General features: G+C 54.9%; 1 protein-coding gene across 1 annotated transcript; it reads right to left on the reverse strand.

The window, feature by feature from the left end:
* Positions 1-5,984: 5,984 nt before the first annotated feature.
* PALD1 (phosphatase domain containing paladin 1) lies at positions 5,985-40,450 on the reverse strand. The gene is made up of 19 exons (XM_040624208.1): positions 40,242-40,450; positions 37,492-37,594; positions 36,097-36,276; positions 34,547-34,711; positions 33,523-33,683; positions 33,219-33,294; positions 32,332-32,483; positions 31,882-31,981; positions 31,592-31,696; positions 29,387-29,482; positions 28,821-28,949; positions 28,222-28,338; positions 27,980-28,135; positions 27,481-27,663; positions 26,194-26,334; positions 25,922-25,993; positions 23,789-23,929; positions 9,777-9,932; positions 5,985-7,764 (listed from the first exon to the last, which is right to left on the reverse strand). Exons 1-19 carry the CDS (start codon positions 40,424-40,426, stop codon positions 7,612-7,614), a joined length of 2,571 nt encoding a protein of 856 aa, XP_040480142.1. The 5' UTR covers positions 40,427-40,450; the 3' UTR covers positions 5,985-7,611.
* Positions 40,451-70,894: the final 30,444 nt, after the last annotated feature.

Genomic DNA, 70,894 nt, shown 5'->3' on the forward strand with positions numbered 1-70,894 from the left:
AAGTAGCTGGGAGTGGGGCCCTTCAGGCCGCACCGTGTGGCAGATATGCACCCCGGCCAAAAGGGCAGCCACTGACCCACACGGGCACCCGCACGTCCCATCCTCCCCCAGAGCTGCCAGCTCAGGCTGTACCCAGTAGGCACAGATCTTACCAATAGGATAGTCTGAAATCTCAAGACAAAGATGAAGGCACAGCCAAAATTCACCAACCACGGAGGAACACCAACAACACGGAAGACGAGCACCCCAGTCCCTCAAGCACTAACGTCCAAGGAGACAGTGCTAACCAAATCAGCCCTCAGAGAAGAAGAGCTTCAAAGAGATGAGGCTTCTTCAACCCAAAACAGAATGAACTGGAAATCTTACATATGTAAAATGTGCCTGGGACGGGGGGGGCAGATCCACTACATACTTACAGAACAGCTCAAGTTAGAGACTGACGATACCAAGTGTTGGTAAAGATGTGGAAGCCCTGGAACCCTCACACCGTTTGGAAAACAGCTTGGCAATTTCTTAAAAAGTTCAACACACACCTAGCGTGTAAGTCACTCTCCTCCTAGGTATCTAGCAAGAGAAATGAAAGCATATGGCCAGGAGCGTCTGGGTGGCTCAGTCGGTTAAGTATCTGCCTTCGGCTCAGGTCGTGATCTCGGGGTCCTGGGATCCAGCCTGGAGTCAGGCTCCCTGCTCAACAGGGAGCCTGTTTCTCCACCCCCCTGCCCCTTCCCCAACTCGTGCTCTCTCCCACTCTCTCAAATAAATAAATATTTTAAAAATAAATAAATAAAACAAAATAAAATAGTTATAAGACCAGATAGACTGAGTGAAAGAATTGGTCATGTATTTATCTACCTAAGAATTAAACAGATTGTATTAAACATTTATGCCTGTTAATTTAAGAAAGACAACCCGGTAGAAAAACAAACCCATAAGAGAATAAATCCAAGGGGCCCATAAACATATGAAAAGATGTTCCATCTCAGTGGTAATCGGAAAAGTCATATTAAGATAAAAGTAAGGGGCGCCTGGGTGGAGCAGTCGTTAAGTGTCTGCCTTCGGCTCAGGGCGTGATCCCGGCGTTCCGGGATCGAGCCCCACATCAGGCTCCTCCGCTGTGAGCCTGCTTCTTCCTCTCCCACTCCCCCTGCTGTGTTCCCTCTCTCGCTGGCTGTCTCTATCTCTGTCAAATAAATAAATAAAATCTTCAAAAAAAAAAAAAAAAGTAAGACTACTTTTTTTTTCCTCATCAGATTGGCAAAAGTTAAAAAGACTGGTGACCTCAAATGTCAGGGTGGGAAGGGGGAAGTGGGTATTGTTATAAACCGTTGGTGTTTAATTCAGCCCAGAAGATGGCCTCACTTAGTTCAAAGAAAGAATGACAAGAATGACAATTATTTTGGGAGAGCGTAGATATGCAGTCCCATGGGTTTTGTGCATGGGTGACATAAGCAGGCGGTAGGAAAAGGAAAGAATCTACTAAGAGAAGGTATGAAGTCAAACTTAAAAGGCCCAGGTCTCAGTAAATCTGTCATATGACTCATAGGAAACAAGCATTTCTTGTGGGTGTCGAGGGGAACCTCTTGAAAGCACGTAGGGGTTTGAAGAGCATCGAGTCCGAGAACCACAAGACTTTGAGGGAGGGTTTTTCAAAGAAATCGTTCTGTCCCCCTCAACCCCTCCACCACCCAACCACAAAGAGCGAAGGCACTCTTCCAGAAGGATTCCAATTCTTGCAAATGTCAAAGAGGATTCTAGTAGCAAAGAGGATCCTGATATTGCTGGCTCCTACACCCACCTCCGAAATGAGCAAGGGCCTGGAATCAGACACTCTCCAGGCCTCGGTGTCCCGATCTATAAAATGGGGGGCATAATACTACCTTGTGGTATTGTCGGAGTGTTGGTTGAGATGAGGATTCTAAACAAAGCCAGATACAGAGGCTGACAAAGTACTTTCATACAGAACATAACAAAATAAACACAGGTTACTGATCTGAGAACCGCTTGGCTGCAGTGTGGACTGAGGGCATAGAAGGATGGAGAAGACAGGCTCTAAGGAAACGTGTGTCTGATGACATTTTAAAGCTAAAAATAATGCAACACACATGGGAAAGCAAGCATTACCATCTTCACAATCAAGAAGGAAAAGACAAACGTCCCAAAGAAAAAGTCAGCAAAGGACGCACAGACAATTCCTAAAAGAGAAAATACAAATGGCCAATAAACATGAAAGAAAGTTCAACCTTACTAACAATTTCAAAGAAATACAAAATTAAACAAGTAGGAGACCCTATTTTGAGCCACGAAATGGCATGAACTTCTTAAAAACGGAGCAGGCCGCGCCGGCAAGGGCGGGCAAGAGCACGCTCACGGCCTGCTCTTCGGGACGGCAGGGAGGACGCTTCTAGAGCTCGAACTGGAGGTGCGGCTCAAAACCCTTGAAAATGGGCGTGCCCTTTATTTAGAAATTAATCAGAGGTTTGCACTGCCATATGCACACTTGGGGGCGACCACTCCTTCTGTCCTCCTGTCTTCTCCATCCCTCTATCCACAGGGAACACAGAACAACGGTGCCCTGGCCACAGTCCCCAGGACCAGCGGCCCCTCCCTTGAGACGGAGGGCAGGGCAATAAAAAACAGATGAAGCTGGAGACAGGGGGTCATGTTCCCCCGAGCAGTGCCAGAGAAGGTTGACCTTCCCCAGGAAGCAGGACAAAGTCGCTGCTCAGAGAGGCCAAGACAAGAGTGAGGGGGTATCGTTCAGGTCCTCAGAGTGACGGACACCAAGATGGGATTAGATGTATGAGAGATGTATTTGGGGAACCCCCCGTGAAGGATGCAGGGGGAGGCGACAGAAGGCAGGGAGGGCCTTCAGACCATGATGCAGGTCTGATAGTTGGGAAAAGACAGAGAGAAGGAAGGGCCCCCCACGGCCATGTGTCTCCAGGAGCTCTGGGGCCGAGCACAGGGGGAAGAACCAAGGTAGGTGGCCAGCTGGGAGAGACACTGCAATGGGCAGGAACTGCCCAGCTCTGGTGGCCCCTGGAGCTTCCTGTCCCAACGCAGCTCTCTCCTGGGCCGCGCAGAGGCAGGGAAATTTTCTGGAAGCCAGGTTGTCTGCCCTAATCCAACTGCAACAAACTTAAACGCTCTCCAGTCAGCTCCCCCAGGGCTCCAGCCCTTCCCAAGGCTTCTCCCTGGCCTGCCACCCACCACCCCTCACGCCAGGATGCCCCGCACCTGCGCTGGTCGTTAGAGAAGTCAGCATGGCTTTCCTAAGAGAACAGCTGCATGAGACGCTGAGCAATGCCTTCGTCCCCTCATACTGGCTCCTCCAAGAGGGAAGGGGACTCGGATGGAGCCCTTCCTCCCAGACAGCTGGAGGCACCCCCTGGCCTCCGACTCCCCGCCATTACTTGCCTACTGGCTCAAGCTTCCCTGACTTTCAGGGAGCCTCCTCATGTCCCTGTCACTACTTTGGTGACACCCCAGCTGGACTCCTTGGCTCCAGGTTTTAGAATAACCAACTCATGAGAACAAAAACGATTCCCGCAGGAATTCCTGCCGAGTGTAAGGCACGGCCCTGGGCACCCTACATTAGCTCTGACCTTGCCCTACAGAATAAGTATTTTAACCGCCTTTACAGTTGAGGCACTGGAGACTCAGAGACACAAGGTGAGTCACCCACGATCTCCACGGCCAGGGTACGCATGCTGAAACCATGCTTGCTGCCAGAGCAGAGAGGGTGTGTGTCTCAGCTGTGGCCACACAAACGGGCAGGGAATGCCACAGCCAGGGACAGCATAGCCAGGAGAAAGCCCAACTGTCCTGGGCTGCTCTAGGGACACGGGTGCCTTCTCTAGCCAGAGGGTGAGAGTGGGGGTGGGAGCTCATACTGATATGAAGATACTGGTTGAATTTTCGTAACGAGCTGCTGATCATGCCTCGCTTATGGGAATAAAAGATAAATAGCCTTCTGCAAGGTAAAACCAAGGTACAGATCTAACCGTGCTGACTGTGCAAGGGAAGCTGGGGGTCCCCGGGATGGACGCGGCAGGGAAGATCTGTCAGGCAACATCTGGGCAGGCGCTCCAGTTTTCCAGCTCATCCTAAACTGGTTCTTGGGACGAGCAGAGAAGCCAAAGCCCCTCTGGGGGTCCTTCTTCCGCAGAATAGGGCCAATTCCTGGAGTCTGGTCAAGGCTGGGAGGGTAAGCGGGGTCAGGAAGAACTCAGACCATTTGAACCCTGGGAGTCTTATGGTGAGGTGGCCTGACTCCAGGCCCAGCATGTCCCCGGGCTCCATGCCCCCAGGGTCCATGCCCTCAGTGATTCCTTGTTCTAGAAGCTCCGTCAGAAAGGAGCAATGGAGGCTCCTCCGGGCTGAACTCTGGACCTTGTACCTGACCTCGCTGGTCCTGTCTACGGGCAGCCCGCGGCATCCCCGTTCTCGCCATACCCAGTGCGAATGACTCGTTCACTCTTCCCCGAAATACCACAGGCTCTGGAAGGTGGGGCTGTCCCTGTCACAGCCCCGTGTGTGACTACTGAATCACTGCCCACAGCCCACACACAGGCATCTCCAGCTTCCACACTCACCCCTGTATACAGAAGCCAGCTTGTGCTCATTAGCACCCACACATACACCCCGAAGGCAGCCAGGGTCCCAGCGTAGGCCCGTCTGGTCTGAGCACAGGGGCAAACTGCTGTGGCAGGACCCCCGGAGGACCCAGAAGCCTTTAGGACAGAACGCAGGGTAAGGGAGTGGGAGCCAGGCGTATCGAGGCTGCTGGCTGAAGTGCCAGGCCCTTGGGGGGGGGCAGTGGGAGGACAGGGTCGCAGCTCAACCGAGTGACCTCGTCGGGCTCCTCGACTGCAAGGAAATGCAGACCCGAGGCCCTGTCCCAAATGACACCTCCCAGCCTGGGCACCTGAGCGGGGGAGAGCCTCCGTGATGTCTAAAGTTCTGGAAGCTGTGGGTAAGTCTCCACATCGATGACCAGACCTGGATAACTGAGGGACTACTCCTGAGCAACCCAAAAGGCCTGGCAGAGACAGTCTGCAAAGTTGGCTAAAACTGACCACATGTTTCCAGCGCGCCAGGGGCCGTTTGAAGGTTTCCTGTGTCTTCCCTCATTGAACGGTCTTGAGACGCCCTGCACCAGAGGGCACGGAACTGCCAGATGGCCTCCCACAGGCTGGCCAGGCCCAGGGAGCCTGAGGGGACACCCCCGGGGACACACCATCCAGCCCCTCTTACCCCAGGCTGAGACGTGCCCTCACACACGTGTGTGCACACACACACACCACTATGCAGGTGTCTACACTGACATTCAGAAGCCACATGGGGCAGCCTTGGACTCTGCCGCGCTGGGAGATAACCCAGGAGGCCTTCCCTCCCAGGCTGGGAAGATCACCACCCCTAGCCCATGGGGCTCTGGGTTCCATTCTGAACACCCCCAGCTGACCTCGGAAATACAACCCAGAGGGTCTCATTCCCCTAACGCTGGGAGAGCGTGGGGAGGAGCCTGGGGTCTATGCCCTCTGCCTCACTCTCCTCACTACTTTGCACGCCAACCTCTCAATGCCGTTGTGTCCAAGTATTTGGGGGCCGGAAGGGGCCAAGCAAATCCCGCAGGAGTGAGAGGAGGGAGTAGAGGCTGAGGTCTGCCCTCCATCATAGCCCCTGAGATTCCATTTTGCTCCATGTTCCTGAACACAACAGTCCTTCACACTTTAGCATGAATTCACCTATTATGTGGCTTTCTTCGAGGAGGGGCTCAGCATGACAGCCCTGGGCACCCAGAGTGAGACGGCCATGCATGAAGGATGTGAGGGAAGGAGGAGAGGGATGTCTGGAAAAACCTACCTTCTCTGAGAATCGGTGCTTTCAACTCCCCTTACCCACCCACCATTACTCTGAAGGAGCCAGGACCACAGCTCACATCAGTTCTAGAACATACTACAGACGTCAGCAGGCAGACACACTTCACATTTAGCCATTTTTAATGCTCAAAAGCTCTGTACAAAAAAAAAAAATCACAAATGAGTCCTCACAACACCCCTGTGAGGTAGGTAGGCAAGTATTATTCTCCCATTTTACAAATGGGGAAACTGAGGCAGAGAGGCGCAGTGACCAGCCCATGGTCCCAGCACAGCTGAAAGTCGGGCCAACTGTGAAAGCACAGAGGATCCCTCCCAGTTCAGCCTGATCTGTGACCCCTCATGTAGACCTTGTCTGCAAAGAAATGAAAACTTTTTAACACATGCAAAAATAAAAATAAAAACAAATCCAAAAACGTAGTGAACAGACATACAGTAGTTTTGCAGAAGATTTCAGCCAAGATGGCCAAACAGTTTCCACCACTAAGTAGATGTGAGCAACTCTGGCCTCTTCTCCCATGACCAGAGACGGGTCCACTGTTTTTCTGCACAAGTACATGCATCCAGCCAGGGAGGGCTCCCAGGCCTCCACGAGCCAGGTCCAGGGGGCAGCCTCTGTACCGGCCAGCCCCAGGGCTTTGGTGGACAGGGGTCCCTACAGAAAGAGCCACACGACTCACCTCCACAGGGCCGACCACTCTCCGCAGCTTTCCCACTGTGGGGACAGAGCTGCTCCCGAGGCCTCCCCCTTGATAACCCTCGGCCCCTCTGCTCCCTCTGGAGGGAAGCTCAGGGGTCCTCAGCCAGGATGGCCTAGAACTCCCTTTAGCCCACTCGCATGCTCTGCTCTTCACTCAGGGTCGCCCAGCCGTCCTCAGGTCTCCTGCTGCAATGGATGGGGACCTGGGGCCATCCAGGCGGCCAGGGTAGGGAAGAAGTGTAGAAGGACCCGCTGCTGGGAGCCTGGGCTTCCTCAGCACTGCCCGCCCTGGCTCCCTGGGAAATGGAGCAGGCCTCTTCCATAGGGCTGCAACCACCTTCTAGAAGCTCCTTCCTCCTGAGAGGGACTCCTCCCTTCTAGCTCCTCTGGGACCTCTGCAGTCCTGCCAGCCCCAGGGGAGGGGGAGGGGGAAGGAAGGAGAGGCAGAGCCTCCGCCAGACCCAGCAGGCCATGCACTTGTACTTCTTGGGGTCTCTAGGTTGGAGATGCGGCATGAGAGGCAAAGGAACTGGGTGAAGCTGCCGTTGAGGTGACAAATCCACAAGAGCCCTGTCCTCTTCCCAGGGACCAGGGGCAGCAAAAGGGGAGAGGCCAAGCAGGGAGGGGAGTAAGAGAAAGCAAGAGAGGGAAACCAGCTCTGCACCCAGGCTGTCAGGACCGCTGTGAGGTGGGAGAGGATGGCGCGCACTGGCCGTGGCCAGTAGCTTTGCTTGGCCGCTTGGGGGCTGAGCTCCTGGGAAGCCGTCTGCAGTTTGCAAGGCACACACGGGGCCTTCCTGGAGGTCTAGAGGCACCTAGAGGTGCCTGTCGTTCATAAGTATAACTGTGCACTACTTGTCCTATAAAAAGCTCTTTTTTAAAAAGGGTCCCAACCCCGCCCCAGTCTCTCCGGGAAACTGAGGCATGGGCTCCTCGGGACCACTCCTCGTGAAGAGCACCTGGAGAACCCCCAGCCTGCATGGGGCCCCGTAGGAGGGGGTGGACAGGGGCGGGGTGTGGGGGGAGCACATCCTACAGGAAGTCCCCAGAGGCGGAGGGCTCGGGGCAGCAGCTCTGCTCCTGCCACCGGCAGCGCAGCCTGGAGAAGGGCTGGTCCCTCGTGCTCTCGAGCTCGGGGAAGCCCAGCTGGTTGAGGATCTCATAGACTCCGGCCTTCGATGCCACCTGGGGAAGACAGCGGAGCTGGGGGCAGTAGTCCCAGGGAGGGAGGGTGTCATCAGGTCACCCGCCCCCTGCCATGTCACCCCGCCCCCCTCCCCTCAGCCGGGCTCCAGCACACACAGTGGGCCTGGCGCCCAGCACTGCCCTCCACCAGCTCAGCAACCTCAGCAAGTCTGCGCTTTCACCACCACGAGCTTCAGCGTCCTTATCCCGGGGACACAGTCTCTACCTCCCAGGACGATGCCGGGGGTTCCAGAAGCACAGAAAGCACCCAGCAGATAGTAAGGAAGAGGACCGCGGCACAGGAAGCCAAGTACCCCAGGGCCCACGCAGCCCTGATGTTCCCACTGAGACTCTTGGGGTCACGGGCCCGGCAGCTCTGGGCCTTATAGCCGGACCCCCACGGAGGGCTAGAGAAGGCAGCGTGGGTGCGGGAGCCAGCGAGAGTCCTGTGGCTATGGGTTCCAGCCGTGGACCAGGCAGGCCTACCACAGGCCTCCCTCAGGTGGGCAGGCAGGGGCCTCCCTGGACATGCTCCACGCAGCCCTGTGGCCCAGGGGCCCAGGGCCTGGGAGATGCCGCCCATTCAACAACCAGCTCCCTTCTCTCCCCCTATCCTAGGAGATGGGGAGGATGCAGGCTCCGCTCAGACCAGAGGTCCCGAGGCAACCTTCACCCCCACCTTCCATGCATCCCCAGGAGGAAGGGACTGAGGGCCCCTGAGGCTGGAGCCCACACTCCTGACTGGACCAGCTCTCTCCTTCCAGGACAACCCCCAACACGCACCACCTAGGTTCAGCTCGGGAGGGGATCAAGCTCCAGCCCAGCCCCTGGTTCCCCCAATGTCCACTCTCCAAGCAGAACCCAAGTGTCCTAGGTCCACCACGACGTCCATCACACCCAGGGGTCCAAAGAGGAAGCCAAGCCTAGGCCTGCTCAAGAGGATGGCCCCAATGTGGCCTTGGGTCCCCTGACTCAACACTCATCCTCGCGAGGACCGCCCTTAAGGCTGTCTTCAGCACAAGCACCCAGCAGCCACGAGGCTCTGCAGCGGCCCCCCTGCCTCTACTCCCTGGCAGCTCTGACCCCACCTGCACACCTGCCTAAGCCCCAGTGCCCTTCCTGCACCCACTCTGGCTGGGGTCAGCAGTCCTACTCTCCAGCCCACCTGCCCCATGGGAGCTAAGTCCAGCCTCGAGTCTAGATGAGAACCGTCAGGACAGGCTGGCAAGGCCAGGAGAGGCCAGTATCCCAGTGGAGGGGTGATCATAGGCCACGTTGCCAAGGGGGGAAGGCCTCTCTCCCGACCTAGAAGTGCCAAGGCAGCAGCTCTGCTCTGCCCCTAAAACCAGCCAAGCTGGAGGAAGAACTAGAGGAACCAGGAGGCCAAGCAGAGACAAGGACAGTGGAGGTGGAGTGAGAGGGCGGCATCTTAGCCCAGACATGGTGGGCTCTGGAGCCAACCACCCAGCTCCGCTGACCGTGAACAAGTTCTCCCCGACAGGAGAGTAACAGCCATCATGTACGGCAGACCGGACCCACGGCCCAGCACACGACACCGGGTGTATCTCGTGGATCCCCACCACGACGTTCTCAGGAGCAGGGACGGCATCAAGACGATCTCCGCCATCCTGCTGAGGACAGCTAGAGGGAAGGGTCCACCTGTCCCAGGTCATGGCTGGAAGGTGGCAGGGGCCAGGCCACCACACTGTCTTGCCCCACGCGGGCACAGGGGAGGGCCGAACACGAGCATGGGCACGAAGCATCCAGGTCGGCTCAGCCCTGGGGTTGCCCAGAGCAGGGCCCAGCCTGGCACACGGCCCTGCGCTGCTCCCCGCACCCCTCCTCTCCCTTCTCATTGATTCACGCCTCCAACTTCTCCCAGCGGCCGGCCACGTGCAGACGCTGGACAGGACACCCAACACTGAACGAGACACAATCCCGTTCGTGGAAGCTTCCCGTAGAGCCACACAACAGCCCTGCCCACGGGGGAGCCGCGCGGGGCGGCCTCTCACCTGCCGCATCCAGGAGCTGAAGGGCCGCTGCCAGGATTCAGCGCTCTGCAGGTGGAGGTAGGCGTTGAAGAGCACCAGGTACACGTAGCGCTCCAGGTACTGCAGGCTCCGCAGCCGCAGCCTCGCCGCCTCCTGCGCCCGTTTGGCCGCTTTCGCCTGGAGGATGAGGGCACGGGCTGGGGGTCGGTGCGGGGTCTGTCCCCCCCACACGCACGGACACACCACACGATGGACACAGAGACACACGCACAGCACCAGGGCTGGGACAGGAGCCAGGGATTCGAGAAGGCATGGCCGCGGCTCAGGTTACAGGGGAGGCCAAGCCATCGGGGCTCTGACTGCGGACACAGCACAGCCTCCCCTCGGCCACCACGGCCGGGGCTCTGCGGCCTCCAGAGGCTCACAGGCAGGTGATAGCCCCTCTTCCTGGGAGGGGGACCCCCATCTTGGCCTCTGACCCCAACTGGTCCTTAACGGACTTCCTTGCCCATTTCTCATATGGCTCAGGATCAGGGGCAGAAGGGGGTGAATGCAGCCCTCCAGCTCCAGCCCAGGCCCCACCTTCCCCAAGGCTGGAATAGTTCCTAGAAAGGCCGCCAGGGCTGGGGCACAACACAAAACACAGCGGCTGAGGGAAGAAGGAGGTGTGCTGGCTCGGGGGGCATCGGTGTTTTTAACAAGCCATCCTGAGTGCCTTCTAGAATGGCACCGGGCAACGTGCTGGGGAGAGAAGGGATCGCACATGACTGGAGACAGGCTTCCCAGAGAGCGTGGGACGTGGCTGGGCCTGCGTGCCAGCGGGGCTCGGCGTGGAGAGAGCAAGCAGCCCGTGGGGCGGCACAGAGGCTGAGGACGGTGCCCAGCAGGTGGGGACCCAGGCTGGCAGCCAACTGTGGAAGCCCACCCCCTCCTCTAGCCCAGCCTGCCACCCTGGCACGTGCATGCCGGGGCCCCAGCCCAGACCCCTCAGAGTAGAGCCTGCAAGGCACGGGCCCACGCGTCAGGGGCCTGAGACGCTCCCCGGGGACTCTGCAGCCAGGGTGAAGTCTTTAGCTCCGGGGGGTCACTGAAGGCATAGGGGTGGAGTGACCTCCAAACAGAAGACTCACAGGGGGCTAATGCTCAGGACGAAAGGGACTTAGAGGGCGTCCTCTTGAAGCTTTCTCAGGGTGCGCATCGGTGGGCACCCCAAGGCACACAGGGTCAGCTTCCCTGCGGCACGATGCCACCGTGCCTGAGTTGTTCCTGTGACCCACCACAGACGTGCAGGCCGCCCTGGAGGGGGAGCCCAGGAGAGGGAAGGCCACACCTCACCCCACACCCTCCAGGCCTCCATCCACAGCAGCTCTCTGCTCCAGGAAGAAGACTCGCCCAGGGGCTGTGCCCTCAGGCGCCGGGAGCATCCTCGGAGGGCACAGCCGCCCCGCGGCCCGGACACCAGGAAGGGCGGCCTCCCCACAGCTGGGCCGCCGGCTCGGCACACCTCAGCCCAGTGCATCTTCTCTGCGCCACCGCGAGAAGGCCCCAGGGCGGGACCCCTGCCCCCCACGTAACATGACCCACAGACCCAAGAACCAGGAGCTGGAGTGGGGCTGTCTGCAGGGCGTGTGGTCCCCCACCTCTCACGTCTGCCTCAGGTAGTAGCCTTCCTGGGGCCGAGTGAGCGCGTAGTCGGGAGCAGCTCTGGGGCGCTGGGGGTGGGGCAGGGCTGGAAGGTGGCACTGGATGGGGCCCCGGATGGGCGAGGGGCCCACGGCCACTGTTCTGACTCCCTGCGAGACACGGCTCTGGGCCCAGTCCTGCCATTTAAACTCCCAGCTCCCATGTTCCTGGAGGTAGGATTGCTCAGGTAGGAAGGTAGGAGGAAGCCCCCGTACACCATGGACGGCCACAGCAGCCAGGGACCAGGACAGAGCCGCAGCACGGAGGACGCGCCCCACCCGCAGCAACCCGCACGGGCCGGACGGCCAGCAGGGCAGCCAGAGCGCGGGGTCAGGGGATCGAGACGGTAGGGAGTCGGGCCAGTGAGGGTGTCAGAGAGGCCGGGGTATCTGAGGTGGGGGGGGGGGAGAATGGTGCCCTGAGAAGGGGAGGAAGGGGTCAGAGCGTGAGGTGTATCCAAGGTAGACTGACGGGGAGGGGGCGCAGAGGAGGAGGCAAGGGGGGAGACCAGGGCCCAGAATAGGGTGTGGAAGGCCAGCCAGGCCCTGATCCTACAGGCCAAGGGGCCAGTGAGGGCTTCTGGCAGGAGGTGAGGGTGGAAACGGCCCCAGGGCTGCTGCAGGAGCAGGGTAGGCAGGGAGCCTCTTGTTTTAAGGATCAACCAAGCAGGTGCTCAAAAAAAAAAAAATGCAATTTTGTTTTAGAAATTAGAGGACCAAAAAAAAAAAAAAAAAGATTTCACCTGGAGACAAAGTATGGCCAATACACCACCACCCCGCTCTCCCTAAGGAGGGTCATTCCATGCTGCCCTGCACGGGGCACTCCCCACCCCATCCCTCCTGCTGCCTTCCCCATCTCCATCCCTGGAGCTGATTGGACATTTTCATAGAAAGGGGGAGAGAAAATCATCACAGTTCCACCAGACAAGAACAATTTTAAACTACTTTGAATTAGAGAGCGCTCAAGAAATACCCTGTGGGCATGAAAAGCCCTCGGCTCTGGGGCTGGTCCTCAGCCCTATCCTCTCCAAGCCCCCACTCCCATGGGGACAGGGGCCTGCTGCTCCCAGAGACACCAGAGAGGACTGCGTCTGAGCAATATTCAGGGTGGACAGGCTGAGGGATTCCTTCCGAGCCCCACTGGCAAGGTAGGGTAGAATTAGCTCTAAATTCGGACCGCAAGTTAAGGTGACACCTGACACCCTCCAGAAGGTTCCATGGGCACATTCTGTGCGATCATAGTCTGTGATTTGAGACAATGACCCATCTTTCTATCAAGGCCCCAGTTTCCTTAAAATCACCCTATGTGGGCACTGTCTGGGGAGGAGGTGAGGGCAGCCTCCTCCTGTTGATAAAAATAGTGGAGCTGTTTTTAAATGGCCTGGCAGGCCAGGCTGTCATTAGCTGAGGTGGAGCTGGACAAGGCTTCCTCATCCATTGGGACTGCGCCCTAAAATAGAAGGGGCCTAGGAACGGTGGCCAGGGTGCTGGGCATTTCGGCTCTCTGAGGCCTGCGGTCGGCCAGTGTCCACGTGGGCCCAGCACTGCCAGCGATGGCTCTCTGGAAGCTTTGCCCTTTTCTGGGCCACATGGAGGAGACCCACTGAGGCAGGGCTGATGCGCCTCCCTAGGTGTGTCTGGGGTCTCCCATCTGCACCTGCCAGGCTGAGCGTGTCACACCCAGAGCTGAGTGTTAGATCCTAAAACATCTCCGAGAGGGGCACCCATTTTGCAGATGGGGCTGGACAAGGCTGAGTAACTGCCCAATGTCAGAGTTCCCAGCTGGGACACATATTCCAAACACCAAACTCTGACTGCCTTGGGCCCTTTCGCCATCATCAAGCTCAAACACCCCCTGCCTCACCCCTGCCTCTATACCTTAACCCCCCACCTTCCTCCTGCCTGGAAAGGCCCTGCTTCACTCATCCCTCCAGCTCCTCTGCTCCCCAAGGAACGATCAGTCTGGAAAACAAGCCTGGGGGCGGGCACCAGATTATAAGGAGGTTTACATCTTCCCTGCTCCCCACCACCCTGAACGTCGATGTCACTGGGCATCCAGCAGGTACCGGCCGGAGGATGAGCACTGACTCCCCAGACCAGCTCAGCCGGTCTCATGCCTCCAATGCCATCAGGAATCTAGAGTCCAGACAGGACACTGGGGACCCCACGTGCACGCCCCCACCCCCAGGAATCCAGACTCCATGCTGAATAGAGCTCCAAGCATGCTGCCATGCTTGAGGACTCCAGGTAGGTATCAATCCAGCTTTCCAAACTCACGAAGCAGGGCCCAGGCGAACCTCCTGAACAACCTCAAAACCCGGTGGTCCACATGTGTGCCCCTCTTAGTGTCCATCCGTCCTGCTGCTCAGGCCAAAACCTGGCGTCCCTCCCTAACTTCGCCCCTTCTCAGCCCCACACCCAAGCAGTCAGGGCATCTCCAAACACTCCCAGCTGTTGCTCGCCTCTTACCCCCTCAGGCCAAGTCGCCTCACCTCAGTGACAGCGCCTGACTGGCCTCCCTGGCCCCCCTCACCGCACTCCTGCAGCCTATTCCCAGCAGAGCCCCAGAGTGAGCCTGCCAGAACCTTAAGTTGGCTCCTCTGCTCAACCCACTGTACAGACCCTCACTGGCACTCAGAGTAGAAGCTGACATCTGTGTAATCATCCCAGTAATCCCGGAGCAGGCCCCATCCCCCTGCCCCCTGCCCCTGTAACCTCTGACCTCCTCTCCTGCCCCTCAAACATACCAGCAAGCCCTCACCTCAGGGCCTCTGCACTTGCCGTATCCCTCGGTCTGGATGTCAGCATGGCTCCCCCACTCACCCCCTCAGGTCTGTATTTAAATGCCACCTGTTCATCAAGCCCCTTCCTGATCCAGACCCCATGTAAACCTGCAACCCCTGACCCCCACAGACGGATCACGACCTGACACGTGACTTTCCCTTGCATCTTGTTCCTTCTGTGTCTCCCTCCCTGGAGTAGTGGGTTCCACAAGGGCAGGAAGTTCCCTGTGCTGTTCATGAGGCATCTTCAGAACCAGCCCAGTGCCTGGCCCCCAGGAGGCGTACAAGAAACGTCTGCTGAATCAGGGACTTATGGATACTTCCACCTCCCATATTTATTAAGCCCTGCCTCATGGACTGCCTGGGGTTACCTACATCAACCCTTCTGCTTTCCAGAAGGGGAGACCGAGGTCGAAGAGGTGAACTGACCTGCCGGAGTCACATGGAGAGCTGGACGCAGCCTAGGCCGTGGGCAAACAGAGCCCAAGGAGAGAAACAAGAAGAGCCAGGGAGGCCAGGTTCAGGGCCCGAGCCAATCCAAGCCGGACAACACCCCCATTATTGGAGTCTGCCTGCTGCCCTTTCCCTGACCCACTCAACAGGAATGAGCATGGATGGCCTGGGGTCTCTGCCGTCCAGCTGGGCAGGCAGCTGACAGCCCTCAAAGATGGCTGGTCTCTAAGGGCGAGGTCCCAGAGCGCCGACCCCACCATCCTTCTCAAAGTTCAGTGCCACCCACCCCTCGTCAGACATTGGCCCCAAGCACTCAGTGCCAGCCACTTCCAGGGGCTTTCTATGAATCCATGCAAACTCCGTCCTCAGGCCTGTCCTCAGGCTTGTCCTCAAGCACAAGGAAGCTTTCTGTACCTAGTCCCCAGAAGAGAGAAAATGCCCCTTGGCCCATAGACAAGTAGCCGGTTTTCCAAAGAAAATGCCCCTTGGCCCATAGACAAGTAGCCGGTTTTCCAAAGAAAACATTTTTTTAAGACTTTATTTATTTAAGAGAGAGAGAAAGCACAAGCAGGGGGAGAAGCAGAGGAAGAAGCGGGCTCCCCACTGAGCAGAGAGCCTGACACAGGCCCGATCCCAGGACCCTGGGATCATGACCTGAGCCGACAGCAGACGCTTAACTGTCTGAGCCACTCAGGCGCCCCCAAAGAACACATTTTATTCAGTACTTTCAACGCAGGAAAGGACTAAACTTGGCACCATGGGCTTCTCTGTGTGCCATTCATTCCAGAAACATCATTTACCCCTAGGCCTGGCTCTGGGATTCGGTACCAAGACACGGTCCTCAGGAGCCCACTGCCTTGCACATAAGCTAGCAAGTTGGCCAGGTTTCCCAGCCCCCCTGCCCACCGCACCCTACACACCCCACTCCCACTTCACCTTGTACCCAGGCTGTGCTCACCGCCACCCTTCCAGGCAGGTGGAGAAGCAACCATGACCCCAGGTGACAGATGGGAAAGGAGAGGCCCAGGCAGGCCAAAGCAATTCACCCAGGGTTGTGCGGGAAGTTCCTAGCAGAGCCCTGGCTAGAACTCCGGGGTTTCCAGCTCAGACCCTGGGCATTTTTGGGAGGCTGGAGAAGAGCGCCCTCTCCTGGCAGACCAACAATGTGGACAAAAACCAAAAAGGTATAAGGAAGGGTAGCGGTTAGTTTTCCTATTTAATCAAATGATGACTTATTCAACCTTCCACCCATTCGTCTGCTCACTAGACAGATGTCTGTGGAGCCCTACTTGTGCAAGGCAAGGTCTGGGAGTCAGCGTTTCAGAGATGAGCTCTGGCCCAGTGTGGAGACATGAGCAGCAGAATCACCCCCCCCCCCCCCCCGTGACAACCACAAGCTAACAGTGTCAGCAGCGAGCACAAGGGCAGGCTCTCCTTGATGGGGCGTATACAGGCTGAGATCGAGACCCCTCTGGAACCACTGAAAGTTCCAAGCCTGATGGTGCATGCACACTTAGGACAAGCCCCGCTCACGGAGGTGCTCAGGGCACGTTTGCTGCAGGGTAAAGCAGGAAGTCCCCCTGGAGGGCGGAGACTGCTCCGGCTCAGCCACACGGTGGGAAGGAGGGGAAAGCAAGAGAGGCCGCAGCTGCTGAGAACATGTGCCCTACACATACACACACATATGCACGCACGTGCATGTGTGCAACACACACACACGCGCACACACATGCATGTGCGCAAACACATATACATGCATACAACGCACACAGGCATGCACAGGACACACACATGCACACGCATGCATGTGCACAAACCCATACACATGCATACAACACACACATGCATGCGCACGACACACACAACACACGCATGCACACACATGCACACACATGCATGTGCACAAACACATATGCATGCATACAACACACAGGCATGCACAGGACACACGCATGCACACACATGCATGCACACAACACGCATGCATGTGCACAAACCCATACACGTGCATACAACACACATGCACGCACATGCATGTGCACAACACACACATGCACACAACACATACACGCACACATGCGTGTGCAGAACACATGCACACAACAGACACATGCATGTGCACACACCTGCATGCGCACACCACACATGCATGTCACAATACACGCGTGCACACAACACACACATGCATGTACACAACACATACACTGTGCGAGCAGCCGCTCATCCACCCACCGGCTCTATCTTGGGCTGGGTATGAAAGAGCCTCGGGAAGCAGCCCTTTCCTTCCATTGTATTTTATGTGACAGCTCGCAGCATTCCAGGGCTGCTCTAATTGCACAGCCTGGGCCCTGGAGACACATTACCTACTGCAATGAGGTCTCCAGGGAACGACTGTGGCCAAGCCAGAGTCATGGAGAGATGGAGAAGGACCCCACCTGGGGCTCAGAGCCGGAGCTGTCTCACTCTGTATTTTTCTGAAGATAATACCCTTAGTCTTTGGGGGCACCGAGCTGAACCTCTGACCTTTTGGCAACTCTGCACCAACCCAGGGCAGCCCGTGCGGTAGGGCCTGGTGGCTTCCTCACCTGCCCCTTCCTTTTTCCACCACAACAAAACTGGGTCATGGCCATCGGGGAGGACAGGAACACAGGCCGAGGAGTTGGGAGATAGGTTCTGGTCCTGCCTCAAGCTGATCACCGTGTCATTAGGCCTCAGTGTCTTCCTCAGTAAAATGGCCTCGTAAAACCTACCATCCCCTCCTTACCAGCTGCTCTGAGGACCAAAGGAGACAAAAGAGTAAGGTCTTAGAAAACTCAAAAAGCACTGCTCAGAGTTAGAGATTTATAGACGAAATCTCAATTCGAGACCAAATGACATTTTATTTCTCTCTGTGTGGCTACTTTTATCTCAGTTTTTCTTCAAACTCTTTCTGAAGGGACAGACGGGTAGACACACAAGACTTTTAAACACAGAACACTAAGAATTAACATCACCAGCCAAGGCTAAGGAAAAGGGCCCTGGCATTAATGATTCTAGCAGGACTTCCTCCAAGAGCCCTGACCTTGGTTTCTGTCACAGACATTTTTCCCTTTGCAGACCCAGCAGGAAACAACTAATTCACCAGATGGTGTCCCCACCGTGGGCTGGTGGCCATCCCGGATTCTCCTCAGCCTGGGGCCCAGCCTTCTCTTCAGCCTGGGACCCAGCCTTGTCACCTCTATCACAACCTCACAGAGTGGCTTAGTTCAGAGAGCTTTCTCTTTCCTTTTGCCTTTTGCGGTGGTTTTTAAAATGCCCTGAGCATTCTGGCCCCTCACATACGTAGGGTTGGTCAGGCCCCCGCTCAGTCTCACTGACGCTCTAGAGAGCGGAGGACACAGCGCTGGGCTGCAACCCGCAGAGGCCAGGGAGCCTGGGACAGGCCCAGGCAGAGAGGGGGGCCAAGGCAGCCGTACCGGGGAAGGCCTGTCTCTGTGGAGAATGTGCGTGCGGCTTTGGTCCCATCCCCCCTGTGCCTGTGGCCCGAGTCTGCAACGTGCTCCTGTCCTCTGGCCTTCTCAGGCTGGGAACACAAGCCACGGATCGTGGCTTCTAGTTCTGATGTTCACCCCCAGCAGCAGGGCTTGAGGTGGGAGGGAGGTGAACCTGCCTCCTCCAACCCAGGCAGCAGGGCAGCCTGGCGGAGAGGCCCGATCTGGTCTGGGACTGAGGTCTCGCTCTCCTCCTGCCATCCACCAGCGGTGGGTTCTTGGGCAAGCCCAGGGCCTCCCTTGCTCAAATGTAAACACAAATGTGATGGTACAGCCGGCCCTTCCTCAAGCACAGACACAGGGTAAGGACTGAGCCAGACCATGGATGAGAAAATGTACAGTCAGCCTCGTGGGAGCACCTCCCACGCTGTTTCTGAGTTGGGACGTGTGGGGGCTGGGTCCCCTGGCCTCCAGCACTGGCCTCTAGCAACTCCCAGCCTCCCCTCAGGAGCCCCTCCGTCTTCCTTCTCCCAGGCCACCCTGGCCACCCAGCCCCTCATCACAGACTCCAGGTTCTTCCGAGTCTGGAGGAGCCCGAGGGCTCACCAAACCCAACATCCTTCCCCTCGGCTTTAGAGAAGCACCACCCAAACCTTCTTTGCACACGAGCAAGCCAAGTGAAAAACCAAGCTCCGGCCCTGCCTTCCTGCCTCCACCACACCTCGACGGGGCGTATCTTTCTGGAATGACTGCAGTTCATTAACGGAGAGGGAAGGAGAGAGCCAGCCTCTCAGCATTTTGCAAAACCTCAGTGAAATAAAGAATCCAGGGGACAAGCGCCAGCAGCTGTCAGGTCACAAAAGAGACCACGGGGCTTTCTGTACCCCCGTGGCAGCCCACAGCATCCCCCGTGACCATGTCGGCCAAATACCAAGCCGGATAGGATCACGCCGCCGGCTCTGCCCATAGACAGGAAGCGAGGAGCTGTGACGCAGTTCACTTAAAGCCAGGCGTGCAACTAGCCAGGTCCGGATGGCAGATGCCAAGCAAGCAGCCCGGGGTGACGCTTCAGGGGTGACGCTTACGTCCAGGGTGACGCTTCAGGGGAAGAGGAGGGGGAAGCTCTAGACTCCATGGGCCACATCAGCCACATGGGATCTGTGGCTCTTCTTGGGATCCTGATCCAACCACAAAAAGGCTTTGTGAGGCTAAAATCTCCCACGGAAAATCTAAACACGGACCAGGCGCTGGGTGGTATGAAACACCTTTTCAAGGCTGGGGGCCGGGAGTGAGAATCTTTGCCTCTCAGCCCTGCTCTGACACCAACGCACGTGGGACCCCAGACAACCCGCTCTCTAGCTCACCTGTCAACAGAGGGGACGATGCTCTGTAAGTTCTTTAGCACTAAAATCTGAGGGTCTCCGTGGGGATTCTGAAGCTACAGGGACATCACAGGATACTCTGGTCCTACAGTGATCCTCAGAGCTCTCCCATTAGTTGAACACCTGTCGTGTGTCAGCCCTGTACTTCCTTCCGGTCCCTGGTGTCCTTCCCACACACAGCCCTGCCAGGAAGCAGTATTGGTCCGGCCTGGCAGGTGGGGACACAGGCAGTCAGAGAGGATGAAGACTGCTGTTGGAACCCAGGCTCCTCCAACTCCTACATTCACATTCCTTCTGCCAGTCAGCCCAGAACAATCCAGCATTCCAGAGTCTATACACATGCATGCATGGAGCAGGCCGGAGGCCCCTTCTAATCTTGAGGCAGCTGGGGGAGCTCAGGCCATCCTGACCTCAGGCAGGACACACGCTCCGGGTCTAGCCAGGCCAGGTCAAGTGCAGGGTGACCTTGGAGGAAAGACATTCTGCCTTTCTGGCTAAACGACATAGCAACCTGGTCACTAAAAGCTGTGATTCCCAAATCTGGGTCCATAATCGGTTTCACAGGTCCATAGGAACTCAGAAACATAAATCTTTTCAAGAACTCTTCTCTACTCTGAGATCATGTCTATTCTACTTTCCTGGTACTAAAATATCCTTTCTTTTATGAAATGCCAACCACGTAGACAGTAGTCAGGTTTTTAAATTTTTGCTTCTTTCTTTCCTTCCTTCCCTCCTTTCTCTCAAATGGACACATTTAGCAAGGTTCTATAATGACAACCCTAGAAAGGGCCTTCCCTTTCTTAAACTGGCTTGTGAAATCCCAGCTGCTGGGCCTGAGGTTGCTTTTAGCTCGCTCTTTGTTCTCTACCAGTAGTTTCAGGACCTCTAAGATTAGTATCCTTATAAGAAAAGATACCAGATGGCCCCTTCCCTCTCTCTCTCCCTCCCCACTATCTGTTCACATCCAGGCACCCAGGGAAGGCCACACGGGAGGACACAGTGAGAAGGCGGCCATATGCAAGCAGGACAAGAGTGCTCACAGGAAACAAACCAGTCAGAACCTTCATCTTGGACTTTCCAGCCTCCACAATATGAGAAAATAAACTCCTGTTGTTTAAGCCATGCGGTTGTGGTATTTCGCTGTGGCACCCTCAGCTGACTAATGCACATATGATGGCCTCTCCCTTCTCGAGGTTTCGGTCTCATCTGCAAAAGTGAGACAGTCACATTCTGTGAGGCCAGCAGGACCCTAATGGCAAACCGAACAAAGACATAAGAAACCAAGATCTCTTTTGAGTCCAATGCAAAAATCCTCAACAAACCAAACCTACCAACGTAAAAAGACACACACTATGACCGAATAGGATTTATCCCAGAATACAAGGTTGGTTTAACACCTAAAGTTCAATTAAAATGACATACCACGTCAATACAATAAAGGGCAAAAACCATGATAATCATCTCAACAGACATGGAAAAAACATTTAACAACATTCAACATCTCCTCCTGAAAAAAAAACAACACTCAATAAACTAAGAATGGAAGGGAACTTTCTCAAGCTGACAAAGAGTATCTACGAAAAAGCCACACTTAACATCAGATTTAATGTGAAAGGCTGAGAGCTTTCCCCCTAAGATCAGGAACGAGACAAGGATGTCTGCGCTAGCCACTTTTACTTAACATTCCACTGGAGGATCTAGCCAGGGCAATGAAACAAGAAGATTAAACAAAAGGCATCCAAATTAGAAAGAAAGAAGCAAAACTATCTCTATTTGCATACAACACGGTCTTGTAAATAGAAAATTCTAAGAAATTCACTAAAGAAAGTATTAAAACTAATGAATTAGTTTAGCAAGGTTGCAAGATAGACGATCAATATACAAATATCAACTGTATCTCTATATAGTAACAATGAACAAGCTAAAAAATGAAATTGAGAAATTAACTCCATTTATAATAGCATAAAAGCAATAAGCTACTTACAAATAAATTTAATATAAAAAGCATAGAACTCACACTCTGAAAACTATAAAATACGTTGTAAAAAAGCAAAGAAGTCCTACATAAATGGAAAGACATCTCACGTTCATGCATCAAAAGAGTAACTATCGTTAAGATGGCAATACTCCCCAAACTGATCTGCATCAAAATCTCAGTTGGCTTTTTTTTTTCTCTCAGAAATTAGCAAGCTAATCCTAAAATTCATTTGGAAATACAAGGGACTCAGAATAGCCAAAGTAAGTTCTGAAAAAGAAGTCATACTTGGAGAATTCATTTTCTAATTTCAAAACCCACTACAATACTACGGTAATTAAGATGGGTACAGTACTGGCATAGAATAGACAAACAGATCAATGGAACAGGATTTAAAAGCTCAGAAATAAGCCCTTATATTTACAGTCAATGGATTTTCTTAGAGGTGCCTAAACAGTTCAATGGGGAAAGAACTGTCTTTTCAACGCGTGTGCTGGGACAACTGGGTATCTACATGCAAGAGAACGAAGTTGGATCTCTACCTCACACCATATATAAAAATTAACTCAAGATGAATCAAAGACTAAATATAAAGAGTCACAACCATAAAATCTTAGAAGAAATCTACTTACCTCTTAGAGGTAAATTCTCATGACCTTAGATGAGGCATGACACCAAAAACAGAATGTGATGTATCCATGCAATAGAATGTTAGTCACAAAAAGGAAGGAAGTAATGATCTGTGCTGGAACACGGATGAAACCTGAAAACATCATGCTGAGTGAAAGAAGCCAGTCACAAGGACCACATAGTGTATGATTCCATTCCTATGAAATGTCCAGAATAGGCAAATCCATAGAGGCAGAAAGTAGATTCACAGTTGCCTAGGTTTGGGGGAGGGCGAAATGGGGTGATGAAAATGTTCTGTGCCTAGCTGCGGTGATAGCTACACAGCTCTGTGAATGTACCAAAAACCGTTGAATTACACACTTTAAATAACTGGGTTGTATGGCATGTGAATTCTATCTCCATAAAGTGGTTATTAAGATGACAGCAAGAGGTGAGACTCAACTGCGGCAGATCCCCCAGTGTGGCCCCCCCACCAGGAGCATCAGCATCAGCTCAGAGCTTTCCAGACCTATGGAATCAGAAACTCAGAACGGAGCCCAGCAACGGGCCCCGCAGGCGATCTTGAAACTCACCGCAAATGGGGGCTCCTGCTTAGACCAGGTGCTTCTCCACCTTGACTATGCATTGCAATCACCTAGGGAACTTTAAAAACAAAAAACCCACACGCTGGCCCCCAAGCAGACCTACTAAATGAGACTCTCTATGGATGGAAGTCAGGCATGGGAATGTTTTAAAGCTCCCGTGTGAAACTAGTGTGCTGCGGGGGTGAAAAGGACTGGATTAGAGAGTGAAGAAGCCTTCTGCTCTTCAGCCTCTCTGAGAGTTTGGCCCAGGCCTGGCTCACTAAGGCCACCTGGTGGCCATACTGGGGAACGACTCTATATCTTGCTTCTGCTCCACTCCCACCACCAGGAAACCCTGGATGGGGTTCAGGGATCCCTATCCTCCCACTGCTGAGGTCAGCAGCATCCTGGCCTCTGGAATGGAGATGGGTGAACTTGGTTACCAGAAGGTAATGTCAAGTCATCTGACTGGGCCAGGAGATCTGTGTATGATAGAGTCCCATAGACTAACGGAAAGGCACATTTTTTTCTAAATAGGCTGAAATTCTGGATTTTTACATAAAATTTGTAATTTATGGGAACCTTTTCATTTTTAGCATTTCATGAGTTATCCAAACACAATTTTTAACTGAGAAGGTCAATCTGGGGGCCAGTCCCAGCCCCCAGACAGCACAGACGTACACAGGTCCTGAGTGGGCAGTCGTGCGGCATCAGTCATTAAAAGACTGAACGGCTGCCCTGCTGCTCGCCTGCCAACCCCCTGGAGTGGCCCCATCTACCAACCTGACTCCTGCCCGGGACCCGCAGCAGTCCCCACGACCCAGAACCTGAAGAGTTAACACCTACCACCACAGGGGTCTGGGACAGGGTGTTGGTTCTGACTGGCCACACCCCTGACTGGTCCTGGGGCTGCCACAGCTGTCAAATACTCTGAATGTCAGCGGCGCATACACCTCACCAAGCACTCCCAAATCAAGCCGGGGGAGCCGGGACTGGGTGTGTTTCCATCTCATAGGTCACTTCCAGGTGAAAAAGTAACAGAACCACACCTCACTGTGCACGGGGGAGGGACACCTGAGTCGGGGCAAGGCTCACCTGGCGGTAGGTACAGATGATGATCTCCCGCAGGTGGTAGTGCATGGGCGTCATGGTCTCACTGACAATGTCCAGGGCCGCATCCACCTCCTTCTTCACACGGTGCCCGTCAGGCAGCAGCTGCACCACCTTCATCACCACCTGGGGCCGGGGGGGCAGAGAGAAAACAAAGGGGGGTTGGTGGGGCCTCCAGCCCCAGCAACAGGCTCACCCTACACAAAGGGCCACCTTGTCAAGGCCCATCTCAACAAGTGGTGCTGGAAAAATTGGATAGTCACGTGCAAATTTAACTCAAAATGGATCAAAGACCTAAACATGTGCTAAAACCATGAAACTCATAGAAGAAAACAGGAAAACATCATGATGTTGCCCGTAGCAATGACTTCTTGGACAGGACATCAGAAGCACAGGCACAAAAGAAAGGACACCATCAACGGCATAAAAAGGCAACCAGTGGAACGAAAGGGAGTATTTGCAAATCACATCTCTAATAAGGGATGGAGATCCAGAATATATTTAAAAATTCCCATCACTCAACAACAAAACAAACCAAATCAAAAATGGGCAACGACCTTGAACAGGCCTATCCTCATAGAAGACATGCAGGTAGCCAACGAGCCCAAGGCTCAGCCTCACTTGTCATCGGGGAAATGCAACTCAAAACCACAATGAGATACCACCTCACATCCACCAGGATGGCCACCACCAGAACAGAAAACAACAAGGGTTGGCAAAAACGTGGGGAAACTTAACCTCCGGTGCTTTGCTGGTGGATACGTAAAATGGCGCCACTGCCACAGACAACATGACCGTTGTTTAAAAATTAAGCAGGTTGCCAATATGATCTGGCAATTCCACTTCTGAAAGTGCAAGCAGATATCCGAACAGGTATTTATACTCCCGTGTTCATAGCAGCATGATTCATAATCACCAAAAGGTGACAGTGACCCAAGTGTCCACCAACAGATGAGCGGATAAACAAATCGTGGTCCGTACATACAACAGGGTATTACTCAGCCTGAAAAAGGAGTGAAAGCTAATAGACCCTCAATGTGGATGAATCTTGAGTACATTTTGCTAAATGAAATAGACCAGACAAAAAAGGACAAAGACTGGGTGATTCTACTTGTATGACATATAAGGAACAGTCAAATCCATAGAGATAGAAAGTAGAACAGTAGTCACCAGCAGCTGGGGAGGGAGGAATGGGGAGTTCCTGTTTTATGGGTATGGTCGGTGTACAATCAAGAGAAAGTTCTGGAGACGGATGGCAGTAATGGTTGCACGGCAAAGTGAATGTACTCAGTGCCACAGAACTGTACACTTAAACATGGTGCAAATGGTAAATTATACAATATGTACATTTTACCACAGTGAAAAAAATAAAAATCTAAGAATCAGCGAATCAGCAAGGAGAAGGAAGAGAGGAGTTTCAAGAGAGGGAACAGCATAGGCAAAGGCCAAGAAGCTGAGGGAGTTTGGCAAGTTTGAGGGAGCACGTAAAGGACAGGGTGACAGGACAGCAGGGACAGTAGGGGAGGGGAATGTGATGAGGCCAGCCGACGAGGCAGGAGCCGACCACAGCACCAACACCAGAGAGCCGCACGCCAGCTCTGAGCGCCACATTCCCCCCTCTGTAAGATAGGGACCCCACTGCCTACTTGCAAGGTGTCAGGGGTGATGACATGTGGCAGGTACACAATACAGGGGTGACTAAATCGGAAATGTGAGTGGCCGTCCACCCAGTGCCCTGGACTGAAACAGGGGTGGGGTGGGACAGGCCACGGCCCGGCAGCAAGGTCACCAGCCACAGCTGGAGCCCAGACGCCTGTGAGGCAGCTGTTCAGCGTCACCCAGACAAGATGTGGCCAGGGGCCTCCCCCAGGGCACAGAGCAGCGGCAGGGCCAAGCAGAGGGGGCTCAGTCTAGCCCCCTCTTCTCCAAGAGCCATCTGTCAGGGCCCAGAGCCAAGCTGACCATGCTTTGGCTTGCTTATCTGTGAAATGGGAGCAGGCGAGCACTGCGATGCAGACATAATTAAGAAGAGCTCTGAAGATCCCCCAGACCTACCGGCAAGACTCGCCCTCTCCCCTCACCCAGGTGTCCCCGGGGGGCCCCTTGGGGTGTACTCACCTCAAACTCACCCTTGGTGAACTTGGCATCAGGCACACTCACGAGCTCCTCCTCGCCCACCTCGGGGAAGCCCTGAGAGAGGACAGCTGCTGGGACAGGGAGCACGTCCGTCCAGGTGGCGCCCTCCCCCACGTGAGGAACCCAGGACTGGCGGGAGAGGCTCCGGGACCACGCCATGCACCATCCCTGTCCCCCACACGCTCCTGCCACAGCCAGGGTCCCAGGGGCCGAGCACCACCCTGCCCTGTCTACGCGGGACAGGCCACACATACCTGCATGTGCCAGAAGGCGAGCACGGCCACCACCATGGCGGTCGTGGTCCGGCCCTGACCACTGAGGCAGCTGAACACAAAGCCAGTGCCCGGGTCCTTGGCGAGGGCAGCCCGCAGAGCCTCGAGCAGTCGGTCAAAATCCTGGGTGGGGGGACCGGGGTCTGAGTCAGGCAGCGGGCACTCCAGGCTGAAGACTCCCGACGCGGCCCACCCCTCCAGATGGCAACCCCAAAGCAGCTTTCCTGGGACAGCCGGGCCGGGCCCTATGTCAGCCCCACAACCTGCGTGCTCACAGTTCAGCTCCCGTCAGTACCCACGGGACTGCCACCGCCCCCTGCCCCAGGCCCCGGGCCAGACGCGAGAGCGCACGCACACACGCACGCACACGCACACACGCACACGCACGCACACGCACACACACACCCTCCACCAGGCAGGACACGACGCATGTGCATGCCACTCCCACGTGCTGTGTCCTCCAGGGCTGCGCAGGGACCCCCCCCGCCCCGCTCTTGCCTGAGAGGGACCCAACCCAGGTCCCAGCCTGAGGGCAGGGGTCAGACCTCAGCCGGTCACTGCCGCATGGGTCCACCAGGGGGCGACAAACAACGGGAACCGAGAACCACGGAGGCAGGAACTACAAGCCCCCATCCCTGCCTCTTCCAGGCTGCACATCAGAGGTCCCCCCACATCCCCCCCAGAACCACACCCCGCACAGACACATCACCCAACAACTGATGTATCAACGCCCCGCACGCAATCATGCTGGGCACACGCACCACAGACCTATCCAAAGACCTTCAGACACACCAACCACATAGCCTCCTGCGAAGACTCGATCCTACAGAGAACACACGTACAACACACAAACGGCCTGGGGCACACACAAGCTCGCCACAACCCCCACACACATACCACACCACACAGTCCCCAAACACGCCTGCCCCATGCCCCTGGTACAAACAAGATGCACATACCAGACTGCATAGCAACACACCCACCACACACGTACACACTGCACAACGGCACCCACACACTGCAAACACCATGGGTACGCTCCCCCCACGCACACCTACAACACATAAGAAACACACAGGTGCGTCCACGCACTGCAGACACGACGCTCGGAAGGGAGCGAAGAACCACGTGGTCATATCTGAAGGCTCATGGAACGAGCTCCCAGTCCCTCGGGGGAGCTGCACCCACAGCCGAGGCCCAGGCCAGAGGGGGCGGCGGGAGAGGGCCTCCTCTGGCTCCCCAGAGGCCCAGCCCGCACAGCGCCCTCACCTGCTCGCAGGGGGCGCAGAAGTCGGGCAGCGGGATGCGGTGGTAAGTGAGGCCAGGGTAGGCCCCACGGTGCTGGGTGAAGACCTCCTTCGTGGTGAGGCACGTCTGGAACCTGAGGGTCGGTGGCCCCCCCGTGCCTGGGAGAGGCAGACTCAGGTGGGCCTTCAGCTGGGACTCCAGGTTCTAGAGGAGGGGGACAGAGGGCTCAGGCCACTGAGGCAGCCTCCAGGCCAGCCCCGCAAGGCCAGAGCCTGCCATGGCCAGGACCAGTCCTGGCGTTCATGTTCACCCCTGCCCCTTCCTGAGCCTCAGGAACCCAGAGCCAGGGAGATGGCCAAATAGAGATGTGACTCAGCCACTCCCTGAGTCTGCTCCTCTTGGAGCCTCGGTTTCTCCATCTTACAAGAGGAGCCTGCACGGGATCTTCCGAAGACCCTCCCAGGCCAATTTCCCAGAAGGCCCCCAAGGTAGGGGTGTGCGGAAGGCAGGAGGACCTCACCTCAAGCTGGTCGGAGGCCATGGGCGGCCCAGGCCACCGCAGACTGTGGGTGTGCCCGTCACACTCCAGCACGGCCTCCTCCCTCAGGTTGACCCATACGACCTGCCGTAGTTTCCTCTTGGCATCAGTCAGGTAGGCCAGGATACTCCCCAGGGCCTGGGGGGAGACAGGAGGGCCATCAGTGAAAGGGCTCAACCGCTGCCCCAACCCACGAGTGGACCTCGGGCCCCTGGGGTGGTCACCTTGGCGCTGGGCTGGGCTGTGCCATAGATGGGCATGCGGGGCACCCGCCGGAAGTTGGCCACGTCCATCTCTCTGACGGTGCTGAGTGCGTCTGGGGAGATGAGGTCGTCCGCCCCCTGTGGGGAGAGCAGCCAGCCTGGGACCCACAGCAGTTGACAGATTCAGAGCCTGGCCCAAGGTGGGGGAGGGGAGGGCAGGGCCCAGCCCTTTACAGTTTCCGAAGCACTTTCGCATACTTGGCACTTCGTCACCTCCCCGGCAAGGAGAAAGGCCAGAGTGCCCACTCTCCAGATGAGGACAATGAGAGCTCGGTGGCAAAGACATCAGAACCAGGCCTCCTGCCTCCTCGCCCGGAGCAGGTGAGTTTGAGAATGAGGAGAGGGAATGACAGCAGTGGCCAAAGCTGCAAACGCTTCTTGGGGCCTGAGATCAACCCCACGTCACTCCCAGGAAGAGTCACCACCCCAAAGGCCATCGCCCCTTTGTCTTCTGGGAAGGAGGGCAATGTTTAACCCAAGCCCTCAGGAATCAAGGGCCCACCAGCCCCGGGGGCAGCCCACACCCATTCCCACTTTCCCAGACAGCCAGCCACACTCACCAGAGAGCCCTTAGCGATGAGGTCCCCAGGGGCCACAGGCCCCGCTAAGCTCAGTGTCACAGGCAGGCGGTACAGCTCGGGATGGGCACAAAGCCAGCGGCTGAAACTGAGGGCAAAGGCCAGCGGGTACTGCAGCCCGAGGCAGAGAGAGACGGGAGTTCAGGGGCACGAGGCCATCCCAAACTCTCCCAGCTGGCCCTGTGGTGGGGGAGCCCCAGGAGACATCCATCATGGTCCAGGACAGGGAGAAGGGGTGAGGAGAGAAGACCAGGAGGTCCAAAGCAAGATCCTTCCAGGCCCTGATGACCCGGCTAAGGACAGGCCCTGGGGCCCAGAGGAGAGAGAGGTGGGCCCTCCCTTTGCCTGACCTGCTCTAGGACCACCAACTCTATCAGAGTCTTTCCATGACCCCACACCCACCTTCCTCTGGAACCAACACACACATCCCCACTCTCCTCCCCGGCTCCACAGGGGTCCTCGGTAACCCCATGCCAGTCAGTGTGGGGGACAGGGCAGGAGGGAGCCCGGGAGGAGGGCTCGTGGTTCCACTCAACCCCCAGCCCCACCTGCTCGTGCAGATAGTAGTTAAACAGGACCAGGTAGAAGTATCGCTCCAGGCTCTGCAGCGCCCTCTGCCGGACACCGTGCTGGCTGCAGCTTCCCTGAGAGGGGGCGTGGGTGGTAAAGACAGGGCTCCGGGGCCACCAGGTCCCCATCCCCGGAAAAGGGCAGGATTTAAGCCTCAGAAATTCCTGGAACACAATCTACCCCTCCCTTTATAACACAGTTCTGCCAGGCTGGAAATTCTTCCCAGCATCTAACACTATCCCATTGGCCGCGATTAATCTATGGCCCAGGGGAAGCTGTTGGTGACTACCCCAGAGCCCCTGCTATCAGCACAGGGACCGCCTCGCCCACCGGGGCTGTGCCCAGAGACAGGCCGGGACCCCCCCCCGCCCCCGCTTTGCAACAAGCCGTGCACATGCAGGGCCATGCATAATCGTGTTGAGGAAGCAAGAATATAAACACCCTTCTCTAAGCCAGAGGCCCTCCCTTAAGAACTGTGACCCACCCCACAAGAGAACAAAAAGACCCTCCTAACAGTGCTCCAAGGGGGCCATGATTTTTATCCTTACTTTACAGAGATTCTGAGAAATGAGCTGACTTGCTCAATCAGGCCGCTGATGGCAAGGAGAGCCGGATCCCCAAACAAATGTCCTAACCCCAGCCCAGCTGCTCAGGGGGTAAGGAGCTGTCACAGCGAATCCCAAGTTCCCTCTCTCCACCTTCGGATCTCAGGGTTCGCCTGCTGGGTGAGGGTCACCTTCTGGAGGGCAAGTGCGATTCATAGCGGCCCGAGAGAAATGTCATGCCCTTTGATTACATTGAACTCCATCTTTTGGAATCTAGGCCAGAGATCGGCTAACTTCTGTTTCTATAAAAGGCCAGGCAGAATATTCTAGGGTCTCTGCTTTACCTGCCCAACTCGGCCACTGCAGCGTGAGAGAGCCACAGACGGTGCTGAACTGAATGGGCAAGACCACGTTCCAATAAAACTTATTCACGAAAACAAGGTGGAGGTTTGGATTTGGCCCATGGGTCACAGTTGGCCAACCTCTAATCTAGACTAAGGGAAAATCCTAAATACACAACAGCTTCATTTTCATGAAGTTATGCTGATGCAAAAGAATTTACAGTGATGAGGAACTGGAAGCAACTCGACTGTCCAACCAGAGGGGCCTGGTTAGTAAACCATGACAGGTGACATCCCAGGGACACCTGCTCCGTGCCAGGCTCCCTTCTAAGGCCTTCATGGCTCTTATCTCAGCTGATCCTCACAACAACTCTGTGGGGTGGTTATTACTCGTGGCTCCATTTTACAAGTGGGGAAACTGAGGCGCAGAGCAGTGAAGCAGGTGGCCCACGTCCACACACCTGTAGGTGGCAGAGCCAGGACCGGCCCCCAGGTGGTCAGGTCAGATGGGGTCTTAACCTAGCAGGCCGACGATGGCTGAAGTCACACAGCCGGCAAGAACCACGATGACAAAAGCAGGGATGGCTCGGGGGGCTGAGGAGAAGGGCTATAAGCAGGCCGCAAACAGGCCCTCGGGCGCCCGACACAAGAACATCACAAACAAAGCATAGGGGAGGAAGCCTGCCCCAAACGCTCCCGGCAGCCGTGCTGGCACGATGGGTGACTTTCTGCCTGCTCCAATTTCTCAATTTTCTGTACTGTATGCTATTGCTTCTAAAAGATATTGTTTTAAAGTGTCAAAGAAGAAAAAGCCTCTGCAGGCCTTAGATTCCTTCCACCCACTGTGCGCAAACACCATCAAGACAAGGCCTCTCCCCAGAGCAGAGGGATGGGGCTGCTGAGAGAGCCCAGAGCCCATCACTCTTCCAGAAGCAGCGGGCTGGACCAGACCCTGGCCTACCCAACGAAACAGCAAGGGACTGATTCGCAGAGGGGGGAGCCAGGAGCAGTCTGGGAAGTCTCTGGATCCAGAGGCCCCCGGCACCCCCACCAGCAGCCCCTTCCTCCATCCTGTTTATTCTGCAGCGAGGGGACCTGGCCAGAGAAAGTAAACTTCCCCTCTTCCTTGTCCGTCCTTCCTGAGGGCCCAGCTCCTCTATCTCTCCTTCCTCTGAATGCCTCTCTTCTCTGGGAGAAGCAGCCACCAGGAACAGTCGGTCGGAAAGAAGCCAGTCAACAGGCCTAACAAAATGAGGTCGCAGGACTCGGGCAAAAGCAGACCCTGTCCAGGACTTACCTGGGCTGGGCTCTCTGGCCGGGGGCCTTCCAGCGTCCTCTGGTGTTCCAAGACGACCTCCTTCAGGTCATGCAGCTCGGCACAGGTGGTGATGGCTCTGTCCACCTGGGGCCGAGACCAGGCCCGGGAGGGCAGCAGGGAGGGAGCAGGGCCGGGGAGAGACAGCGGAGACGGAAGAGAAAGGGAAAGATGGGTTTGTCAAGAAGGGTGCAGTGCAGGAGAGCAAGAGAACCCACCAGCGGAGGAGCGCGCGCCCCTCCACTGCCCCTGCCCCCAGCCCCCTGGCTCACCTCGTCCACCATCTTCCTCCCCTGAGGCACCATGTGGAGAAAGCTCTGGATCAGCTGGAGCTGCTCCAGGGGCAGGGGCTTGGTCTGCAGGGGGACGGCACTGACAAGGAAGGGGTCAGTAGCAGAGGCAGTACCCCCAAAGCCCTCTACCACTGCCCCCCTGTTGACATTTCCATTCTCATGGCCGCTGAGGGACACTAACTACAGGCTCCAAGTCTTCCTTCCCATTCAGGTTGGGGGAAGCAAGGGGTATTCTCGCCAGTGGGGAAACCGAGGTCCAGAAAGGTCAAGCGACTTTTTCCACATTACTCAGCAAGTCTGTGGCAACCCAGGAAATGAACCCCACATGCCCCACCTCCAGCTCTGGCCCTGGGCTCCTGATGCGTCCCCAGCATTCTGGCAGCCCTGTCCCCTCCTCTCCTCAACCCTGCGGCGCCTTGGGACACTCACTCTGGCCTCGACGCAGCCCCGCTCTGGTGAAACAGGACGAGGGTACCCAGGGTCATTCCCAGGTTGGTCCTGCCCACGCCTGTCTGGCAGCTGAAGAGTAGCGCAGGGGGAGGCCCGTGGGCATCTCGGAGCAGCAGCAGACTGGGGGTTTCCTGGGAAAGACCATGACCGTCAGCAACAGTGTGATGTGGAAACCCCTCCGCCAGGACCAAGTCAGGGGAGGGGGGTCATGACATCGGCCCATCCGCGCCCGCAGTCTCTGGCGAGCGGGGCCTAGAGGGGTGGCTCAGCCGCTTTTACCAAGCTTCAAAGCCCAGGCTGCTCCACCTGCCCCGAGGAGCACGGCCCTGCCTCCTTCCCAGGCCCTGGGGGAGCTCGACCAGCTGGTCCTGGGGGTGAGACTGCTCGGAGGGGACAGGCCTGTATTTGACAAGCCTGTGAGATGCACATTAAATAAGGTGGCCCCCCGCAAATTAAATAAGGGAAAGAAACAGCACCAGTCCTCAGGAAACACCAGCTCAAGAAGCTATGGATAAGAACGTTTTAGCCCCAGTACCTAGATGTCTAGAGAGGTCAGGTGATTCGTCCAAGATCACACAGCAAGTTAGCAGCTGAGCCTGCCCAGAGTCCAGGCCTTCAGACCGTCAGCGCTGGGCTGTCATTAGAGAATGTGCAAAGACACCCCCCCACAGAGATACACACACACGCACACACACACGCACACGCATTCCACCTCCTGCACAACACAGAAGGAAACCTTCCTCTGAGGAAAGCCAGGAGCCACGCTGGCCCTGAGTATCACCATGGAGACAGGGCCTAGACCTTGACCTGCTCTCCAGGGTCCTGTCCCTCCTCTGCTCCCACCACCCCCTCCTGCCCTGACTTACCCGGAGGACATTCACGAAGGCATCAAACTGGGCTTCCAGGGGGGCCCCTTGCTCTGGCAGGGGCAGGCGGTGGTACCTGCCAGGTGAGGGGGAGAGACCCATCAGGCGGGCCACACAGCCCGGGCACCCCCCTACCCCTGCATCCCTGTGGGAGAGATGGGTGTGGGGAGCTCAGCCCAACCTGCAGACAGTGACACTGAGGCCATGGCTGGGGAGCAGGGCCAGAGAGCACCCCTGCCCAGCACACTGGCGTCCACGCGGCCCGAGTCATCTGCTGACCCCAGGCCAGACGGGCGCTCAGTACCTGTAGGTGGGCTGCAGGAAGAGGGGCCGCTTGTACACCTCCTCGGTCACATGCACATCGTCCTCGCCCCGGACGGCCACGGCGTGGGGCTCCCCCAGCAGGTGGTCGATGTTGTGGTACACGTGGTACGTGTTCTCACTCAGCCGGGCAAAGTCGTGGATCTGCGTGGAGGAGTGGGGGCCGGAGGGCCCTGACTGGTCTGCAGGCCCCTGCTGGCCCTCGTGGCTGAGCTCTAGAGCCAGGAGACCACACAGAGGCCGCGGACAGGCTGCTCTTCCCCCCCGGGGAACCACCTGGCCGGAGGTGCTCTGTGCCCTGAGAGTCCTGATGGGATGGAGGCGGCCAGTGGTCCGAGGGCGGCCGCCTATGCACGAGATGACACAGCCCACGCTGGGGCAAGGGAGAAGTGTCCTGCCCTGTGGGCAGCAGGAATCAGCTAAGCCACCAGCCTCAAGGACAGGGGAAGCTCAGTCAGCTGGGCGCTAGAGGAGACGAGGCCCCAAAGGGAGATGGGAGACAGCCAGGTTCCTGCCTGTGGGAGCCTCTGGGGGCACCGTGACTCCACGCACACGACATTGGTGTGTCACCAGCATCAGAAACCTTGACAGGCCCCCAGGTTGTGAAGGAGAAGAGCAGAGGCACCTCAGGGACGGAGGCCCATCAAGAGAAGGGACTCGCCCAGGCCTCAAAGCTCACAGAGGGCTGACCTCCGTGTTGGGGCTCCTAGTCTAACGCTCCTTTCACTCCACCAGGGCCCTGCTAAATAGGGTGCAGAGTGTGGAGGAGGCGAGGGTGAGAAAGGGGCAGAAGCAAACAGAGCATAGGCATAGGAAGCCGGGCATAGGAAGTCCTTCCTCTGGCTTCCCGTGAGCTGGCCTTGCAGCCAGCTACTCGCCCAAGCAGGGCAGAGGACCGGGTGAGGATGGGCCGGTGAGAGCAAAGTTGGCCTGGGGGCTACGGTCCCAACTCAGCTGCCCATGGCCTGCCACGGAGGGGGGCATCCACCCACACCAGTGACCCTCACCTCTTTCCGGATGGCCAGCTCTAAGCTCTCTGCCTGGATCCCAGGTCCCAGGCCCTGGAGGTTCTCGTGAAGATTCTGCTTATCTCGCGGTGTGTAGGGCACGAAGTCTTCCTCAGCGCGCAGAAACAGCACGGGCTCCTCCCGCACACAGAAGATGATGCACTCCTGCCAGGGGCCAGCGGGGGAAGCAGACGTCCCCACTGTCCAGTGCAGAGAGCCGCCCTCCCGCCTCACCGCTGTGCCTTTGTGCACACTGCTCCCCCTCCTTGAGCGCCTGCCCCCCCACCCTATCCCTGCAACATGAATCCTACCCAAGAAGCAAAGCTCCATCCAAATGTCACCTGCTCCTGACTCCCCCTCTTCTTGGGGCCAACAGCCCCTTGTCTGAAGCTCATGGTGTTAATTCCTGCTTCACCCTAACATGATCGGTGAATATATCTCCCTTCGTGGACTACAGGTTCCTTACAGGGAGAACCGTGTCCTGATCGTTTTTACATCCCCACCCTTCTGAGCACAAAATGCCGCATAAATCAAGTGCTTGATAAACGCCGGGGGAAGAAATGAATGCCCGCCACCACCATGCCATCCTTCATTCACTGAGCACCTTACACAGAAAGAGAGACACGTGGGCAGACCCTTCCCTGTGGAACTTGCCGTCAGGGTGGGAAACAGGATCCGCCCAGAGCTAACACCCCACCCCACTCTGGTTCACTTCGGACTCTCCAGCTAAACCCCAGGTCGAACCAGACCGGCTGCCCACACTGAGCCTGCAACCACAGACCACCCTGAGCCCCTGTCCTGCAGACCCTCAAAACCCCACCTCGGCATCGGGCAGGAGAGAGGAGTCATTAAAAGCAGGCCTTTAGAGTCCGAATGCCTAGTTTGGGTCTCGGGACACCACTCCTCAGCTGTGTCACCCCTCCCCTCTGGGCCTCGGTCTCCTCCTCTGTGTAGGAGGAGTAACTGCCCTGGGGCGCCCGGGGGGCGCAGTCGTTAAGCGTCTGCCTTCGGCTCAGGGCGTGATCCCAGGTCCCCGGGATCGAGCCCCGCATCAGGCTCCTCCACTGGGAGCCTGCTTCTTCCTCTCCCACTCCCCCTGCTTGTGTTCCCTCTCTTGCTGGCTGTCTCTCTCTCTGTCAAATAAATAAATAAAATCTTTAAAAAAAGAAAAAAAGGAGTAACTGCCCTGCCTTCATAGGGCTGACGCAAGGATCTGTGTCCACTGTGGTCATCATGCTGTGTTTCTCTTGTTATGACCTGGACCCTCTTGTCAACTTGTCGCCCTTCTCACTTCTCCAAGGTTCTCAAAGTGGGGTGTTTAAGGGGCTACTGACCTCAAGGCCCCCATGTCCACACACGACAGGGCAAAAAATATTGACCCAGAACTTCCCAACCATGCCGACCACAATGCTCATCATGGCATTCAAGGCCTGGCAGAGCCTGGTCTGCGTCCCCAGGTACTGTCCCCACATCATGTGGCCAGGCCCCTCCCAGGAGCCCCTTTGCCAGATTTGGGGGGAGAGACCCTGCCCGGAAGCAGCCCTGCTTACCCTGTGTCCATCCTTCTGGAGTTTCTGGAGGACCCGCCTGAATCCAGAGAGGCTGGGCTGTCCCATGCCAAACACGGGGAGCCCACCTCGCACCTGCCGGAAGTTGGGGGCCCCACAGCTCCGCACAGTGTCCAGTACATCCATCTTCTCCGCAACGTCCCGCACCAGAAAGTAGCGTCCCTGGCAGGGGAAGAGCCACAGGGGCTTACTCAGATGGCTCGGGACATCTTCTATAAGTGGAGCTCTGTCCCAGGCCCCAGAGGATGGGGAGCAGAGACATGCGGCAGGGACATGGTCTTCAAGTTGTCTACAAGCTTTTGGAAAAAACAAACAAAATGTGTGACCATCTGTGGTCCCAAGAAGAGTGTCATTTAGCATGGCGAAAGGAAAAACAACGCCTTCTGATGGGGAATCAGAGAAGGCTTCATGTAGGAGGCGGCATCAGAGGCAGGCCTTGAGGAAAGAAAGCAGGGAGAGGCACTTCAGGGGCAGGAAAGTGAGGCTGGCTGTAGGGTGGGGCCCGAAGCTCTCCAGGAAGAAGGCAAATGTCTCCCTTGGCCAGAGGAAGGGCTTGGAGCAGGGGCCCAAGCAGGGAGTCACAGCCAGGGCCCCAGGAGTCAGCTAGAGGAAAACTGCACTAGCCCCTTCCTGAGGTCCTGAAGCTTGGAGGACAAGCAGGGCTCTCCCCTCCCCAGCTGGGGGTGATGGATGCAACGACAGAGTAAAAGGGTGAGAGCAAGAGGCACCAGGAGAATTCATTCCTGGGCACAAGGGAGCTCAGTCATCATCTGGCCATGCCCTTCCAACAGGACCCACACATTGCCTGACAGATTAGAAATGGAACCAGTTCTTCCAGACACCAGAAAATCCCAGATACTCTTTCGATAAGCACAGTTTAATCACGATTATCCATTTGCTGACTATTTACTGAGTACCTTCACGGTTCTGGGGCACTGTTCTAGGGCCGCGGGCTACAGCAGAGAACAAGAAAAATGAAAGTCATCTGCGTGTGTGGACCTGGCTTTCTAGGGAATATGTGAGGGAAAAAACAGCTAAGCCAGAGAAGTTCTAGAGTGTAGAGAATGGGCTGGAGATCCCCTGGCTCGGGGGAGCCGTCTGGGGCTCTGACTCTGTTCTCACTGCTGCTCCGAGGGCGGGGTGTGGGCAGACCAGGGCCAGGCAGGAACCTGCCAGAAGAGACAAGCAGGGGGCTCCACAGGGCAGGGGGTGCGGCCCCAGGAAACCAGGGGGTGAGAGGAAATGCGTGAGGACACCAAAGGGGGGTAGAGAGAAGGGGCAAGTGGGGAAAGCAGGAAGGAGGGACCCTGTGAGGAAGGAGGACCAGAGGAGGGTGGGGGAGGCTGAAGGGGGAGGGAGGGGCCGGGCCGACCTCACCTGCACCAGGTAGTGCTCAGGAGTGGCATCTGAGAGCCGGCCCAGCGTGTAATGGGCCTTGAGCAGCTCCTCATGGATCTGGAACTCCTCCTTGCAGTTGTACCTGCCAGGGAAGAATGAAGCCCGAGTCAGGAAACCTTCATGATCAGGGTACCCTCTGCCCTCACCAGACCCCACAACAGGGCCAGCCCACCCACGCCCATGCAGCTACCCGTCTGTGGCAGAGACAGCCTGCTGTCCCCAATATCCACCCTCCCCTTCTTCCTCAGCAACAGAATCCTGGAATTGTGACTTGGCCATCCAGCTGAGGACTACATTTCCCAGCCTCCTTTGCAGCTAGGATTGTCATGTGATTAAGTTTGGGCCAATGGGCTATGAGGAGGAGTGATAATATGTACAACTTCTGGGCCATTCCCTTAAAGGGAAGGTGAATGCCTTCTACTTTCTCTCCTTCTCCCTGGCTAGCTTCCAGAAGTGACGGCGAGAAGTAGATGCTGATGATGGTGGGGAAACAAGAGAGGAGGAGCCTGGCTGATCACAGAGCGGCCATTCCAGCCTGGCGCACCTCCCAGACTCTTGTGTAGAGAGAAGCTTCGATCTTGTTTAAGACCTCCTATTCGAGGGTAACTTGGGTCCCAGGGGACCCTTGCATCAGATTGTCTCTGAGAACCATCCCACACTGACAATCCCACAGCACAGGGAGGGGGCTCAGGACACAGGCATTGGGGTTGCGTGACCTGGGCATGAACCCAACTCCACCGCTCGGCAACTTCATGGCTTTGGAGTTACTCACTCTCTCTGCGGCTCCCTTTCCAGTAATTCTCACCTCCTAGGGCCGCTGTGAGAACTCAAGGCACTGCTGAAGGGAAGTGCTCAGCCAAGGGCCTCGGGCACAGTTAGCGCTTATTAATATAATTATTTTTACTGGTCGCAGTGCTACCTCCACACGGGGCCATTTCAAACAAAACCCACGGGTATAAAACCAGATTTCTGCAGCTGCTACGCCAGGATGGGTCTGTACGCTCAAGACACAACAAGCTTCCGTGCTGATTATAACCGTGAAGAAGACACTCGCGCCCTGGTGTTTGCTCCTCTTTACAAAAGAACTGCGCCTAGGCAAGGGGGGGGCGGCGGAATGAGGGGGGCAGGGGAGCACTAAGCGAGGAGCCGAGAGACTTGGGGTCCCGCTACCAGCTCAGCCTCTGTGTGTCCCCACGCGGCGGACAAACCCCTCTACCCCCAGAGGCTCAGTACGTGTATTTAGATCCAGTTTTCACATCTGATCTAAAACGCATTCGATCAGGAGTCAGCAAACCTTTTATACCAAGAACTGGACAGTAAATACTTTTGACTTAAGGGCCGTACAGTTTCCGCTGGGCCCCCAACTCTGCTAGTGAAGCGTTACGTGTCCGCAGACAGTATATAAATGAATAGGAGTGGCAGTGTGCCGATAAAACTTTATTTACAAAAACAGACGCTAGGTGGGATTTGGTCCACAGGATACAATTTGCCAAACCCAGTGTTGGATGCTCTCTAAGGTCCCATCCCCCCAAACATGCTACAACCCAAGGGGTGCTGAGCTCATGCTGACTCCAGAAGGCACACACAGTCCCATGGTGGCAGATTCCTACAGCAGGCCCGTGACTGGTCTGAGCCACGCCACCTGGGTAAGTATTTTGCACGTCATCCCCATGTAATCTGATAAGAAAAACGAGACCCAGAGAGGGAATGGGATTTGCCCGAGGTCACAGAGCAAGGCCCAGCACGCGTGTCTCCGACACCGCCCTCAAGGACCAAACCTAGATGTGTCAGCTCTGGGAGAGAGACTACATACCGAGTCTCTTGCTGTAACGTCTCTTCTCTTCCCCTTATCACGAGCACAGTAATGGATTAGGATTCTAATTCCCCTGTCAGGCCGCAGAGCCAGCAGGCCGATTTATCACTCCCCTCCCCAAGTCTCCTTACACAGGGAGCCCCAGCTGCTGGGTCTCTGCCCAACTTCTAAGTGTGAACATGGTTCTTTCTTAGCTCCCTGCGTCCTACTTCCTGCATCCTGGAGGGGCCCAGAGGCAGATTCAACGTAAGACGAGGCTTCCCGATTCACCAGGAGACAGAGCCAATGCCTCTCTTGTCTTCCTGGGCTCTGGCTTCCAGCACCCACTCCTTCACTTGACCCACAGGGCACACGGGGTGGCAGAGCCCCCTCTGGACCCTCTTCCTCTGAATGCATGTAGTGTATCCAGGTGTCTCAAATTAGGGGGCCAGAACCAACCCTCAGCCCCCTCCAGGAAAGTCCCTCGAGGACCTAACTAAGAGAGTTGACCGAGAGCTTCCAGCTTCTTCACCCCACAGCTCTTTCACGACCTGGTATTAACCTCAGTTTCGAACCATAATTACCAGTTGTGAAAAATAAAAATCTAAATTTTATGCATCTAAGTGTATAAAATCCGTTTGAAAATGTTCAGCCAAAAATGATTTTCAAAAGGGTGTCCCCCCCTCCAGCCACTCCTCCTTCTCCATGCTTCCTAGCCCTGTGGTCATGAGCTAAGAGACCCACAACAGAGACCCACTCAGCCACTCGCTTGCTGTGTTACCCCAGACAAACTGCTTCACCTCTCTGGGCCTCAGTATCTTCATCTATGAAAGCGGTTTGTAGACTAAGTGCTCTATGCCACCACTCCTCCGGGCAGCCGCCCCAACCATGTCTTCCAGGGACACGGTCACACACACACCCACCCCCCGCCACTCACGTGATCACGACGGGGGCCACTTTGTTGGGGATGATGGACTTGGCCTTACTGTTGTGCAAGCCTGTGGTCTGGAAGGAGTGGACACTGAGCGAGTGCTGACCGTCCATCGTGCCGCCACCCTGGAGGCCCTCGAAGGGGGCGCCCGCCGAAACCGTCTGCTGGGCTGTGCTGGCCGTGGTACCCATAGTCCGCTGGCAGCTTCAGGACCCCAAACCTGCGGGATGCGAAGGCATGTGGTGGAGGAAGGGGTGGGAAAATCCACAGCAGGAAGGGACCTAGCCCACCGCCACCCCCACTGCCCAGACGCCAAGTCTGAGGCCCAGAAAGGGCACCTCAGCCTGTAGCTGGAGACAGAGGGCACGTCTGCCACCTCCCACAAGTTCACTGAGCGCCTACTGTGTGCCTGGCCCTTTGCTGCTGCTTTGGGAGGGTTCCGGGCATAAAGAGACATAAAGACACAGCCCCTGACCCCTTACAATTACACTCCTCTGGCAAAAATATGACCATTAGGAAGGGGTTAACCGTCCGCACCAGGTCAGGACCTAGGGCTCTAAGTGACTGGGTCAGGACACGTGGAGGCCGGGCCCCCCAGAAGGGGAGAAGAGGGAAGACCTGCGGCAGGTGCAGAGGGAAGTCAGGCTTGGCTCGGAAGAATGTGGATGGACGGTGGGGATTGGGGGAGGGGGGCAGCTCACTCAGTTAAGTGTCCAACTTGATTTCGACTCAGGTCATGATCTTAGAGTTATGAGATCGAGCCCAGCGGCAGGCTATGCTCTCAACAGGACGTCTGCCTGAGATTCTCCCTCTCCTCTCCCTCTCTAAAAATAATAAATCAGTCTTTTTAAAAAGAGAGAGAAAATGTGGATGGAAACAGGATGCAGGAGGACAGTCTAGCCGCGAATGTCACGAAATGAGGCTGGGGACATCCGAGGGTTCAGTGAAAGCACCAGGCCCCTGACCTTGGCATCACCATCATCGATATCACCATCAACAGCCAAAGCTTCCGTCCCGCACAAGGCAGGCTGGGCGCCCTGGTGGATGCAGCAATCCCCCCGGTGGGCTCTCTCCCACAGAAATACTTAAGGATGTCCGCAAAAACCAGCCTCCAGGATGTGTTGCTGCTGGCAGTGTTGTTTATAATAGCAAAACACCAGGAACCACCCCCAGCCAACAACGGCTCTGCTGTTAAAGTGGGGGCCTCTCTAAGGTGAAAGGTTAACAGCCATTGAAAATATCATACTGATGGATCTGGAAAGCCAGCGAGGACACAGGGACAGAAGGAGCAGGCTGCAAGGCAAGAACAGGCTGCAATCCCATTCTAATTCATGAAAGTGCGTCAGGGGAAAAGTCTGGGGGTTACACACCAAGATGCTGATGTGAGTTATCACCAAGTGATGAGACCAGAGTTCACGTGTATCTTCTCCTTTTGCTTTTTCTCCTCTGAACACTGGGAAATAAAGTAAAGCCTATTGAGAACGAGTAAGGGAATGTCTGGGGAAACAGCCAAAGAGCAGCGAGGAGCTGCTGGAGGATGCGAGAAGCAGTCCCTAGCCCCGACATCTCCCTCGGCCGCCGCCGGCCCGTCAGCCTGGCGCGAGCTGCTCCACACGGCGGGACGATCCGCTCCAGCCATCCGTGCTCCCCCCCACCCCCACTCCGGAAGCTGGTGGCGGCCAGGGGTCAGCGGGTCAGTGTGAAGTCTGAGCTCGCTGTGCCTTCTCTCCCCCGGGGCCCTGAGCACTCGGGCTCCCCCTCCCCAGAGCCTCCTAGACCGAATGACTAGACTCCTCCAGCACCCCTCAAACCTCCCCAAACCACCACCTGCCCCTGTCCCTCTCCGGTCTGGAAAGGGCTCGCTCTCTCCCTCCGGCCCTGCCTGGTCATCCTCGACAACTCCCAGCAGCCATGTGACAGCTCCGTCAACAGGCACACCTTGTGTTTATAAGAGCCCCCTCACACCCCGCCCAACTTCCCCCTCCCTCCCTCCCTCCCTCCCTCTCTCCCACTCTCCCTCTTTCTGTCTCTGTCAAAGGAGGACGGAATGAGCCTCTGTTCCTGAACAGAAACACAGGCTGCTCAGAGAGCATGAGGGGCTCCACAGCAGGCCCCAGCCTGCCGACAGCAGAGCCAGAAACTTCTCTCCACTTCACCTGCTTTGGCAGGCCCCCAACACAACTCACCAAAGTTCCCCAGACCCCTCTCAGCAGCCTGGGCCAAGAAGGCATGGATGGGAACAGTCTCCTCCAAGAACAGGCGCACAGGTAGCTGTCCCGATGAGGGCCTGAGGGACAGGACACGGGAAGGGCCCTTCGGGCTGCGCTGCGGCTGACGCCCCCACAGCTCCATCTCCAGCCACCCCATTTCTCACGGGCTCCACAGGCGCCAACAGGCCCCAGCTGGTGCCCTGTCAGGGCAGCCAGGAGACAATGCGCATGTGCACAGCTGCAGGCTACAGGCTGGGGGAAGGACGACATGCTCTGAAAGTTGATCGGCTTCCAAACCGCCTAGAGGAGGGTGAAGCCCCGGGATCCCCAGGCCTCCCACTCTGCAAATCGCCCCCTGAAACCCCAACTATCAGGGCAGGTGGTCAGCAAGGTGGGGGTGTGTTAGTGGGGTCCCTAGTGCTCAAACCTCTGCTTGGGGGGAGAATGGGGAGGGCGGGGTGGGGTGGGGTGTGGGCAGACGGAAAGAAACGGTCCACGGAGCCCGGATGGTTTGTACACGATTATGCTAGTCCAGAACTTCGTCCAACCACGAGTGAAGGCTGTCGTCCCCACTGTGCCGCAGAGCCTGGGACGTGGTCGCCATGGAACTCATGGGGGGGTTATACCCCCCTGCCACGGTACAGGTGTCTGGCGGTACAGGTGTCTGGAAACACGGCTTGCACTCATCCCTCCTTTAAAGCCACAGGGACCCCGGGCCCTGCCCACAGGCGCTGGGGTGCCGTGACTGACCAACTTTGGGCAACAGTGCGCCTGGTGGTCCCGAGCCCCCAGGTTCTCACAAGTGACCTTACGAGCAGGTGAATCCTCAGGATCCCAGAATGAAGCCTATCCTCACCGTGCCAAGCGAACTATAAGGACGCTGCCGTGCCTTCTGCAAACTGGGCTTCTCAACACCAGAGCCCAAAAGGACAATCACAGTCACTTGGGTGTCTGTCATGCGGGCATGTGTCCATCAAAGGCACATTCCAGCTTAACGTCTCCATCCAAACTGAGCGACCACAGCCTTGTCACTAATGTGTCTTTACCAAATCAAACTGACCCTTAGTTTACCTCATAGGTTATCTTGTTCATAAAATAACAACGGACGACATGTAATACTACATCTCCAATTTGTTTTTTAGTGTTTCGATAGCTCTCCGAATACAACTTACTTCCTCTGTAAGCCCATATAGTCTGGGCACTTGAAAACATTCTGGAAAGGGGATCCATGAGTTTATGTCAGATTGCTAGAGGAGCTCTGTGCAAAAAAGAAAAAAAAGCAAAAAAAAAAAAGAAAACCCAAATTTGAGGGAAGAATGTTCTCCACCAAACATAGGTCCCTTTCACCTTCTCGTTTGCGTCTGCTTGTTAACACTTCAGAGCACCCAACAAACCCATAAGGTCCTGGCCTCACTGTGTCCATTTTCAGAGGAGGACGGCTGACAGCAGCAGTTGGCAACTGCTCGTCATCAGTTTGCCTTCCTGCCTCTTCACAGCTGACCCTGAGAGCCACAGCACGCCCCACACCCCCTCTCCCTCCCTCTTGGATCCCCACTCATCCACTCCATTCTCCGCCACAGCACCCCAGACACAGCCTCCCAGAGAGGGAGAGAGGTGCCCGGTTTCCCACGGAGGGATCCAGGACTCCAGGCCCCATTTCACCCACAGAAGCCCTCAGCGACCAGCTAAGAAGCCACAGAATCATCTGGACTACAGCTATCATGGCGTCTGAGGAAGTCCCCCACAGAGAGATGCATCCTCCTGCCTCCACACACAGTTGTTCCTGAGAGAAAAGAAACCGCCCTATGGAATCCGTGGCAGAGAGGTGAGCTTGATTCCCCAGGAACGATTCAACGTTGGGAGCTGGAACATGAGCTCCAGCTCATCGGCTGACTGCCTGAAGCCACAGCACAAATGCTCAGGCTGCAGAGCAATGAGCTGCTCGTCGATGGCAGCATTCAAGCCAAGAAGGTGCTGGAGCAGGGAGGACAGGCAAGAGGTTCAGGAGCAGACTCCTAAGGCCTCCGCCCAAAACACCTTGTGAGTCTAAGTCCATTTCTTTTCATACGGTTCTCAGTAGAACTGGATCATCCCCATTCTGGACTCAGTTTCCCCATCTGTAATCCAAAGCTCACAAGTCCCCACCTTCTTTGTCCCTGTCCCAATGCAGCAGCCGTGACCTCCAGGCTTGGCAAACCCTGTGGACTTTTCCAAAGCAGAGTTGGGCTCTTAGGACTGAAGCGGAAAGCTGCATGTCAGCTACTGACCCCAGCCCCGTTCCTTTCTCCTCCCTCCCTGCCCACCAGGATGGACCCCAGGCCCTCCAGCAAAATCCCAAGTCCCACCTCAGGGAAAGATGTGACTCCAGGAACCACCACAAACAGCTGTCACCACAGGCCCCCAAAAGCAGCTTCAGAGCGGGCTACGCCCCTGGAGGTCAGCAAGCCCAACCCTTTCTTTCCACAGATGAGGAAAAAGAGGCCCAGAGAGGGAACGCGATGTGTTCCAAGTCACAAGGACAGAACTGAAACCCAGAGCTCCTGCCTCCCACGCCGAGGCTCCCTGGCTGGGCCACGCCCCCTCTAGCCTGAGCAAAGGCGAAGATTCTGTCGTGAGCCCAGAGAGATGGTGTTGAGCAGATTTTGCACGAGTGTGCAATTACGCTAGCCAGATCAGGGTGTGTGGTCACCCTGCATTTGGGGTTGGGGGAGTCTAAAGGGCAGCCTGAGATAGCCAGTGACCCTCACTGCATGCCGGGAAGGCCAGTGGGTGGATCTCTGGGTGCAAAGCCCTTGACATATATAGTATCTCGTTTAATCTTGACCACAAAAAAGAGAGAGAGAGAGAGAGATGTGCCAACTCTTACAAATCGGTACCAAATTAACAAGAAATCCAATGAAAAATGACCAAAAGATGAGGCATCTGGCTGGCTCGGCCGGTGGAGCGCACGACTCTTGATCTTGGGGTTGTAGGTTCGAGCCCCACGTTGGGTGTAGAGGTTACTTAAAAATAAAATATTTTTTTAAAAATGGGCAAGAGATTTGAAGGAATATGGGAATGCCAAATAAGGATATAAATATACAGCGGGCACCATTCACCATCAGGGAAATGCAGAAGAACAAACGTTACGAGACCAACGCCAGGAAGCTCTGGTGAGGATGGGGGACAAAGTGGGTGTCGGACGTGGCTGCTGAAGTGTAAGATCATACAGCCACCCTGGCAGACGGCTTTCCCGTCTCTTACGGTCCAGCAAGGTCACCGGGATGTGCGAGAGGTATAAAACACACCCAGATTTCAAGGACTTAGCACCAAAAAAAGTAAAATACCCCATTAACAATCTCTTATGTTGGTACATGTCAAAATGATTCTATGTCGGTATATTGGACTAAACAACGTTATTAAAATTACGTTCATCTATTTCTTTTCATATTCTTAATGTGACCAAAGTGACGCAGGTGGCCCACGTGACATTTCTATGGGACAGTGCTGACGAGTCTCCCTGCTCCGTGGTCCAGCAGGCACCCCTCGGCCAGCAGGGGGTCGTCAGGGTGCAGCCCCACACCTGCTGCAGGTAAGAACTTAATGACCCTGTTCCAGGCACAGGGACTCCCTGGGAAGCCAGTGCCAGCATTCCCACTCACCAGATAGAAAAGTAGGGACTCACGGAAGCTGGAAGTGACTCTCAAATGGCCTGGCAGCTAGTTGGGGACACAGCGGCTCCGACTCTGGGAAGCATGGGCTCTGGGGCCCAAGACTGGCAGATTCCCGTCGTCTCCACCACTCCTTAGTGAGTCGGGGCATGTGGCTTACCTTCTCCGGGTGTCAGTTTCCCCTCTAAATGGAGGGGTGTCCCTGTGCCTCCTGAGTTGGGCCGTATGAGGCTGAAATCAGTGTGTGTAGAAAGCAACAGCTAGCCAGCCTGACACACAGCCGGGGCTCTGACTCTTCAGTCCCCTTCCCCTCCCCGGGACCCCATCCTCATGCCCCGCCCCTTCCCACGTCCCCTCCCTGCCGCTGCTGGATCTGAACCTCCCTGATGAGTCTGGGGGGGGGGGGCCTCACCCAGACAAGGCCTATAAAAGGAACGGTCGGAGGAATAGGTGGGTTCAGAGGTCCGCTGGCTCCCATCCCCAGCAAGCAACAGGGCAGAGTGGGGGTAACACACAGTTCTAACTCCCCATTTCACTCGGGCCCGTAGGCCACTTAGCGTAGGCCATCCGCTCCTGGCCGTCATCACAAACCCAGAGAGCCCTGCTCTGTGTGGCCTTGGGCAAGTCCTCTGCCCACTCTGGAACTCTGCCCACAGAAGGACGGGTTTGCCTCTCCAGCTCCCTCCCACTTCTGCCACCACCCGGTCCAGACCACCAGCTCCTCTCCTTCCCTCCTGATCCCCCAACAATCCATCCTCCCCGCAGCAGCCAGAAGATCCTTTAAAACCCTGAGTCAGGTCACACTGCAACATCCAGCCCCGTCCCCTGCGGAGCGGGTCCCGCCCCTCGGACCTCCCTCACCCCGTGTCCTCCTTGCCTCCACGCTCCGGCCACAGGCCACAGGCCACAGGCCCCTCCTTCTTCCAGCGCCCCAGGCCCAGGCCAGCTCATGAAGGCTGCGCACCTACCGCCCCTCTGCCTGGAACACTCTTCGGCTTGTTCACCTGGCTGCCCCTTCCTGTGGTCTTGGCTCAAACGTCCCTCCTCGGGGAGGCCTCTCTGCTGTCCGCCCACAGCACCCCACACCACAGTCTCTGTCCATCCACGAGCCCTCTTATTTCCCAGCTGCCTCACTGATGGGGTTCTATGTGTCACCTCCGTCTCCCCCGTCCCTCTCCGAGCTGGGACAGTGCCTGACTGGTCCACATCATGGCCCCAGCTCTAGGATGGCGCCCAGCAGGTGCTCAGGAAATATTTACGCGATGAGCGTATGACCAGCCCCAGGCACCTGCAGCTTCTAGGCCTCACAGAGGAGCAGACAGCTGGCTCCAAGGAGCAGGTCTCGGTCCTTCACGAGAAGGTGACGGGGAAGCCGCTCCCACCCAATCTTCCTCACACCTGAACTGTCCTCCTGCCCGCCCTCCCACATTCCACCCACCCCTAGAGGTTAAAGCCCAGTGCCTCCAGGAAGCCCTCCCTGACGACACACCCACCGCCCCGCCTCTCCGCACCCACAGCCCATTGTGATCATGGCAAGACGGAACACTCCATTCCCCTCCACGGCAGGCTCTTCCTGGCAGGAGCCATCCTGTGTCCTTCCTGGCTCCGTCAGCTGCCTGGCTCAGGGGAGGGGCTGCACACATAATGACGGAACAAATCAGCTCCATCTCATTATCTCCCCACCCTGCCTGGCCCGCAGGATGGCAACAAGGGCAGCACCCCACAACAAGTACGCACAAAAGACAGGGAGGATGTTTACTTACTCCGGAGTGGGGGCGCCAGGGACATATTTACTTTCCTTTTGCTCACCCATCACTTCTCAGTTTCCGGCGACGAACAGGATGACTTTGGGAATATTGTTTTAAAGTAGAGTTATTGGTAATGGTTTCAGAGTTGGACAAAGGTCACAGCTTCTCACCTCGGGCACCCCCTCGCCCCCCACTGTGCCCCTCCAGCTCTGTGACTTTGTCCCCCCCCCCCGAGTGCCTGCCGCCTACTGCCACCCACGTGCCGTCCACGTTCCCATGATAATCACTCCACTCAGAGAGCCTGTGGGAGTTTTCATGTCTTTGTGGGTTTTTTGTCTTTGCTAATGTCAACAACCTTAAAAAGCAGTGAGACATCGTTTATGAACCCCCCACTTTGCAGAAGAGGACGTAGCTAAGCAGGGCCAACGACAGGAATGTCCCCAGGCCCCACAGCTCGGTGGAGGCAGAGTCACGTGGCTCCTGCTGCGTGGCACATCACCTCACGTCTCTGCGGGTCACCCAAACCTTCCCTCCACCACCTCCATCCCTCAGCCTCCTTCTTTTGAAAACAGGAGATCGGCATATAAAATAAAGCCTTCAGGGGTCTGCGATCACAGGAGACCTTCATCCGCTAAACTGTACGTTTCTGAAATGTTTTCCCTCTCTTCTAAACTGAAAACAAAAAGATCTAAAAGAAAACCGGGAGGAGGCGTGTTTGGAAATAGTACCACGCACGTGGCAGGTGGATTGCCACTGTGCAAGGGGCCGGAGTTCTGGGCTTCAGCCTGCAAACAGCAGGGAGCCTTGGAGGGTGCAAGTTCTGGCAGGGACAAGACATCCTTGTCACCCCCTGAGATGACACTCTAGGGTGGGCCTGGAGCCGGGAGTGGACGGAGTGGGCAGAGTGACTGGGCAGCCAGCTGAGGAGCTGTGGCAAGTAGGGGCCGGCAAGGGGCAGCAGGTCCCCCTGCAGATGGAGCCCCCGAGCTGGGAGACACGGGGGCGGGGGTGGCTAGCCTCCCTCTCGGCTCCCCTAACAGGCGGAGGATACAGAAGGGGCTCCTGCCAGCTCTGCGGCCAGCCAACGCCTTGACACTTGTCACCACATGCTCCAGCATGGCCCTTGAGCCTCCTGGAATTTGGGACCCTCAGGAAGGAAAAGGCTCCTTTCCGGCCCCCCTAGTTGTCTGCCTCCAGGCCTGGGGAGCCCCCCCACCTCTGAAGCTCCCCTGTAGGTCAGCTCTGCCTGACAGAAAGCTCTGTGTCTACGGGAGCTTGGACTGGGGAAGGGGGGAAAGATTGTCATGAACATTCTGGGGCAAGTGGGAACTTCTGAATGTGGGTTGCATGTTGGATTACTCAGTTAACTCCTTGAGTGGGATGAGATTGTGGATACTGTGCTCCTGGGAGACCCAGGCTGAAGCGTCTAGAGAGGAAGCACCTTGATGTCTGTCACCTTCAGGCGGTGGAGAGACGGAGAGACAGAGAGTCGAGCAAATGGAACAAATGTCCACCTCGCAGCTCTTCTGTAGGCTAGAAAGGTTTCCAAATACAAAACTGGGGATGGAAACATTTTTTAAACGAAAGTTTTAAAAAGTTAAGCTGCCTCACAAGAAGCGAGTCTTCCCCACCTTCCCCCAGGTTCTCCCCCCTGAAGATACTGGAAGCATCTCTCCTCTAGTGGGAGAAGGTTCATAGTTCACAGGCTGAAAGCGGTCGCCTGCGCCGCGGGCTCCATCCCTGCGGGTTTGTTATTTTCCACTCTAATTAGCTGCCAGTACTGAAAAATCAAGGGGTTCCGAAGAAAAGGGCAGATCTCTGGTTTCTCCTGCAGCGTTGTGCAAGCACAGGGCGCCGTGGCAGGGGGCCGGTCCTGGGGCCCTCCCTGGCCCCGAGGGGTGGGCGAGGGCTCCCTGGGGCAGCCCTGCAATGTGGCATCCTGCCCACCTCTGTCACAGCTCCTGCAGCCCCCACGTCTGTGAGTCCCCAAGTCTGTGAATCCCCTGGCCTCCCAGCCACCCTCTGGTGAGGGAGTTTGTCCTCTCCCTCAGGCCCCAGCAGCCCAGACACAGGCCACACTCTCAGGGCAGACTCGGACCCCCTCGGGAGAGGCTGACCGTGACCGCTGCCACTGGGCTGCCTCCTAACCCCCAGAGAGCTTCTCTGCCCCGTCTCGCTGGCCCTGGGGCACGTGGCTTTCTGATTCCAAGTCGAGACTGACCCCCCCACACCCGGAAATCTCCCTGGGGGAGACTCCACAGTCCCTGAAGTGCTGACCCTACTTCTCAGTCTGGGGGCGTCCTTGAGTTTGACCAAAATACCCACAATGCCTCCACCCCTTCCTCCCTGCCATGTGTATTAAGCAAACCAGGTAGGAGCACGCTCCCTACCTCTCCTAGAGGTACCTGTGACCAGTTCCAGCTCATGGAACATAAGGGGCAGTGTCGCGTGGCAAGTTCCAGAATCTTCCCTATAAGCCCCCCTTCCTCCCTTCCTCCATCCTGCTGTCTGGAACACAGATGTGATGCCTGAAGTTTCACAACCATCTTGAACCACAAGCACGTGAAGCCACACCCTCAAAATGGCAGAGGTCAAGTTCCCCCAAGGAATCCACGGAGTGGAACCACCACCCCAGGCGTGGGCTGCAAAGCTCTGGGTTTGGACAGGACGTAGAAATAAACTTCCATCTTGTGTAAACCACTGTTATTTGGCTTGTCCTATTACTCGCAGCCAGATCTAATCCTGACTAATGCACTCCATTATTTTTAGGTTTGACCCTCAGTGACCACACGCCACATGGCAACAAGACAGGACTTACTGCTTTCCCCTCTTGCAGGAGAATGTTAAGTTTCCCTGCTCGTAAGCGGCAGGCAGAGCAACACCAGGATCCTGTGAGCCCAGCCCGTGCTGGGGTGTGGAGGTTCACAGAATACAGACGACATCGTCTCCGGCCACCAGGGCCCGCGGGGTGGCTGAGGAGACGCACACCGGAGACCATTAGAGCGCCATCGACTGCTAGACAGTGTGGGCCAGCAGCTCTCAGCTGCACAGATTCAGAAAGTTCCAAGTTCCAAGCAGCTAAATGTCTGTTCCACGCTCTAGATAGAGGCTTGGCCTCCATCGTTCCAAAAAGGCAGAGAGACTACAGGTGTCTCCCCATCTGGAGTCTCTCTGTGGCCCTCCTGGGCTGTTCTGGAAAACAAGAAAGCGTTATCTGGTTGGGAGGGCCCCTGCCAGTTCGATTTTTCAGGGAGGACAAGAGGAGGGGGATGTAAAACTCCCCAGGGAGGGTCCAGTCAGCTCTGGGAGGGCGTCATTCTGCTCCTGAAAGAGTCAGAGGGACCATCCATCTCCAGGTTCCATGCACTTGGGACTGGGGGGAGAGGGGACCAAAACGCCAGTGGAGAGGACCCTGGGGAGAACAGGGTTAAGAGAACCTGGACATGCTCACCTGCTCAGCTCCAGGAAGTTGGCCATCTGGGTATTGTCAGCAGAAACCTTGTTTCCTGAGACCCACCCAGGGCCCTGGGCCTGCTCATACTCACATGACCGCTTCCAGGGACTGGGCCCCAAAGGGCCAGTGAAACTTTAGGCTGGACCCCTACTTCTGACCTCCAATAATGTCATGGGCCCTGAGGCATCCTTTCAAGGAGCTGTAAAAATCCATGACCCAATTCTGGGTTCTGTCCCCATCCTTCCACTTCTGTGGCTTTCCGTTGGAAATGCTGGACTCCCTTGCACAGCATTCAAGATCCCCCTTCCCACCCTCAGCACCCCTTATTAACCTCCACATCCCCAACCTTCCAAGCAAACCCCGGTCTCAGATGCCCTATGGTATAGAGCAGCAAAAGCCCCAGGAGAGGTTCCTCTCCAGCCTGGGCTTTCCGAAAGGTCTCAAGTTCAGCACAGCCCTCTCTGGCCACACTTCATTGCCATCTGGAAAGTGAGGGGGCTGGACAGGATGGGAGGCTTTCAAACATTTTAGCAGCTGAGCCCTTTCAATCCTTGATGAAAGTCCAATGTGCAATACAGCCCCATGTACGATACAGCCAGAAGCAGGGCCACCACGCTGGCCGCCGGCTCAGGAAGGGAGACGCAGAGCCCCCGGCCCCCAGCCCCACCCTGCGGCTGCTCGTAGGGAGAGACAGCTCCAGAGCTCCTGGCCAGAGATGCTCAAAGCCCCTTCACGCTCGGACCTCCCAGGACACAGCCAGCCTTTCCCTGCCCTCACGCGTCTGTCCTCCCTGGTCCCACAGCCAGGAACACCATCTACACCCTCACCACCTCACGCCCTCCATCAACGCCCGGTGGAAATGCCCCCTCTTCCTGCAAGCCCTCCAGCGTGCAGCATGGGCCCTACAGGACCCCAGGCCAAGCTCCCCGGCCTGGCGTTTGGTAAGTCCATGCTCCATCCCCCCTCTGGACCCAGTGCTCCCCCAGAACCCCCACAGAGCCTAACCCACCATAGCTGTAGGTTCCAAATGTCATCTTCCTAAATTAATTTCACGTTCACGACCTCGTTTCTGCTTCAGAACAACCCTCTGAGAGAGGCAGACGCAGGGCCACTGTGCCATTCAGCAGATGGAAACACTGAGGCCTCAGAGAGTTCACTACATGACAGAGCAGAACCAGGCCTCTGGTTCCACAGCCAGGGCTCTTTCTCTCGCACCATCCACCCACCCTCTCCCAGTTCTCCCAACGCTACCCTCACGTTCCCAAGAGATGGTGAGAAGTTTAAACCAGGGACCCGGTGGAAGGCAGAGAACAAGCTGGACCCCGAGGAGAGGACCCCTTCCAGGGCCACGGCCTGTCATGTGCACCCCAGGCCGCCAGATGCCCGGGGCTGGTAACAATGGAGCTAAAAATAGGGCAGGAGGCTGAGTGGCCAGCTGCCGGAAACATCTGTCTCAGCTGCAGAACAAACATGACGGAAGTCACCACGCTGCAGGGTCCCCTACCGTGGGGCAGGGGACAGCTGGGCGTGGGGGAGGGGAAGGGAAAACCTGCAGGTCCGCACCCAGGGCAGGGGCCTTGTCACTGCCAACACACGCACGCACACACACACACGCACGCAGAGTGCCAATCCCCCTCGTGCACCAACAGGTATCCCAGAGTCGGAGTCAGACGCACCTGCCAGTCCCCAGTCTGTTCCTCTCATTGTACAGAAGAGGACACTGAGGTCCAGAGTAGGCCAGACAACTGCCCACAGTCACAGAGACAGTGGACAGCAGGGCGAGGACCAGGGGTCTCTGACCTCTCGCCTCTGCCACTCCCTGCCCGTCCGCCTCCCTGAGCACATCCACCGGGGGCCGGGAGAGACCCTGACCAGGAAGAGCTGGCTGCCCCACAGAACAAAGCAGAGCAGACAGAGCAGCATAAGTTCAGTGTAAACTCCAGGAGGAGCTACACGGCGATCCCTGACTTCTGTCCAGCAGACCCCGCCTCCCCTTCCAGCCTCGTGCTCCCCAGCTCCTACCCTAGTTCTCAACACTCCAGCCAAAGCGAAATTCTCCCGGTCCCTGGCACAAACACGTCAAGGGGCCTTTGCAAATAATTCACAACCATAACAGTAACAATAAAGCAGCGGTACATCTTCCTAGGCCGGGGCTTGGGCTGGGCTGTTCCAGAATCTATGCAAGGCAGAAACTGTGCCTTCGGAAATCCTTCCCATAACCCATAAAGGACAAGGCTGGGCCGGCTCTCCATGGGTCCCACGCAGCCAGCTCTCCCTCCAGGCGATGGCACATTCCACAGCTTCCTGTCCCGCACGCTCTCTCTGCCTAGCTAACCCCACCCCCGAACCAGGGAACCCCTTCACGTCCCCCAGGCCACAACCCACAGGGCTGCTCCCTCCATGAAGCCCACCAGGCCGGGGCTGGGGCTGGCCTTCCACGGTACCCCGGTACTTGGCAGTAAGTAGCCACTTGAATGAACAAAACTGGACAGATTTCTAAAGAACAACAACAAAAAAGATCAGCTCTGTGGGCGTCCATGCTGTGAGCACCAATGAGAAAGCACGGGCAGGTTTTAGCCCGGGGTCCAGAGCACAGCCGGCGCTCTGTGAACACAGCCCTGTTTGAACCACCATGAGGAAAAGGGGCCTGGGGCAGGACGCTGACCCCTGGGTCCCACACGGCAGAGAAGGTTAATAAGGGAGGGACGTGAAGGCCAGAGGCTGTGGAGGCCCCTTCAGGCCAGGAAGGGGGAAGGGGGATTCTGAGGGCCCCGTCTGAGAAACAGACCCCATGCCTGCAGGAGAGTTGTCTGGCTGAGACCCCTGGGTCTCTCCTGTTGACTCACACTCTCCTCGCCTCCCAGAGAGACAAGAAGGGGCCCCTCAAAAGTACCCTGGACTCCTCATTCACTCCCGAGGACGGAACACATTGGCACCTTGAGCGGGATTTGAAATCACGAACGATAAACTTCTAACCCCAAGTGGCTTACATCTCCACCCCCCACCCCAAGGTGCAGTTTCAGGTTTGTTAGCGGGGAGAGGATCACTGTGGCAGCGGGTAAAATGTCCCGGAGCCCGAGAGAGGCCCAGGCCCTGCACGAAGGCCATTCCCCTACCACCTGACCCACAGTTTCCACCGCACGCTCCACAGAGCCCAGGTCCCCAGCAGCTTCCAGGTTCCGCAAGGTCAAGACTAGTCTCAGGACAGCACCAAGTATCATCGCCCTCTCACCATGAGTGAGGACACTGATGGAGCAAAAGCCACAGGTGAGACTCAGAAGGAGGCATGGCACTGGCCCCCAGCCGGGCAGCCCGTCACGCACAGTGACAAAATACGCCAGTGTCACTTCAGAAGGTCTCTGATGAGGGGCACCTGGCTGGCTCAATCAATGCATGGAGCGTGCAACTCTTGATCTCAGAGTTATGGGTTCGAGCCCCACGCTGGGTATGGAGATTACTTAAAAATAAAGTCTTTAAGAAAAAAGTCTTTAATGAAGCAGTAAAACTAATTTCACTAAGCTCAGCCCTTGAGTACACGTCTTTTTACTATTCTGTGTCATGTGTCATCACAGAGCGTGTACCTGGGCTGCTTGGGGGTGCGACAGGTGTCTGGGGGAAAGGCACCTGTGAGCCTGTCTGAGCTGTCGGCTGAACTAGCCTCTCTGTTCACAGAAAGAACAACCAACAGACAGACAAACACCGGTTATTCCGGTTTGGGTATCTGGCAGAGATTGTCTCAAATATGAGCAAGGTGAGCCTGTCCTCTCAAGGATCATCATTGCCAATGTAAGTTGAGCTTTAAGGGAAACAATCGAATTCTGGAAAACTTGCATCAGCCGTCGTGAGCCTGGCAGCTCCCCAAACCATGAAGACTTTGCAATGATACAGGTGATGATACGAACATCTGTAATTTCTGGATATTGCTGAAACGAAATGTGTCCACACTTGGAAGATCTGTATAACTCCACGAACCACTGTTTTTCCAACAACCGACACGCGATGTTACAAAATCACGCCTGTGTCAAAGATCCATTCAGGGTGCAAGACGGTCCGATGGATTTTAATGTAACGAAATATGAAAAATTCATTAATATGGTTGCAGAGCCTACGTTTCAAATGACCTTTAAGACACTATCACATGTTGAATTTTTTTGTGGTCTCAAAAGAAAACATGCAGAGGCTAATAAAATATTCTTCCCTTTTCCAACCACTTATCTGTGTGAAGCTGGATTTTCCTCATACACTTCAATCAAAAGAACATATCACGACACTGAATATGCAGGAGCAGATATGAGAATCCAAGGGTCTGTTACTAAACCAGACATGAAAGTCATCTGCAGGGGCGCCCGGCGGCTCGGTCAGTACAGCACGCGACTCTTGATCTCGGGGTCATGAGTTGAAGCCCCACGCTGAGTGTAGAGATTACTTACAAACATTTTTTTTTAATCTTTAAAGTGATTTGCAAACTGCAATACAACACCACTCTTCCCACTGTATTTTGTTTTGGGAAACATAGTTCAGATTCCAGGGGAAAAAAACAAACGTAGGTATGTTAACATCTAATGGGTTTGCTATTATTTTTTAAATAAATTTATACTTGATGTTTTTAAATATATTCAGTTTTTCTAATATGGTAAATATCAATTTATGTATATAACGCACATAAACAGAAGGTCTTTGGAGTCTTTCATTTTTTTTTTTAAGATTTTATTTATTTATTTGACAGAGAGAAAGACAGCCAGCGAGAGAGGGAACACAGGCAGGGGGAGTGGGAGAGGAAGAAGCAGGCTCCCAGTGGAGGAGCCCAACGCGGGGCTCGATCCCAGGACTCCGGGATCACGCCCTGAGCCGAAGGCAGACGCTTAACGACTGAGCCACCCAGGCACCTCATGGAGTCTTTAATTTTTAAGAGTGTAAAGGAAGGAGGCCTGAAGCTAAAAAGTTTGCAAATAGCTATGATTTAAGTCCCACAAACCGTTTGGTTAGCGTGTACTAGCATCAGTCCCATCCTGCAAGCACAGACCCCGAGGCACAGAGTCTGCGTAACATCCCAAGGGCACAGAGGTGGCTGAGAGCTTCCAAGGGCATACTCTCACCCTCCAAACGATCCCTCCCCTAACATCATGCTCCTGGAGGAAGTGCAGAAGGATGAACAATGACATACTGAAAAGGAAACCACATAAGTGAAAGAAGAGAATTTGGGGGCAGAAAAGAACTTTCTATACAAACTGCTAGGAAGACATACAGTTAAACATCAGTAGATCAGACTACATAAAAAACAGTCAGCTTTGGGCCGCCTGGCTGGCTTAGTCGGTGGAGCTCTTGATCTCAGGGCTGTGAGTTCGAGCCCCATGTTGTGTTTACAGATTACATAGAAAGAAAAATCTTTTAAAACATGGTCAACTTTTGGGGCGCCTGGGTGGCACGGCGGTTAGGCGTCTGCCTTCAGCTCAGGGCGTTATGGGATCGAGCCCCACATCAGGCTCCTCCCCTGGGAGCCTGCAGCTTCCTTTCCCACTCCCCCTGCTGTGTTCCCTCTCTCGCTGGTTGTCTATCTCTGTCAAATAAATAAACAAAATCTTTAAAAAAAAAAAAATGGTCAACATTTAACCAACACAGAAAAACCACAAAGCTGAAAGGCCAATGGCAAATGGCAAACCGCATAAAGATATTTTTGACATATTTTTTTATTATTTATCATAGTCAATGCAGCTTTTTTCAAACCAGAAAACAAGTATATCTTGAGAATATAAGAGACTAAAAAAACCCCAAAACCCAACCAAGAAATAGAAAGGGACAATAAATGTGAGAAAAAGATGTTCAAACTAACTCATAATTTAAAAACTGGGAACAGGGGCGCCTGGGTGGCTCAGTCGTTAAGCATCTGCCTTTGGCTCAGGGCGTGATCCCAGAGTCCTGGGATCAAGCCCCGCATCGGGTTCCTCTGCTGGGAGCCTGCTTCTTCCTCTCCCATTCCCCCTGCTTGTGTTCCCTCTCTCGCTGGCTGTCTCTCTGTCAGATAAATAAATAAAATCTTTTTTAAAAATAAATAAATAAAAACTGGAAACAATGAAATGCCCCATCTTGCCCCTCATGGTGTCACAGATACAACAGCATGAAAACACCCAGATTCCGCGTGGATGCCAGGGGCGGGCTCTCTCCAAAGCACCTGGCAGGACGCACCTCGCGCTGCTCCGTAGAGGCCAATCTGGCAATAATTCCAAAATACCTTAACAACACGCAACCCATTGATCTGGCGATTTTCCTATCAGCTGATTCAAAGGAAATAATCAGAGATATGGCCACAGAAATGTTCGATATAGCTTTGCTTAGTTTAGTCAAAGCCTGAAAACATCTTTCACATCAACAGTGGTCAAAGTCCGCTGTATCGCGGACGTCAGTGTGCAGTCATTAAAATGGATAGTGTCGGATGACCATCACTTAACAGAATGTGGAGGGAAGGAAGCCAACGTAAACCCATACTGTCTGATTCCGTTCGTCTAAAACTCAAACACAGGCCGAACTAATCTATGGTGTTGGAAGTAGGACAAGACGTCCCATTTGGAGCAGGAAGGAGGGGATAGCGATGAGGGTCAGGGAACCCGGGGTGCTGGGAGACTTCTGTTCCTTGGCCTGGGGGAGGCGGTGAGGGCTGCGCCCCTTTCGTATAATCACCAGGGTGTATACTTGTGATGTGCCTACTTTTCTGCCCCACCCCCACCCCATTAAACTCCAACTGAAAAGTTTCAAAAGCAAGACATAACAGTTGATTTACTCACATAGGAAAATATCTATTGTGTGTTTAGTTACCAAAAAAAGACACAGTATACACAGGTGTGCCCAAACATACATACACACAGGAAAAACTTCTGGAAGGATAAATCTCAAAACATGCATGGTAAACTGTGGTTATCGCTGGAAAGTGGGGTCACAGATGGTCCTTCTAATCTTCCTGTATATCCTTGTTTTCTCTGACATTTCTTTTATTAAAAAAAAAAAGATTTATTTATCTGAGACAGAAAGAGGGAGTGCACACACGCTGGGAAGGAGGGACAGAGAGAGAGAACGTGTGTGTGTGTGTGTGTGTGTGTGTATCAAGCAGACCCCCCACTGAGCAGAGAGCCCAACACAGGGCTCAATCCCAGGACCCTAAGATCATGACCTGAGCCGAGACCAACAGTCGGACGCTTAACCCAGCCGCGCCACCCAGGCGCCCCTCTCTGATGTTTCTATGATGAACATAAACTATTGATAGAAAAAAGAGGGAAAAACCACAGAACTACATAGTATGGCCACAGCCAGCAACAACCCTGGTTCTGTACCAATCTTACAGCCCAAATTGCCCCTGACCCCACAGGAAAAGCTCGGAGGACTGGGTGTTCGTGAGTTGTCACTGATGGAAAGCTAAACATCTTCCCATGAAAATCACTAGGATCTCGGAATCAGCAAGACCTGGGCAGACCTCAGCCCTGACGCCCCACCACAGGCCTGGGCTATCTCCTGAGCCTCAGTTTCCCTGTGGTGGGGAAAGGGTTAAATGAGGTATGGATGTCCCAGCCTGACCCAGGCAGTGCCCAGAGCATATCCGACACACAGGCTCCCCCAGGCTTCTCAGAAGAAGAAATGGGGGGGCCCAGGAAGCTGAGTGACAGCCCTGGGGGACGCCCGTAGACCCTCCCTGGCCATCAGCGCCCCCAGCATACCATGCAGCCTAGACACCGCACTTGACCTCAGGTAGCCTCCCTGGGAACCCACGCCCATCATCCCCACAAAACCTCCACGTGGAAGGCCAAGGCAGGAAAGGTGGGTGGCTGATCCAGACAGGAAGTGACCTCGCCGGATGAATGACAGGCCAACATTCCACCGGGAGCCCCACCTGCTGGGGACCTTCAGGGTCATGGGAGCCAGAAGTGGGTGGGCACACGGAGGCCAAGGAGGAAACAGGATTTACTGCAGAAGGCCAGGCACATGGCAGACCCCCCAGCAGGGAAGTGACTTCATTTTACACTCTGTCGCCCTTGCTTCCGTCCCTGGCATGGCAGGGAGTTAACCCTGAGAGGGCCATTCTCCCCTGGGCTCTAGCCAATGCCACACAAGCCAGGGCAAGAGAATCCATGCTTTCTCCTCTCCCCCACTCCTGGTATACCCAATCCACAGATAAGGAAACTGAGGCTCAGAGAGGCTGACCACAAGATAGGGACTCCAGGACCTTTCCCTCTACACTGAGCTGCACAGATGTTAATTCAAGGTCAGGAACTCAGGGAAGGCCTCCTGGAAGAGGAGACCACTGAACTGGGCCTTAAAGGAGGAGCAACATTGGACAGACGAGAAGGGCATGCCACATGGAGGAAACAGCATGGAGAAAGAAATGCTTGGCACTGTAAAGAGCCTCCTAGAAGTAGTAAGGTACTTGTGAGGCCAGAATACAGGATGGGGTGGGGTTGGGCTGAACCCCAGCTGCCTCAGGGACTGTGCCAGAGAGTCAGGATGTTGCTCTGTGGGGTGACTACTACGCACACTGGGGCAATAGTAGGGCTACATGATGATGCCGTGTCAACCTAAGAGGGCTGCATGGAAGAGGCAACACATGGAGAAATGACCTCCGCAAGGGCTAGCTATTACTCTGGGACCACTGGGGCCCAAAGCTCAGCAGGCCTCCCCCCTCCTCCCACCTCACCACCATCACCCAGCATCTCCAGCTACACTGGGTTTTTCTGTAATGAAGAGGGAAAGAAATTCATAGTACCCACCGTCCTGCGTGCCAAGGTACGTACGGGACGCCAGACCATAACACAGCAGGGCGCTGAGGACACAGGCTGTATTTCTAGCCTTAACGCCACGACCACAGGCTGTGTGATCTTGACAGAAACACTTAACCTCTCTTGGCTTCAACATGTGTCAGACGACGACAAGGCCCATGCCTGCCTACTCTGAGGGCTCTGAGGATTAACTCAGAGAGTGCTTGGGCACACGCACCCGATCACCCACAGCTGGGGGGCAACAAACACTCGCTGCTACGCTGTCCTTCCAAACTCCCCCGGGGGCCACGTCTCATGGCCATGCGGACCCCCGACAGGCTGAGTGGACTGGCCTAGATCACATGGCAAAGAAAGAGCAGAGCCAGGATTCAAACTCGGGCCCCCTAACACCCAAACTGATCCGGGCCCATCAGGCAAAATAAAACGTGAAACCCTAAAGTCTAGAACACTCCTGCTGCGGCTCTCCAGGCCTCTGGGCAGCTTCTGGCAGGGGAAGAGATCCAGCATCTCAAACCTCCCGTGACCAAGGGAAGGGCAGGGGGAAAACACCAGGGCACAGCAGGGGAAGAAAAATATTTTTAAGTTTCTCCCTCTTCCTGTTTATCTATCCTCTTGATCCAGAAGCTCCTGGTAGCTGTTTGTTCAGGGAACGTTTTGCCAAGAGTGACATCCTGCCGTCAGCCACCCTGGACCCCACAGCCCCTGCCAGCCTTGGGCTGGGGGCACTGAGGACCACAGCCCTGCAGACCCCGGCCGAGCCCAGGGAGGCCGCTTCATAAAGGGGCTTTCGACAGAAGCTGGGGCCTGGGAACGGGGACCCAGTCTGGGTGGAGGGGCTGCTGCTATTGCCGCCCCAGCACCAGCTGGCTCCGATCAGCTGCACACTCAGCTGCGGAGAGGTGACAGACAAGGGTTCAAGGAAAGGATTCTGAGCCCGGCCTGGGCACTGCAAGGGGGGTGGGACTGTGGAGCATGGACTGTGCGGGCAGGCTGACCTGGCATCCAATCCTGGCTGACCGATGACTCGCTGTGTGACCTTGGCCAAGTCACTGAACTTCTCTGAGCCTAATCCCCTTATCTGTAAAATGATAATATTGGAACCTACTTCATAAGGATGTGGTGAGGATTACATGAGACCACACAGGGAAAGGGCTGCCACCTAGTAAATGTGAATAAATGTTATCTCTTCCCACTCCCACCATCAAGCTAATACCCTTGCTCCATCCTGAAGAGCTCAGGTACCTTTAAAATACGCTCATGGGCACCAGGGTGGCTCAGTTGGTTAAATGTCTGCCTTCAGCTCAGGTCATGATCCCAAGGTCCTGGGATCGAGTCCCTCATCAGGCTCCTTGCTCAGCGGGGAGTCTGCTTCTCCCTTGCCCTCTGCCCCTCCCGCACCCCGCTCGTGCTCTCATTCTCTCACAAATAAATAAAATATTTTCTTAAAAATAAAATAAAAAATAAATAAAATAAGCTCAAAAGAACAATTATAGCTTCAAAAAAGGAATGCAATTCGAACACATGCTACAACATAGACGAACCTCGAAGCTATTATGCTAAATGTCTGACTAAGGCAGACACGAAAGGACAAATACTGTATGATTCCACTCACATGAGGTACTAGAGTAGTCACATGCGCAGAGACAGGACATAGAAGGATGGGGGTCGGGGGAGGGAGGGTGATGGGGAGTTAGTGTTTAATGGCACCTAGGTTCAGTTTCAGAAGAGGAAAAGGTCCGGACGTGGTGGTGATGGCTCCACGACAGCGTGAATGTACGTAGCGCTGCTGACCTGTACAATAAAAATGGCTACAAGGGGACATTTTATGGTATGTATATGCTATCACAATGAAAAAAGAAGGGCTCATTCAAAAAAAAAGTGTTTTTGGATGCCCATATTAATTTTTGTCCCTGCCCTTGGATAGTTCAGGGTCAAGAGGTGGGACGGGCATGGAAATTGCCAAAGTGCCGAGGAAAGAGGCACACACCTTGCCTCCTGAGCCCAGCTGGGCTGGGAGGAGGCAGCCCCTGAGCCAGGGGGACACCAACTCAGACCGAGCCACTCTGCCACGCTCCTCCAGGGCAACACGGGGTCTGAGCCAGGCAGCCCCAAACTCCTGCACCCACCAGGAGCACGGTGAGTGTGCGAGATGCAGGGCCCCCTCACACCTCCTGCCTGTGCATGCACGCACACATACACACACGCACACTCCCAGGCCAAAGACACCACAGCAGCCCTCACACGCCAATCCCTGCCTGCGCCTGGCCAGCCCAGGCACCAACATCCAATGAGTAACAATGGCTCCTCATCAGTCCCAGCACCTACGACCAAGGAAGGCAAACTGTGGCCCACCCACCACGTCCAGCGCCAGGGATGGGGAAGGAGGTGTGTGAGCAAGACCTGCTCAGTGGGCATGCCCAGTGTAAGGAGACCTGGAAGTATGGCCCTCTAGAGGCCCCCTGACCTCTGCCTGACCACCCTACCCACGGGCTGGAGTGAGAGGCAGATGGCATCTCAGGGGGCGGGGGGGAGGTGGGTAGGAACAGGGGAGAGAGGGCCTGGGGGGTGGGTAGATTGGCTGAGCTCCACCATGAGTCACTGCGTGACCTTGGGCAAGTCACTTCCCCTTCTGGGTCTTTTGAAGACTCCTTAGCTTCCTTCTTGGTAAAATGAGCCTTCTATCCCACCACCCAGTGGCTATACATCCTACAGACATGTGTGTGTCCACCAAAAGATAAGCAGGAGGGTGCAGCAGCTTTTTTCACCATCACCAAAAGCTGGAAACAAGCCAAAAGTCCATCTACAGGGAAAAACCGACACATGGTGGAATATCTCTATGATGGAATACTACAGAGCAATGAAAAAGGGACAGCCCGCTGAGGCCTGCCGCATCACGGATGAATCTTACCATTGATGCTGAGAGAAAGAAGCCAGAAGAATCCAGATAAAAACAGCTCCTGTTCTATGGTTCTGTTCACACAGAATTTACATGAAGTTCAAGAGCAAGCAGGACTAACCCCTTGGGAAGGCACTCCACAGCACGGACACTTGAGAGTAGGGGTCAGGTAACGGACCGGCAAGAGGCCCCAGGGAACCTTCCAGGGCATTGGAAATGTTCTCTACCTTGGTCCAGGTAGGGGTCACACAGGTGAAACCTCTGAAACAATCCATCAAACTGTGCCCTGCTTTACTGTCCGTAAATGAGACCTCGATTTACATAGCGAAATGCAAACGGCTAATAACTCCTCTGTCTTCCTCTGAGGACCGCAGTGCGGCTCTGCTGGGAGCCTGCGTGTGGAACGGGTTGGGTTGTGGTAACAACGTGGGCTGCGAGGCAGAAGGACCAGCGTTCAAATCCTGATGCTCCCTCTGACCAGGCCCATTTTTTTTTTCCTTTACTAATTTACTGCTGTTGTTGGCTAGATTTTTTATTACGTAAGTATTCGTACTTACTGTGCAAATCAGATGACAATGCATAATGAAAAGGTCTGTGCCCTTCCCATCCTCCTCTGAGCCCGCCTCTTAAAAACTGTCCTCTCCAGCAAGGCTTTTTCCCTTAACTAGAAAACACAAACACCCCTCACGTTCATAGACAGACTCCCAACCCTGTCTGTTTACTGACGGCAGGCCATCTCATGACGTACTCATTCGACTAACAGCTACTAAGTATTGACCGTGTCCACCAGAGGGGCACAGTCCTGCCCCTCCATGGAACAGACATGCCAACAAGAGAGACAAAAGAGAGGGAGAGAGGGAGGAGGGAGTCAGCAAAGAAGTAGGATAATGACACATTGTCTATATTATGATGTGGGCTGCAAAGGACTGACACGCTCAGATAGAAAATGCGGGAGGTAGGGAAAGGACCATGGTCCCAGAAGGTCTATGCCAGGGAAGACAGGGAAGGTTTCGGCCATGGGAGAAGGCACACCAGGCAGAGGGGACGGCACGGGCAAATGCCCTGGGGTGGGGAAGAACACGGAACTGAAAGGAGACAGTGTGGTCTCCAGCAATGAGCACACAGTTTTCCATCCTGATGGTTTACGTCTTAAGGGCCGGCTACCGAAATTCATACGGCTCAAATAAAAGGCATGTGCACCTAAAACTACAGAAGGTTCTGCCATCTTCCTGTCCCAAAAGGCAGTAGCATTTGGCCCAGCAACCAGCATTGCTTACGAGGGCCAGTTTCCACACAGCTTCACTGGTTGATCTTTGTCCTTTCTGCCCCACGTGAAATCTCTCCACTTCCTTGTCTGTAGAGCGGGATCAATGACAGTTCCTCCCCCTCAGGATGCTGTGAGATAAGTGAGAAATAAATTCATCTAATCTGCTAAGCTCAGTCCTTGCATAGAGTGAGCGCTCACTAAACGGGGAGAGCCTGTTACCATCATTTCCGCACAAATGCCAGGAGGTACCCCTGTCCCTTCCATATCCCCCATACTGACCCAGCGGGCTTCCTAAGGGGAGCTCTGAAGGCTCAAGCCCACACAGTATAGCATGGCATTCCCTGGAAACAGGGATAGAGGGAGGAGAAGGCAGAAATCACGGCTCAGCAAAACAGCAGTGAACTGGGCAGGAGTCAAGAGACGAGGTTCCGGTCCACCTGAGACTCAGCTTCCTCACCTATAAAATGGGCCAATTCATTCCCTCTTCATGCAGACATTCTACGAATGTTCCTGGGGCACCTACTATGTGGGAGGAATTGTTCTAGGAGCTGACAACACGGGACAAAAATCCTACTTTATACATGCTAGCTGAAGGCACAGAAATACACTCTATAAATTAGTAAAATGCATAGTGTATGGGGAGGTGATAGTGATATGGAGGTAAGGCAGGAAATTTTAGACAGGGTATCTAAGGGAGGCTTCGCATTTGAGTAAAGATCCGAAGGAAGTCACACGGCAAGCTATGTGGCTCTCTGGAGGAAAAGCATCCCAGATGGAGGTGCCAGCCTATGCAAAGGCCCTGAGGTGAAGGTGTTCCCAGTGTGCTGAGGGAGCCCTGAGGCGGTGTGGGTGGCTCAGTGTGAGCGAGCGGGTAGGTATTAGATGGGGGTGTCCTGGAGTCTGCAGTAAGGACACCAGAGCCCTGGGGCAGAGGAACGCCTCGATCTGACATTCACATTCTAACGTTCTAACACGTTCACCCTGGCTGCTGTGTTGGGGAACAAGGGGGGAACAAAGGTGGAAGCCCACAGACCTGTGTGGAGTCTCCTGCAGAAGGGCCAGTGCCGCCGGGGGCTGAGCCAGCAGTGTGGGGAAGGGGAGGGGGAAAGGGCTCACCCCGGATCTGCTGTGAGGGCGAGGCCCATAGGGCTTCGCCCTCACGTCGTTATGGAAGCGTGAGAGAACCCGAGGAACCATGGATGACCCAGGTGTTTGGCCGAAACAACGGAGATGAGACAGACCGGGGAGACAAGTGTGCAGTGAGGCCTGGACAGCCAGGAGAGCCCCGCTGTCGCCCCCAAGCCCACCCCCCGCAACCTTAAAAGCAAGCCGCCAGTCCTGGCGACCCGCGAGGAAGGACGAACGGGTCCGGAGGCCCGTGTGGGAAGCCGTATGACAGACAGAGAGGGACCAAGCGGATCCAGAGAAGAAGTCGACACAGCGCATCTACCGGCTCCACTGCCCACAGAGCCTGGGCCACGGCCAAGGCTGGCTGCTCCTGGGTGGGGAAACCGAGGGAACTGGGTTCTACAGTGAACACTTGTCATTTAGAAGCCAATGAGCTAAGGAGGTGGACAGGCAGGAAGCTGGCCCATGTGGTTCCTATAGCTCCCACCTATCACCCCAAACAAGGACCACGGGGCAGAGGCCCAGAGTCCCCACCACTCAGGAAGTCTGCAGAACCCCACGAGGCAAAGCAGGACGGTGGCTTTTCCAGCACTGGCAACATGGCTCAATCCAGACTCCACAGATGTCTGCTCTGGGATCCATGAGCTCTCTCTCTTTCTTTTACTGGGATTTAATTCATATACCATAAAATTCGCCCTTTTATTTTTTTTATGATTTTATTTATTTATTTGAGAGAGAGAGAGCAAGCGAGCATGAGTGCGGGCGGGGGAGAAGGAGAAGCAGGCTCCCCGCTGGGGAGGACCCCAGGATCAGGACCCGAGCTGAAGGCAGATGTTCAACCGACTGAGCCACCCGGGCGCCCCGCTTGTAAATTCGCCCTTTTAAAGTACAATTCAGTAGCATTTCGGACATTCCCAATGCTGTGCAACCATCACCACTGTCCAAATACAGAATATCAAATCCCAAAAGTTAAATGCAGGGTTACCATATGACCCAGAAATGCCATTCCTTGGAAGATACCCAAGAGAACTAGGTATCCAAACAAAAGCTCGCACACCCATGTTCACAGCAGCACCATTCACAATAGCCAAAAGGTGGAAACACTCCAAAATGTCCCTGAACGGATACATGGATATACAAAATGTGGTCTCTCCATACAACGGTTTCATTATTCAGCTATAAAAAAAAATGAAGCCTGCTACATGCTACAACACGCACGAACCTTGATAACAGGATTCCAAGCCAGACACAAAAAGTCACGTAGCATGTAATCCAACAGGTAAGTTCACAGAGACAGCGCCCGGATGAGTGGTTGCCAGGGCTGGGCTGGATCCGAGGGACTGCTTAAGAGATACGGGGTTTCCTTTCGGGGCAATGAAAATGTTTTAGATGTTCAGCATCACTGATCAAGGAAATACAAATCAAAACATGATGAGATGCCATCTCATGCCTGTCAGGACAGCTGTTATTAAAAAAAAAAAAAAGACAAGTGTTAGCAAGGATGTAGAGAAACCGGAACCCTTGCACGCCGTCGGCTCAAATGTAAAGAGGTACAGACGCTCTGGAAAATAGTACCAAAGTTCCTCCAAAAATTTAAAATAGAATTGCCATAGGATCCAGCAATCGTGCTTCTACGGGTATTTGCCCAAAAGAATTAAAATCAGGATCCCAAAGAGATTATATTAACACACTTGTGTTCGCTACAGCACTATTCACAACAGCCAAGAGGTGAAAGGAGCCCCAGTGCCCACTGACGGATGAATGGATAAAGAAGACGTGGTCTAGACGTACAACAGAAGAGCGTTCAGTCTTAAGAAAGAAGGAAATCCTGCCATATGCCACAACGTAGATGAGCCTTGAGAACGCTATGCTAAGTAAAATAAGCCAATCCCAGAAGGACAAATACGATAGATTCCATTTATAGGAGGTATCTAAAATAGTCAAATTCATACGCTCGCAGCGTGGAACGGTGGCTGCCAGGGGCCAGAGGGAGGGGAAGTGAGGGTTAGTGATCCACGGGCATGAAGTTGCAGTGAAGCCATATGAATACATTCTAGAGATCTGTTGGACAACAGACTGTCTCTATAGTCATCACGTATTATACACTTAAAATTTATTAAGAAGGTAGATCTCCTGTTAAGAGCTCTTAGCACAATAAAATAAAATTTTAAGAAATGGTTTGGAATTGCACAGAGGTGATGGTTGGTTGCACAACATTGTGAAAGGACGAGATACGGCTGAATTAACAGCGCACTTTAAAACAGTTGATCTCATGTCATGTGAATTTCACCCCAATTTGTAAAAACAAAACAAAACAAAAAAAGCAATGAGCACATTCGCTGGGTCATCTGAATGCCCTCATAAGAAAGCACCGCCGTGCAATTTGGGGCTGAAGTCTGCCTCTGTGTTTACAATCGAGTTCCTTTTCTGTGAAGGCCAAATGACATCATTGCACACGGCACAAACAAAGGTGGTGGTCCCAGCAGAGGAGGGGGTGGGGTGGAGGACGGAGCCACCCCATACAGAGCCCACGGCAGCCTGGATGTGCCCAGTTCCAAGGTCCGCAGCTCAGGGGTCGGGACCATGACCGTGTTGACAGCATCTGTGTGAGCTGAGCAAAGACCACCTCCGTGTATGCCAAATGCCTGATTCCCACAGGAAGTGGGTTTAAGAGCCATTACATGCAGATTTCGATAACACCACTATTCCGCCCTTATCTTCAATCAAACAAGCCAGCTTCCCAGATATCAAGTGGTGCACTACTGACTCAGACACTTGGGGATAACTCACTGGCAGTCTGGGCTCTAATATGAGTGATCAGAATTACCCCCAAACCAGCCAACCAGCCAGCATCACTAATGCCACTCTGTACACCAAGTTCAGGTGACAGAGGCAGGGGAAACGGAAGAGACCCAGCTCTCTACTATCAGCCCAACATTAGCAAATTAGGTGCAGCTTACAGCCTTCCAATACCTTAACACTGTTCATTTGCAATGGGTTGGCTTTCTGGGTATTTCATGTTTAGTTCATGGTTATGGAGAAACCACGTAAGTGTAAGGCATTTACATCTAGTTTTACATTTGTACACATTCAAGTTATTATTCTAATAAGAAAACTTAAATCAACAAGTAAGGTTTTTTTCTCTTGTTTTTTTAAAGATTTATTTATTTACTTGTGAGAGCAAGAGAGAGAGAGAGAGAGAGAGCAAGCACAGAGGGAGAGGGAGAAGTAAACTCCCACTGAGCAGAGAGCTGATGCAGGGCTCCATTCCCAGGACCCCGGGATCATGACCTGAGCTGAAGGCAGATGCTTAATGCACTGAGCCACCAAAGCGCCCCCTCTTTTTTTCTTTTAAAAGAGAGTCCACAAGGGGCGTCCCACATTGGGCTCTATGCTCAGCAGGGAGTCTGCTTCTCCCTCTTTCAGCCCCTTCCCCCCACTCAGGCTTGCTCTCTCTCTCTCTCTCTGATGGATAGATAAAACTCTTTAAGTAAGTAAATAAATAAATAATAAAAACTTTAAAAGGGAGTCCACAAAAAAACCACATACTGTATGATTCCATGCAAAATGTCCCAAAGAAGTGACTCTAGAGACACAGAAAGTAGATCAGTGGGCTGGGGGTGGGGAGTGACAACTAACAGATACAGAGTATCTTTTGGGGGTTGATGAAAACGTTGTAATCAGCGGTGACAGAGGCAGGACTTTAAATACACTAAAAGCTACTGAATCGTACACTTTAAATCAGTGAATTGTATGGCATGTGAAGTCTATCTCAAAACACTCTTTTTGTTTTGTATATATCTTTTTTAAGATTTTATTTATTTATTTGAGAGAGAGAGAAAGAGCAAGAGAGAACAAACGGCGGGGAAAGATAGAGGGAGAGCAAGAAACAGGTTCCCTGTTGAGCGGGGAGCCCGATGCGAGACTCAGTCCCTGGACTCTGAGATCATAACCTGAGCTGAAGGCAGATGCTTAACTGACTGAGCCACTAAGGCGCCCCTCAGAAAGCTATTTTCAAAAGAGGAAGGGTCCACATGTTGCCCAGGTTTGAGCAGCACTAAGCTGGAGAATCACAGGGAAATCAGCAAACCCGCCTGTTGCTAGCTTCCCTCCCAGGCTCACACCCCTCTCCCTCCCCCTAAACTGTCCCCAAGGGCTCAGAGAAGGAAGCTCACGTGAAACGCAAAGTCACAAGACAAGCCCGTCCTGGAGCACACCTCGAGACCCGTCTCACAGAGCTCACGTCGTTCAACAACAGTAAGACACTATTTTGAATTATTAAACTAGGAAAAACTTGAAAACAAGGAAAACCACCAATGTTAGTAGGTATGCACGGAATGTGAATCATTTATACACGGATGGCAATGGTCAAGGAAAGAAGCATGACAACACAGATGCAGAGCCTCCATGACCCCACTGGCCGGGGTCAGGTAGAGCCAGGCACATGCAAACCTGAGCACAGGAGGCCCCTCTCTCTCAGGAGGCCACAGACATCCCCACCCTCCACCCGCACACCCGAGGCAAGGTTCCTGTCGCCGCGACAAGGTGTAATTTCACTGCAACAAGAAGGAAGGCCTCCAGGGTCCGTCTTTAGTCGTCCAACAAATCGCCCTCTCCTAGGGCCTAGACCTTCCAGCGACAGGTCATGGAGCCCAGAAGAGGAAGCCCCTACAGCTGGCTGCCAGTGGGAGGCGGGAGTGACGGAAGCAGGAATGCACGTCCACCCAGATGCCCAGCTACCCACTCGCCCACCCCGAGGACGGTCTGATCTCTTGTGTACCAATGCCTCCCTCCTCCAGAAACCTGATCTGAATGGCCCACCTCCAGGAAGCCTTCATTCTGTCTCCCCAAAGGCTGGCTGAGCCCCAGCTTGGAGCCAGGAGGAGAGGGACACCTGCTCGCGTGGCCCAGGCCCCCATCTCTGGGCCCTCAGCTCTCAGAGCCACAGCTCCCAGGGGAGGGGCACAGAGCTCCAGCAGCAGTGCCGGGACCCTCCCCAAGACCAATGGCTAGTAAGTGAAAAAGCAGCCCCAGGGCCACGGCCCCAGTGTGACTGACATCCCCAAATCAAAACTACACAAATTCACACAGAGGCACAGAAGAAACAACCGAGGGATACTCAGCAAACTGCAGACGGCGTTATCTCTGGAGAAGATAGGAAGTGGGGCGGGAAGGTTCCATTTTTACTCTCTCTGTAGGAGGCTACTACTTGAATCTTTCATAAAGATCATTACTTTATATTCTTTTTTAATTGACAGCATTTTCAAAAGCAGGGAGGGCAGCAGCCCCTGGGAACCTGATAAGCAGTCCCCCACACCCTGGAATACTCCTCCGCAGTCGAAAAGGCAGGCACCGCCGAAACGCCCTGCAGTGTGGACACATCTCAACTCCACCTGGAGCACAGAAGCCAGCAGGAGACTACCTATGACGCGAGTCCACTTATGGGACAATCTAAGAAAAGCAAAACCAGACTGACAGAAAGGACCTACGTGGGCCGGGTCCCAGGGGTGGGAGTGGTGACTGGCTACACTGGAGCTCGAGGAACCT

Source organism: Ursus maritimus, unplaced genomic scaffold (genome assembly GCF_017311325.1).
Source record: "Ursus maritimus isolate PB19 unplaced genomic scaffold, ASM1731132v1 scaffold_7, whole genome shotgun sequence".
In the NCBI taxonomy this organism is placed as follows: domain Eukaryota; kingdom Metazoa; phylum Chordata; class Mammalia; order Carnivora; family Ursidae; genus Ursus; species Ursus maritimus.

Excerpts from the sequence above, each read along its gene's own strand:
- PALD1 (XM_040624208.1), bottom strand. The coding sequence starts at position 40,426 with ATGGGTACCACGGCCAGCACAGCCCAGCAGACGGTTTCGGCGGGCGCC. Across the intron at positions 28,339-28,820 it reads TCATCGCTAAGGGCTCTCTG|GGGGCGGACGACCTCATCTC; the intron begins GTGAGTGTGGCT and ends CTCTCCCCACAG. Across the intron at positions 25,994-26,193 it reads TCGCCTTCTGGCACATGCAG|GGCTTCCCCGAGGTGGGCGA; the intron begins GTATGTGTGGCC and ends GTCCTCTCTCAG.